General features: G+C 34.5%; 2 protein-coding genes across 2 annotated transcripts; one reads left to right on the top strand and one right to left on the bottom strand.

Moving 5' to 3' along the window:
• The first annotated feature begins 19736 nt into the window (after window positions 1-19736).
• LOC110667118 (uncharacterized) lies at window positions 19737-38757 on the top strand. Its single transcript, XM_058132014.1, has 16 exons — window positions 19737-20026; window positions 20136-20321; window positions 21390-21569; window positions 22620-23019; window positions 23522-23640; window positions 23713-23790; window positions 25188-25328; window positions 26300-26344; window positions 26494-26660; window positions 27910-27988; window positions 28067-28152; window positions 28670-28799; window positions 29498-29630; window positions 31481-31647; window positions 36320-36518; window positions 38140-38757. The coding sequence occupies exons 1-16, from the start codon at window positions 19907-19909 to the stop codon at window positions 38346-38348; spliced, it is 2439 nt and encodes an 812-aa protein (XP_057987997.1). The 5' UTR covers window positions 19737-19906; the 3' UTR covers window positions 38349-38757.
• A 944-nt stretch (window positions 38758-39701) lies between these two features.
• LOC131172141 (uncharacterized) lies at window positions 39702-40357 on the bottom strand. Its single transcript, XM_058133095.1, has 2 exons — window positions 40145-40357; window positions 39702-40097 (listed from the first exon to the last, which is right to left on the bottom strand). Exons 1-2 carry the CDS (start codon window positions 40355-40357, stop codon window positions 39702-39704), a joined length of 609 nt encoding a protein of 202 aa, XP_057989078.1.
• Window positions 40358-72089: the final 31732 nt, after the last annotated feature.

The following is a 72089-nucleotide window of genomic DNA, read 5'->3' as shown; positions in this document are numbered from 1 at the left end:
CATGCATTAGAATCTCTCTGTTATAAATCCCAATTCGAGCTGGAGTCATGGTTTATGTCAAACCCCATTTGCTATGAATATTATGTTCTCTTTTAATTCTAATTCTTAATTAAAAAGATTTTCTCATCAGAAACTCTTTTCTGATTAAATCTGTCTGTCCTGGCTAGGAACTTGAAACATCAAGAACAATTAAATGAACATAGGATTTTATCCCTATTTACTTAGGGTAACAGATTCCATCTTGATCAGCACCTACCTCTATATATAACTAGTAGGAACCAACACATGCCCATATACCCATACACAGTACAAGTATGAAAGCAGTATCAAACTCAAACCACCTATATACAAGATAACTGTGTTATCTCAGGTTTAAAGATTATATGCACTGATATGATTTATGACAATGCATTGATAAGAGTAAACTCCACGTGCTTGTCATAAGTGTCACTGGTTCGGCCTACTTATCATGTATAAGTGCCTATCATGTATAAGTGCCTATCATGTTTGTTATATGGCATGAGACTCACCATTCCATCTTATTTATATCTCATATAAATACCATGGGAACAAACATGAATACAATCTTTCCGATAAGTCATGTCCTGTGTGAAGTATCCTCGATTGTTAACCAATTTATGATACTTTGTGCTAGAAATACTGTCACTTATATTCTTAAAAACTTAAGAATAGAATTTCTAACAAAATATCAATGGACCTTTTCTATTACACATAAATATATTATGTAAATAGAAAAGTGAAATTGCCTTTTTATTAATAAAATATGTACAAGATACATGCTAAATAATATGCTCTAAGGCATACTACTAACAAGTACACCAAATCCTAGAATTTGCCTCAACTACTACCTGACCCCAGAATAGAATTTATATCATAACTTTCACTAAGAAATCCCAAATGGGATGAGCCAAACTTTTCTAGAAACCTAAGAGATAGGGCTTCAACTTTGATTTAGAAACTTTTTTCAAAATTTGAGTGTAAGAACCCTAAAATGAGAGTCAAAGCCACTGACCTGAATCTAGAATCCTGTTAACACAGGGCACCTGAGTCTAGGCCAGTTAATTTGCTATAATTAATTCTACAAGATCTAAAAAATTATAATTCAAAATTTTGAGTGATCATAAGACATAGGGTAACAACTATTATGAAGAACATTAGGCCTAAAAATGGCTGTAACATATCCAATTAATTAGACAAAAATGGACTCCAAAATCTGCCTGAATCTGGACCCAGAAAGAGACCATGAACTAGTTATGGTTATTTGACCATAACTTGAGTTCTAAAACTTCAAATGACATGAATCAAAAAGAAAAACAAAGACAAGATATAGAGGAACAACTTCCATGAAGGAAGTGTGGCCAAACAGTGGCCACACCTTGACCAATTTGTTAGGTGAACTTAAGACATCAAATCTGGACCTTGAGAAAGGTTCATAAAATGAGTTGTTATATGATATGAAGTTAATCAAAATGAATTGTTAAACATAAAGTGACATGAATATGCATGTGGGACTTATGTTTCCCATCATAAGTGACATGAGAATGTTATTAAATATAACTAGCACATAATATGAAACTATAAATACTTAATAATATTAATTTGCCTAAAGTATACCTAGTCTTATTTATATAGCATGGATTGATTAGTATACTAATTAGGGACTACAGATTGCAATACTGCCCACAGGAATAATTATTGATAGATAATATATGTTTGATATGATTGTTCTACAAGTTTTATGCCTACCGGTTGGTCATTGTGCCTAATTTTATTTCTGACTTTATGCACCAGTCTTGTTCAGACTTTCTAGCTTCCTGCCAGAGCTGTTAGGCTATTCTCTATGATTCTATTTTATCTCATATGTAGATTCTTGTTACTTTGATTCCTAATTTTATGAATCAGCGTACTGATCACAATTATAGTACATTTATTTTATTTATGGTATCATTAATTTTGATAGCTATTATATGAATGGTAAACCATGTGTTGGCCTTTTTTATTTATATTTGCTACAAGTGGCCCAAGAGCCAACCTTGATTACAAAGCCTATCTTATCTAATTACATTGAATGTCTAGCCATTATGTCAGCTTTAATTACATTGTTTATATAAGAATCTTATGCTAGCCGTGGGGTCCACTTTTAATGAGGTTGTCTAACCATTTTCTTCTGTTTTTTTGTTCTGAATTTCCCATATAATGATAAAATATTTCTTCAGGTACCTACCATTAATTAACTTATTATGTGGCTCTCCTGCAAGGCTTGCTAACCAATAAGCATTAACTCGAGTGCGATGCACTGAAAGGACCTTTTTAGTTTGGAGACTATTTACCAAACTATCTATCTTTTGCACTAACAAGTAAAACAGTCTTCCAAACTAGGTTTCCTTATTGAAAATTTTGCCTCTTTATCCTTTTATTGTAGATCCTTGACACTTTCTTCTTCTATGTAGCCATGTGATTGAATGCCTGCATCTGAACTTCATCTAAGTCTTCTAACTCCATAGCCATTGCCTGAGTGTATTCGTCGAGAGTAAGGCCATTTTGTAGAGAGACTCTGAAAGAAGGAACTACTACCTCCATTGGGAGTACTACATCATGTTTATAAGTCAAGGCAAAATGGCTTGTCTGTGTTATATCCCGTTTGGATGTCCTGTACGCCCATAAGGTCTCTGACAGGATTAGGTGCCACTATCTTGAGTTTTGATTGATCATTTTCTTTAGGATACCAATCAAGACCTTGTTAAATGCTTTTGCTTGCCCATTGGCTTGGGCATAGTATGGAGTTAAGATGAGCAGTTTTATGCCATAATACTCTATAAAGTTTTTCATATCTTAGCCAATGAACATTGTTCCTTGGTTAGTTGTGATGGCTTGAGGGATTCTGAATCTGTGGATGATGTGCTTTTTTATGAACTGAATCATGTCACTTTGTTCTACTTTCTTTGCAGGTACTGCTTCCACATATTTAGTGAAGTAGTTTGTGGCAATAATAATAAAAGTATGACCCATTGAAGATGGTGGATGAATTTTGTCTATGAGGTCAATAGCCCAACCTCTAAATGGCCATGGCTTTAGGATAAGGTACATCTCTTCAATTGGTCTGCTCTTCACTGCGCCAAATCTTAGAGATTGCTGGCAACCTTTTGCATATGTTATATAGTATTTGAAGATCTTCAGTCAGTAATAACCATGTCTCTTGATGAGCCATCTCATCTTGATACTTACCTAGTGTGCACCATAAATCCCTTCATGTACTTACTGCATCACCCTTATAGCCTCAAGGGAAGCAAGGCACATGAGCAATAAGCCATCAAAGTCCTTCTGAAAGAGTTTACCTTCAATTAACAAATAGTTCATAGCTGGGACTTTGATGCAGTGGGATACTTTAATTGATGGAGATTCTAGGTACTTGTTCAATAAAGATCTCCAGTCATCTGTAACATCCGAGTCAGTATTACATAAATCAATAGATATACCTCTTTCTTTTAAGGAATGATGTTTCCTCTTTCTTACTAAAATCATCCTGTGTGTCAACTCCTAGGACATTTTTAAGCTAGAAGCTAGCTAAGCTAACTCATTAGCTTCCCAGTTGGCTTCTCTTAGCATATGTGTGAAAGAAACTTCCTTGAAGTAGTCCAAAATTTGTATAATAACAATAAAATAAGGGGCGAGGGAGAAGCTAGCACACTTGTGTCCTCAAGTAAGCTGCTTGATGACTAGTTGTGAGTATCCCATAACTTTCTCTTTTCCCAATTCTTAAAGGATTTCAGATCAATGATTAATGCCTTGTACTCAGCTTGGTTATTGATACACTGAAATTCCAGACTAAAGGAAAGAGTTGTCCTGGTACCAGCAGGTGACATAATGATGATCTTTGCACCTGTTGAAGCCTATATACTAGAACCATCAAACCACAGGGACCATGGTACCTTTTCTGTGTTATAGACATTTAACCCTTCCTCTATTGAATGTGTTATCTCTAGAAATGGGTGGTCAACCAAAAGTCTGCTAGAACCTATCCCTTCACAAATTTCTTGGGGAAAAAAATAAAGGTAAATTCTAACAAAGCTAATAACCACTTCCCAATTCTTTCAGTAATTAATGGTTGAGACTGTTAGTAGTATGCCATAGAGCATATCATTTAGTATGTATCTTGTACATGTTTTATTAATAAAAGGCATTTTCACTTTTCCGTTTACATAATATATTTATGTGTAATAGAAAAGGTCCATTGATATTTTGTTAGAAATTCTATTCTTAAGTTGTTAAGAATATGAGTGATGATTTCTAGCACAAAGTATCATAAATAGGTTCACAATCAAGGATATTACACAATAAGGACATGACTTATCCAGAAAGATTGTAATCATGTTTATTCCCAAGTTATTTATATGAGATGTAAATAAGATGGAATGGTGAGTCTCATGCCATATAACAAACATGATAGGCACTTATACATGATAAGTAGGTCGAACCAGTGATATTTATGACAAGCACATGGAGTTTACTCTTGTCAATGCATTATCATAAATCATATCAGTGCATATAATCTTTAAACCTGAGATAGCACAGTTATCTTGTATATAGGTGGTTTGAGTTTGATACTGCTTTCATACTTATACTGTGTATGGGTATATGGGCATGTGTTGGCTCTTACTAGTTATATATGGAGGTAGGTGTTGATCAAGATGGAATCTATTACCCTACGTAAATAGGGATAAAATCCTATATTCATTTAATTATTCTTGATGTTTCAAGTTCCTGGCCAGGACAGATAGATTTAATCAGAAAAGAGTTTCTGATGAGAAAATCTTTTTAATCAAGAGCTGGAATTAAAAGAGAACATAATATTCATAGCAAATGGGGTTTGACATAAACCATGACTCTAGCTCGAATTGGGATTTTGTAACAGAGAGATTCTAGTACATGGTAACATATGATTATAGGTTCATTTAAGTTGAAAGAGTTCCAAACAGAGCACAACTGTAGATTCCACTACAGTGGCCGAGTATATTGCTACATCAGATGCTGCAAAAGAAGCTGTTTGGATATATGGAACCCCGGTCTCACCAGAAATCCAAACACATAGAAAGGCGCTACCACATTATCAGAGAAATAGTTGGGCAAGGCAATGTAGCCATGCAGAAAATAGCATCAGCTTAAAATCCAGCTGATCCATTCACTAAGCCTTTGTCACAAGCACAGTTAGACCGATATCTTGAGAATATGGGTCTAAGGTATTGTAATGAATGGCTCTAGTGCTAGTGGGAGATTGTTAGTAGTATGCCTTAGAGCATATTATTTAGTATGTATCTTGTACATGTTTTATTAATAAAAGGCATTTTCACTTTTCCGTTTACATAATATATTTATGTGTAATAGAAAAGGTCCATTGATATATTGTTAGAAATTCTATTCTTAAGTTGTTAAGAATATGAGTGACAGTATTTCTAGCACAAAGTATCATAAATAGGTTCACAATCGAGGATACTTCACAATAAGGACATGACTTATCTAGAAAGATTGTAATCATGTTTGTTCCTAAGTTATTTATATGAGATGTAAATAAGATGGAATGGTGAGTCTCATGCCATATAACAAACATGATAGGCACTTATACATGATAAGTAGGTCAACCAAGTGACATTTATGACAAGCACATGGAGTTTACTCTTATAACTGCATTGTCATATATCATATCAGTGCATATAATCTTTAGACCTGAGATAACATAGTTATCTTGTATATAGGTGGTTTGAGTTTGATACTGCTTTCATACTCATACTGTGTATGGGTATATGGGCACCTGTTGGCTCCTACTAGTTATATATAGAGGTAGGTGTTGATCAAGATGGAATCTGTTACCCTAAGTAAATAGGGATAAAATCCTATGTTCATTTAATTGTTCTTGATGTTTTAAGTTCCTAGCCAGGACAGATAGATTTAATAAGAAAAGAGTTTTTGATGAGAAAATCTTTTTAATCAAGAACTGGAATTAAAAGAGAACATAATATTCATAGCAAATGGGGTTTGACATAAATCATGACTCAGATTTATTTGGTTTTTTTTAACAGTGATATTCTAGTGCATGGTAACATATGATTATAGGTTCATTTAAGGTAAACCTTATTACTAATTGGGTGGCCATGGCATGCTATGCTAGGTGTTAACCATGGTCTATGAGGTGCATAAAATGATTTAGAGAAATCATTTACGGTAAGAAAGAGTTCTGATGATATTAAGAGTTGATATCATATCTCATTGCCAATTAGTGATGAGCCTAGTAAGTCACACACATACACAAGTAATCATCAAATTAAATATGATTTAATTAATTAATTAAAGAGTTTAATTGATTAATTAAATAGGTTTGGCTTGCAATTAGATTGCAAAGTCTCTAGCATGGCTTGAAACCAAATCTAGGTTATTGGATGTATAGTATAAGTTAAATTTATATTTAAAGTGTTTAAATATGAATTTAATTAATGAAAAATTAATTAATAGAGATTAATTAATTAATTTATATTTGATATAAATTGATTAGAAGAAGAGAAATAATTATTTTGGGTTGAGAACTCAAAATTAAGACACATGAGTATTTTGGTCATTTCATAGAGTGACATGTGGCACCATAAGATGGTGACACATGGCACTACACATAAGTTTGCCATATGTCTTTTAATCATGTAAGATGATGAAAGTCAAGATTAAATATAGGTTTGACACTTGGCACAATGTGATTAGGTCAATTAAACCTAAAGCCAATCAGAAGGTGACATGTGGCAAGGGTTTTAAGTGGTGACCTAGCTATATAAGTGTAAGGATGAAAGAACAAAAATATAAGCTACTGTATTCTCTTTGGTGCCACCACCTTGGAGTGTTCTTCTTCTCATATTCTTCATCTCTCATCAATTCAAAGCGATTTGCTAACAATCTCTTGAATTAAAAATACTAGAAATCGTTTCTAGTGTTCTGTTTACATCTGTAATCTCTCAAAAGGCAAAACCTAATTTTCTAATTGATTGGAAAGGCTTTAGAAGCTGTTCAAGGGGCTGCCATTAGTAATCTTGGTGTGGACAAGCTAAAGGGACAACATCTGGTGTCCTAGGCGCATCCCAAAGGTGCCAAACATACTGTAGTGCATCAAAAGGTTAATGCACTTGTTCTTGATCTAATCTAGGATTCTAATAAATTAATCTGTTAATTCTAAAATTTTAAATGGTAAATGTAGATCCAAAAACATATCAAAAGAGTTTTAATATATTGTTTATCATTGAAATCAAATAGATAAAAATAAATCTTGCATGATACATCTGACCCTAGATGAAAAATTTTTGAATTCAATGATCTAAACTTATGTTTTTCATACTTCCGGTCCTTCAGAGACAACATGTATTTCATTAAATTTATTTGTGAAACTACATATACCCTGGAACTTGTTAAATAATGTCTTAATTTTGTATAAGAAAAAAATAAGGCCAAGCAAAGCTTCTCAATTAGAGAATACCTAGTCTCTGTATTTTTGAAGTTTAGACTTAAGTAGTACACTACCTGCTCATGTCCCATTTAGCTATCTTGTGCCAGTAGACACCCAACAAAATCAAAAGTGGCAAATAGATAAAGTTTCAATGGATCACCATACCTTGGAAGAACAAGTACCGACAGCTTGGTGAGATACTCCTTGATTTTGTCAAAGGCCTACTAGTGCTTATCTTCCTGTCTGAATTCACTCTCCTGTTCAAGCCTTAATAGGCCAGAGAATTTTTTTCGCTTTACCTATAAGATTAGATATGAATATTTTTAAGTAATTTACCTGCCTCAGGAATCTCTGTAACTGTTTCTTAGTCTAGGGTAGTTTTGTTTCCGTAATGGCTTTGGTTTTGTTATGATATACTTTTATTCCCCTTTGATGTACTAGGAAACCTAAGAAGTTTTCAACTTTGACACCAAAGGAGCACTTGAGGGGATTTATCTTCAGTTGGTGCTGCTGAAGGAGTGGAAGCGTGATTATTAGGCATTAGAACCTTGAATTTCAAAAATTATTTGTAAGGTTGCATGCACCATACAAAGTGTCTTATGAACCTAATCAATTTCCAATGCCCAATTGCATACCAAAATATATTGTAGCATGCATTAAAATTTCATTTGCCATTAAAGATTATGAATTAATATTTAATTCAATCAAACCCTAACTAGAAGAGGGATTTTTAGGTACTAACCTCTTGATACACAATTGATGCAATCTTAGGATATTCTTAGGACCCTAAATGTTGTCTCTCTAGCTTGTCCACCACAAGCACACCAAGAAGCAACTATGGCAGCTCCAAATTTTGCCTCTCAAGCTTTGCCAACCACTTAAAGATGGGGTTTAGTGCTTTAGTGAAGGTTAATGGGTATTTAGGACGCTAGAAAGAAACCTTTTCTAGCAATTTTAATTCAAAGAAAATAAGAGATTTTTCTTTGAATCAAGTGAGAAAAGAAGAGAAGAGATGGACTCACTAAGGTGCCGTCCACTTTGAAGAGAGGAAGAAGAATTGATTTTGTTTCTTCTTTCTTTTCCTTTTATACTTAGGTTAAAATCTCATTAACTCTCTTGCCACATGTCACTACTGGATTTAATCTTACTTTTATTGACTTAATCTCATCAAGCCAAGTGTCAAAGGTAGATTGAATCTTGACTTTTATCATCTTGCATGATTGGAAGACAAATGGCAAGCTTATTTGGTGCCATGTGTCACCATCTCATGGTGCCACATGTCACCATGTGAAATGACCAATTTGCCCTTACTCTTTAATTTGAGTTCTCAACCCAAAATTATAATTTTTCCTCTATAAATCAATTTATATCAAATATAAATTAATTAATTAATTAATCTCCATTAATTAATTTCTCATAATTAAATTCATATTTAATCAAATTAAATATAAATTTAATTTATACTATACATCTAATAACCTATATTTGGTTTCAAGTAATGCTAGGACTTTACAATCTTATTGCAAACTAAACCTCTTTAATTAATTAATTAAACTCTTTAATTAATCAATTAAATTACATTTTAAATAATGATTAGCTTATGTAGATGTGTGACTTACTAGGCTCATTACTTATTGGCAATGAGAAATGATATTAACTCTTAATATCATTAGAACTCTTTCTTACAATAAATGATTTCTATAAATCATTTCAGGCATCTCATAGACCATGGTTGACACCTAGCATAGTATGCCATTGCCACCCAATTAGTAATAAGAAATACCTTAAATGAACCTTTAATCATATGTTACCATGCACTAGAATCTTTTCGTTACAAAATCCCAATTCGTGTTGGAGTCATGGTTAATGTCAAACCCCATTTGCTATGAACATTATGTTCTCTTTAATTCCAGCTTGATTAATTAGATTTTCTTATCATAAACTCTTTTCGACTAAATCTGCTTGTCCTAGTCAGAACTTGAAATATTAAGAACAATTAAATGAATATAGGATTTTATCCCTATTTGCTTAGGGTAACTGATTCCATCATGATCAACACCTATCTCCATATATAACTAGTAGGAGCCAACACATGCCCATACCCATACACAGACAAGTATGAAAGCAAGATCAAACTCAAACCACCTATATACAAGATAACTGTATTATCTCGTGTCTAAAGATTATATGCATCGATATGATATATGACAATGCATTAATAAGAGTAAACTCCATGTGCTTGTCATATGCGCCATCGTATAGCCTACTTATCATGTATAAGTGCCTATCATATTTGTTATGTGGCATGAGACTCACCACTCCATCTTATTTATATCTCATATAAATACCTTGGGAATAAACATGATTGTAATCTTTCTGGATAAGTAATATCCTTTGTGAAACATCCTCGATTGTGAATCAATTTATGATACTTTACGCTAGAAATACTGTCACTTATATTCTTAACAACTTAAGAATAGAATTTCTAACAAAATATCAATGAACTTTTTCTATTACACATAAATATATTATGTAAATGAAAAAGCGTAATTACCTTTTATTAATAAGATACATACAAAATGATATGCTCTAGGGCATACTACTAACAGCTGCCTCATTCTCTATAAGTTTTTTCTCAAATGCTTTATGTGTGCATCAAACCTCTTGGACTTTACCACTATGTCATCAATATAGACTTCCATGAAATGCCCTAGCATGTTATATAATATTGCATTCATGGCCCTCTAGTATGTTGCACATGTGTTCTTCAAGTCAAAAGGCATGACAAGCCATTCAATGTCCCAATAGAACTTAGACAGGCGGCCTTTAACACATCTTTTGGAGCAATGAAGGTTTGATTATAACCTGAGAAGCCATCAAGAAAGGACAATAGTTCATTCTTGGCTGCAACATCAATGAGCATATCTACAATCGGCACCACATACTTGTCCTTTAGAATTGTAACATTCAAGTTCTTGAAATCAATATAAACTTGTAATTTTCCATTCTTTTTAACTACAGGTACAATGTTAGATAACCATTGGCCGTACCTGGTTGGTCTGATGAATCCTATTTTTAAGAGTTTTTCTATCTCTTCTTTTACCTTTAGGATTACCTCCCTTCACATTCTTCTAGGTGCTTGACGGTGAGGTCTATAGTCAAGCTTAATTGGTAGCATATGTTTCGCTAAGCTTCTTTGGAGACATGGCATCTCATGGTAATCCTAAGCAAAGCAGTCTTTGTATTCATGAAGTAATGAAATTATTTTTTATTTTAAGTCTTTCCTTAATAAGGAGCTTATATAAGTTACTCATAGTTCTTTAGGTGAGTCGAGATTTACCTTCTTTAAAGGATCTTGTACACCAGTCAATATGTTATCCAATTCTGCAGGTGCTGGATTGAGGTCCTAAAGTTATAGTTCTCTAAGTTCATCCTCCTCTGGTTTTTCTTCATAAATGACCTTAGCTCTTTCAACTTCCAAGATCTCTTCCATCCATTCTGTCAAGGAGCTGTTGTATTTGAACTCTAGAAATGGCAGCTGTAGCTACTGCCAACTCCTCCTACGTGTGTTTGCTACTCATCTTGAAGCTCTTTAATTAAGGGATTCTTCATCAGCCAATAGTAAGGCATGATTGCAAGTGTTTTTCCATCTTTGTCTATTAACTCCTCTGATTACTCCTCCTGCTTCTCTTTACAGTGAGGAGGCTATCGTAGTCTTAGCATACGCTTATATGACGTTCTCCAGGGGCATTATGAGTTGATGCCCCCCGAGCTTTCTTCTTAAGGAACTGAATGGGATTGATATCTTCATTATAATATTGGGCCTCAATTGCTTTTGAGTTAGCCATAAAAGGCTTAGTATCTGCCCATACCACCTCTACAACATTCCCTTTCCAAAATAGTAAAAACTAGTAAAGGGATGAAGGAATGCAATAGTTTGCATGTATCCAATCCCTCCCTAACAGAGCTTGAAAAGTTGCAATAGAATGAACAATAAAAAATGCAGTATTAGAAGACTTACTCTCCATAGTTACCTCTACTAGCAAGACATTGAGAGTCTTAGATACAACTTCAGTGAAAGTTGATACCGATACATTAGTTGTGATCAAGTCCTCTTCTATTTTTCCCTAGGTTAACAACATTCTGAGTGGCATAATGTTAATCACGACCTATTATTAATCAACCTCTTGGAAGTCGATCAGCTGAGATGAGTTGTTATGTACAAAGGACGCAGGTGCCTAGTCATCCTTTCAAATAGTTTGTCAATTAATATTTTCTTTGGTTCCCTTGAGTTTGTGCATTATATGATAACTCCACTACACACTTCAGCTTCTAAGGGATTTACTGGTTTCTCAGGAACCTCCTCAAGTTCTTCCACCATCACTTTCTAGAAAGCAATGAGTAACAGCAAGCAAGTAATATCACAATCAACAAGTAGTTTCTTACCTTCCTTTCCTTGGTGTGCTACCTCTTTTGAACTTCCCACTAACTCTGAATCCTTTATCGCCTTTTTGTTGAATTTGCTTTTTGGCAAAAGGTTTTCTTTCTCAACTTTTATTCATCTTCTTTCTACTGCTCTCTACCTCTGAAGCCTTTTCTTTTATGTTCATCTCAGTGGCTGTGGGAATAAGGATGGTGTACCACCCTTTAATTTTTGCTACTAGGGGTAGTGCCAGGAACCTAGGTTGGTTCTTCTAGAATTTAACTGTGGGTATAGTAGGTATGGCAGGTGCGGGATTTTTGAACTTCTGAGGAAAGCAATTTAGCTTATAACTAGTTGTCCTATTAACTCCCCTGGTATCTTGATATTCGCTGGAACTCTGATACCTGTCACCCCGGTACCTGTCATTTAGGTACCTATTACCTGGCCACTTTTTTATGGTGATTCAAATTAGAGGTGGCTCTTGACTAGGCCCTTAGCAACCCTTGGGAGAGTGCTATAAGCTGAATACCTATGAAAGGAACCTCTAGATTTCTGGATTACCTCAGTTTAAACCTGCAGTCTTTTTAGTTCATTGATGATGCCCCTTAAATCCACAGTGGCTGTGTTAATAAGAGCCATAGGAGGAAATGGGTCTTCATCAATGAGCATTACTTTTGTTTTCTCAGGGAACTTCAAGACACCCTTGTTGATGCTGTCTTGGATCACTCCACTGAGAGCCCAATAACTATTAGTGTTGTGATTCCAGGAGTCATGGTACTTACAGTAATCTCTCCCCTCCATCTTTTCTCTGGTTGGTAGCTTGTAGTTAGGGGGAAGATTAATAAACTTCTCCTTCAATAAGAAATGAAATACCCTCCTTCATTTTGTTGGTATTGAAGGCATACTGAAGGGTATATTTGAAGCAGACTGTGTCTTCCTCTGTGAAGTTAGGTTGTTCAGGACACTTAAAGCAGGACACACATAAGTACCAGTAGTCACCAAGTCAGCTACAGTTATTTACCTCCTAGTAGTAGGTTCTCGTAAATGTCTTCTTTTAGCATGATTTCCATCAGTAATCCTCATACTCAACTACTTTAGCAGTAAGTTCATAGAAGTCCTTGAACTCCATCCCTTAGAACTTCTTTCTCAACTTGATATCCAGTCCCCGTTAGGGCATCTTTACATACTTGGTCTCTGGTAAGAACACCTTGCACCTGTTCCTCATCTTCTTAAATTAAGCAATGAAAGCATTAATTGATTCTCTACTTCTCTGTGTCATCCTTGACACTTCAGCAACACATACTTTTAGCTCAGCTTTGAAGAACTAAGTATGAAACAACCTCTCCATTTCTTGCCAAAAAAACGCAGAGTTTCTAGGAAGAGTAGAGTACTAAGTAAAAGCAGTACTAGTAAGAGAGTTTGAAAATAGTCTCAGCTTATAACTAGCAAAATTCTTATAATTCGCTAGTTCACCACATTAAATGTGAACCTTGCTATGTTTTCCAGAGTGGACTATTTGTCTTCTCCTGAAAAGACACTAAAGTTCGAGATACGGTACTTTCTTGGATACCTATTTTCCCTATCAACAAAGTCTCAATCTGGCTTATGGAACTTTGGTCAACTAATTCATCTAAGGCTAGAACCATACAGCTCCTCACAGCATCTCTAATAGCATCTATTGTCACTTGAGGTGCAGTAAGAATGGCAGGTACCTAGACTGTAGGAGCTAGTACTTGAGGCAGAGGTGTTGGTACTAGTTGAGGTATCTGCGCAACAGACATTATATGTAACACCCCTCAACCGACTACAGTGTAATCGAGCAAAGTGAACATTCGGTGCCAGAATACCATATCTTATCTTACTTTATTATTTTAGTAATTTTGAATTCTTTTAATTTAATATTAATTATTTTTCTATGAAGAAACCAGCGGAGTTTCCCCTATTTTATTTCTATTTGGCGCATTTCATTATTTACCTGTTTGAAAATTCAACAATATTTTTCACAATAAAATTTTATTCATACTTATCATAATTATCTCATCAATTCGAATATCCTCTATATAGTTCAATTTCATATTCATTTCTATTCATTCTCAACTCATATATGATAATTTTCAATCATCATTAATTTACATAATATACAATTTAATTACATATGAAATAATCAATTTATAAATTTACATCACATTAATATTACTTAAAAATTCTTAATTTACATTACAACATATGAATTACAACATACAAAATACATAAAGTGATATACATGAGACCTAGTTATATGCATTGCTGAGGAGGTGACAACCTTTGACACTCTGCAGATCTGGACTCCCAAAATTCCTAGTTAAACGTCCATTGGGTTCTAGCTTCAGTACCTACGCGAAGGAAACAATTCCATCGCGCTAAGCATTGCTGCTTAGTGGTGCAATAATATAACAAGAAAATAATATACAAATAAAGATAGAAATAAAACATAATTCAAATAATTAAGATTTATTTATACTTCATATGCTGTTTCTAAAATTTAATATGTTTTATCCTAATTTAGTCTTCTTTGGAAGTGTTTATTTCACCAATGTACAGTAATAATGTACATAGAAAAATGATATAAAAATAATAAATTTATGCTTATATTATTATGTAAGTCACATTTGTAATATTTATGTATGCTATAATTTTCTTTGCTAATCTTTTAGCATTTTCTCAATACTTTCTAGGTTGTCTCAGTTTATTTCATAATAAATAAATTTTAATATCGGTCCAGTTCATTTCGATTCTTTCTAATAAATAACTATTCTAACTTATTTTAGGTCATCCTACTCATTTATTTTATTTAATTTATAATATTTTTAATTGCTAATATTCTTAACTTATTTCAATAAATTTCACTGCCTAAGTAACCTATGACAGGCTGACTAAACTGGATAACGGGTCGTTGGCACTGGACACCGCGGTGCCTCGGGCCGTCATACCATGGGACGCAGAACGTCAACCACGTATGCAGTCAGTATGGCTAAAAAGCCATAATAACACAGAATCGGGCATAAAAGCCATGAGTGTTGGCATAATGCCATGAATGCGGGCATAAAGCCATGAATACGGGCACAAAGCCATAAATACAGGCATAAAGCCTTTCGCAGTACTGCTAAAACAATACCCTATTGGCATGCCAAACTATCCAATCTGACACACATGTCTAGGCAATACAAGGGCACATAATATCATTAAATATTAATATATTCTGTTTTATATCTTTATTATTTCATGATAAATTCCATAATTTATACATTCATCATACTATTCATATATTCCTTACATCATTCATATTGATCACAATTCACAACAATGGTGTTCATGTACCATTGTACTCAAAACATTCTTCCTTTCTCTTATAAAGAAAACTAATGTTCAATTCATATTTTCATGTGATTCATTTATTCATTACAATATTTATATGAATTTATAACTCATACAAGGTGTTATTATCTTATTTGTAATGGAAACATAAATCCTAATATGAACCTTATCCCATTTATACTCAACAATCCATCTAGGTTAATGTCATTTCATATTCAAGTGGTATTACTTATGTTTTATTAGACCTACTAGTAATGGGAATAAATCTTAACTATATACTCACATAACTTAAATGTTCATTAAGTTATTTAGGTGAATTACTATTTCTATTCCAAGTAATCCATGAATGTTTCATAGATTCCAAATTTCATATCTTAATTTCCTCTACCAATTTAGTTATCATACTTTGTGTCTTTGTATTACTATTCACATTACTATTCACTCAATTTGTTGACTTTTTAATACATAATAAATTTATTGAACCTAAGTTCTCAAAGATACCACATTTTGCATTCAAAATTTATTGGTATTGGTTGCCAATACCATTTCCAAGCTTAATGTTAATTGGGCAGAATTTTCAGTTTTCATACCTTGTGTTTACTGTTCCATTGGTCAATTTTGCAGTGGGAATTTGACAAAAATGATCAATATGAAAGTTGTTCCTTATTTTATCTAGTTGAATTTCTTTTTTTGAATCACTCCATTTGGAGTTTTGTAGCTCAAGTTATGGTCATTTTACCATAATCGGCCGAGTGACTGCACTGCATTTTACGGGCAATTTGGTTCTGCCAGATTTGGTGACCTAAGTTTGGTTGGCAATTTGACTAGGTTATGGTCAGAATTTGGATTTGTGTTCTTCATGAAAGTTGTTGGTCTATATCTCAGCTTGTTTTTGGTAAAATTTCAGGTCAATTGGACCTCTCTACACTGAGTTATGGCCAAATGACCAAACACTGTTTATTTGGTCATTTTGCTCAGGCAGACTGCAGGTCACCCGGATTAAGGCAAACTTTTGGTCCACTTGATTTGGTTTTCTGGGCATGGTTTCTTCACCAAAGTTGTGCCATTATGTGTCTAGTTTCATGTCCAATTGGCCTTGCACCAATTGAACCTCTACAATTCAAGTTATTGCTGCCTAAACCTGCTGGACTCATGCCTAGTCCTGCAGGTCACCAAGGGCGGCCACACCACACTCAAATCCCACTACACAATTCACTTCATTTTTGATTTAAACAGAAGCAAATGGTCACTAATTGACCATTAAAACTTACTTTCACCATTGCATGATCAAAGTCTCAATTTCATGCTCAAACCCTAACTCCAATTTCCAATTCATGGCATACACACACCAAACTTATACCAAATCACTTTATCCATCATCTATACTCATCAATAACATAATTAAGCCACTTAATTTCATCAAAAACCAACAATCCTTAAACTTTCTCATGGCTGCCAAATTTAGAGATTTCATTTACTCAAGTTTTTCTTTTAATTTCACACAATTTCTACTTGATTTAGCATGCTTACAAGATTAAAGAAAGAAAAGAAATTGTTTAGTGCACTAACCCTTTTTGAGCAGAATTTTCCCAAGCAATTCCTTCACTTTCTTGGCTTTTCTTGGCTGCCAAACACTCCTACAAGGTGTGGGGATAATTTTTATTGAAGGGATCTAGGGTTTTTGGTGCAAGATAAGCAAGGTTTCCAAGCTTGGAAGCTTGAACTATGGTGGAAACCCTCTCCTCTCTCTCTCTACGTTTTGGCTGCCCAAAGGATGAAGATGGGAGTGCAGATTGGTCTTTCATTTTGTCTCTTTTTAATTAGTTTTTATCCCTTTTAATTTGTTTGTCAAGTTGTGATTGGGTGGGGGCATGTTAATGACATCACGTGATGTCATAATTCCCAATTTCTTTCATTTTTTCTTTTCTTTTCTTTTCTACTCATTTTCAATTCAATTTTTAACAATATTTATTCACATTTTAGATCATAATAATTATTTACTTAACTGGACAAGTCGGTCAAAAATCGTATCTGAAGGCGAAATGACCAAAATGCCCTCCGTTTGGCTTAACGGGCCAAAATTGTCTGTACCGATTGAAAAATTTTTCTAAGCCTTTTTCTTGGCATTCTAATGCCATAGAAACCTCAATGACTCTTCTCTGAAGTCCCAAAAATTATTTTATGAATTTTCTCCCGAGTCTAGGGCTCCTAGTTGCGAGAACCGCAACTTCCCGCTGGGTTACCCATCGCTAGGGCACTAGCTCATTTAACTTGATTGTATTTTATTTCTAAAATTTTTCCTAAATTTTTCTTATTAATATTTGAGTTATTTATGACTCCTCACTCTAGTCTAATTATTTTTCCAGACATTCTAGCTGTCCGAACCGACACCGGTCACCGGAACAGTAGAATGTACGGAATTGCTACAGTGAGGGTGTTACATTATAGTTCCTCTAAAGTTGTTGCCCTCCTAGCTAAAAGAGCTAAAAGTCACGTGGGCCATCTACACTTACTGCTGCTAGAGAGTTAGTGCCACTTGAGGACCTGCAACTGCTTCTATATCATAAACACTAGGGTGAGTAACTAGGTTAGTGTTCTTATTTGGCCGTTGGGGTAATTGATTTGAACTGGCGTTCTTATTTGGCCAGTCACCTGTTCTTATCTCTTGTGGAGTGGCTAGTATATTTCCTCGTTGTTGGCATGGCTTCCCTCAGCATTGCCCTGTGGAGTTTGAGACTGGATTTGCCTCCTGGGCTCCCTAGCACCTTTGGGTACTGTGTCAGATTGTTCTGGCCTAGAGACTTAACCATCAAAAGGTAACAAAATAGGCAAATTAAACTTTTTAGCCAATGAATAAATTAGCAAAATAATCTTCTCCGTATTTGCATTAATTTTATCGAGAGTTATATTCATCTGCCTTCCTATGCCTTTTTCTAGGACATTAGTGATGGTTCCTGCGAGGTTTCTTTCATTAATAACAAAAACTAAATCACCTTGCTCCTGGTTTGCAGCGTTGGTCAATGTATGTATAGTTTCTAACACATATAGATTCTGCACTTCTTCTCTATGAGTAGTTGGTCATTTCTCAAATTGTTCCACCATAAGAGGAACTTAAAGATTTGGGCCAATTGCTATATGACTCCCCTTTGTGTCTTGAGACCCGGTGGTTTTTTTGCCTAGAGCACTTTTAGTTTTTAGAGGCATGGTGTTGTCTGCAAAAATAAAAACAGTATTGTTTGTTGTTTTGAAAAATGTGTGGAACTGAGATCTGTCCCATTGGGCATGCCAAAAATTGTTGTCTCACAGCTTACGGTTGCGCGGACGTGCCAGATATTGAGTATATCACCTGAGATTGCGCTCTGACTTCTCGAATCAAATGATTGTGGGAACTAACTCTACTATACACAGCTTTGTCAATTTCACGGATGACAAGTAATTGAAGGCAAGTGAACTGGAATTGATGCTTTGATTGTTTAAAAGGAAAGTATGATGCTTGAAATTAAATGTAAGAGCTTTGAAAAACAAACGACTGATAAAATAAAGATAAAAGATTGTTTGAATCTGGTTGAGTTGTTGTTGTTTGATGTTATTGGGGGTTTTTCACGTTGCAGCGTATTTGACTTTTATAGTTCTACCTATAGGTATTTAGAATATTCTGGAACACACTTTGTCACGTTTTGTAGTTATTTGTAATCACCTGTCCACTGCTTAAAACTGCTGTCAACTACCTTTTTTTTGGATAGTTATCCAATAACTATTATTAATTTAATTATTAATTATCTAAGGCCACAGATTAATTAAATTAATAAAATAAAATTAATTTTATAAAAAATTATTTTAATTAATTCTTAGGCTTAAAAATAATTAATAAATAATTATTTTTTAGTGTAAACACACTCTTTTTATTTTTTTTTTAAATCTTGACTACACAAAAAGGTTTTTTATATGTCAACTCTAAAACATTTTTTGGCTATTTTTTTAATGATAGATGCAGTTTTTTTTTAAATGAGAAGTCAATTGATGCACTTTTTATATTAAAAAAAAAATTTACCACAAAAATTTTTTCTATGGTGATCTAGAATTTTTTTTTTTTTTAAGATTTGCCATTGACTTTAGCTCTAATTTTTATGTTAACACTCTAAATCTTATTAATTTTATAATAATAATTCTCAATATATAAAAACTCTCAATAATTCTTTAAAAATTTTAAAAAAGAAAAATATTCCTACATATGTAAATGAAAAACAGATTTCATAAATAAATTATCTACACGAAGGTATATGAATTCTGGTTATTAATTAATTTTTATAATTTTTTTTCTTCCTTGTTTTTATGCTTTGAATTATTATTATTTTCACATAATATTCTATTAATGATTGAAAATTGCTTAAAAGCCTGTAACGTATGACCTAGATTAAATAATAGATTTATATAAAAATATAAATCTTAACCAAGTGCGTTGGAGGAAAAAAAAAAACCAAGTACGTTGAAGCAAGGACGAGAAAGGCAGGGTTTAAACGTTTAGGGTTTTGTCTATCCAGCAAGAATAAACAGCCGACCAGAAAACCACACTACTCTGATAACATTTCATCCATCACGTCTTTCAATTCCAGCTCTCTCTCTTTCTCAACATGATAAGGGGCGGTAAAAACTACGTTTCTTCGCCACCAGCCTTCTCCAACGACACCAAACGACTCCTCGTTTGCTCTGGCAACGCCGTCTCCATCTTCAGCACCGCTACCGGCTTACTGGTTTTTTTTTTTCCCCCTCTTTATTGTAATTATAATTATAATTACTGTTGTAGGCCTCATAATTTTTTTTTCAGTTATTTATTTATTTATTTATTTTTTCTCGTTGTAGATAACATCTCTGGAAGGTCACACGGCGCTTGTGACGGCGGTGGTTGTGGCTCCGGCGACGATTTCGGCGAGTAAGATATTGTGCTATTGTTGGACGGCGTCTCTTGATGGGACTATTCGATATTGGGATTTTTCGGTGCCTGAGTTGATCAAGACAATAGATATTAAGTTCCCCATTTACTCCATGGTAATTATGAGCAAAATCTATTTGAAGCTGAATTTTTTCTTTGTTTTGTTACTATATTTTTAGATGATCTTGATGATCAATGAAGTTAAATATAAGGCGGAAATTTGGGTGCATTGACTGTCTTTGACATTTTCATTTTTTATGTTACCACTGCTAGGTCCGGCAATGAATTGAACCTAGTCAAGTGATTCTGCAATTTCAGTTTATATGAATTGAACTGTAAATTAGGTCACTTTTAACGAATTTAGATTGGATTGGGCCCAGTTTGGCCTATCTGCTGATACTAGCAATGCTAGAGTAGTGATCAAAAGTTTGATTGCAGCATTGGTCCAAGCTTGTATGAACTCACTGGGATTGAGGTTGAGAATTTTATGGCGATGGGGAGGGTTATCCCCCTTGTGTAGCTCACAAAAGGACTAAAAGGGGAAAAATTGCTTATAAATTTGTAGAATTCAAAGGACAAACTTACCAAATTCTTATGTTTTTTATGGTATTTATTATCATCTGGAATTCAATAAATTTAAATGAATGCATTTCAAACCTATTGAATTGAATTTTAAGTTGTAAAAAAAAGTTCTACATGTATTAGTTAAAGGAAAGCATGAATTAAGGGAGACTGTGTGTGTGTGTGTGTGTGTGTGTGTGTGTGTGTGTGTGTGAGAGAGAGAGAGAGAGAGAGAGATTTGGTAAGGTATTTATCACAATCTGGAATTCAATGAATTTAAATGAATGCATTTCAAACATATTCAATTGAATTTTAAAGTGTGAATTAAGGGAGAGAGATTGGTTTGTAACTTAATGAAACAATGGAGGACATTGAACTCTAATTAATTATGTAGTTTAATTGGTATAAATCTTTGAGGATATTGAATTCTATGGAGCTGAAACTACAGATATTCAAATGCATTCTTTTGGATTTCCAAATGTGACAAGGATGGAATTGTAAATGAATACCGTGATGGAATTCCTTTGTCTCAAACAGGGAATTATCATATCATAATTGCTTTTCATCTCTTCATTTTGCATATGAAGGTAAATGGTGATATCATTTTTTAATCTTATTGTCAGGTGATTCCATCTATATTAAGCCAACCAGCTGAGAACAATGAAAAACCAGCAAAAATTTTTGCCTATTTGTCTGTTGAAGGTACTAAAGAACCAGAAAAGCAGTCAAAAGCTTTATGTGGGCAAATTAGGAAATGTAACTTGACGGACTCACGTCTGGTTGGTGGAGTAACTTTGGCAGAGGTGGAATTTCATATCATTGAATTCTTACATACTCTTTGCTACATCTTTATGTATTATGTTTTTTCCATTATAAAATGATTTGGAATTTGAAAGTAAGAGAAGGTAATTTGAAGTTATGAAGTTGATTTGAAGGTGAAAGTCAATGTAATGATCACATTAATACACACTGGTTTATGATGTACTTATTTCTTTTGGATGTTGACAACTCAGTAAAGACATTATAAAAAACATATGTACTAACAAGTATACTCTGATTGATATGCTAAGATACTCAATATTGATTGCATATGGTGCTCAGGAAAAATAGTTCAATTGGTTTTAGAAAATTTCAGAAATTCTTACTACTTGAATTGAGGTGTTGGCTGAGACCTGCTGATCTTTTGTTGTTAAAAGAAACTGATTTTTTTTTTTTTAATCCAAAATACTCTTTTGGCTAACTGCCTTGATTTGTTAGAAGTTTGAATTTGTATTCTTATTGAAAAATGTATTTTTGGTCATTTATCTAAACATATTTCTCTAAGCAAAGCAGTTGTGTCTCAGAGAATGTTGGTTAGCTTTTTTTTCTTTTTTTCTTTTCTTTTTTTTTTTTGGCTCATTCCAGAAAGAGATTATGGAAGTGTTTCTTAATTTCGCTTTTGTACAAATATCAATTAAACTGTTTGTCACCACACCAACTAGTTATCAGAAGTCCAAAACTCGATGTGATATGTTCTAGAATTGCATAAATTATAGGTATTATCCTCCTTAAAAAGACGCCTGTGAAATGAAATCACAACTTTAAAATTGAGTTACCTGTAAAATTATGGGCCAACTACCTGTCAAAGATTGTACGGGTAAACTATACGCAAAACCTCTCAAGTTTTTGAAATTAAAGAAGTAGTATGAAATACCCACAAAATCCTCAACCATGACTGCATTAAATATGTTCATGTTATTGTTAAGCTTCTTAGGAATATGTTGTTTCATCCAAGCAGTTGATTTTATTTTATTTTCTTAACGTTTTGCATGTGTGGTTCAAAGTTTTTGATATTGTCTTCGTTACCTTGACAGACAAAGCAACCAGAATTGATAACTATTAGCTCCTGTGGAAAATATATTGGCATCCGGATCAAGCGCAAGCTTCATATATGGAAAGTCCCCAGTGCAGATTCCGATCGTACAATGGCTAAGAAGATCACACTGCGTCATACAAAAAATATGACAGTTACTGCATTCCACCCAACTCAGAGAATTCTTGCTGCAGGAGATGTGACTGGGAGAATTTTAATTTGGAGGGGTTATGGAAATAGAACATTTGCCAGAGGTGATGGAGGAAGATCAGTGAATAATGAGGAAGAAAGACCCGGAGTGAGGGGTAATGATGATGCTGATTGCTGCACGACATGGCATTGGCACGCTGCTGAAGTAAATACCCTCTTTTTCTCTTCTGATGGAGCCTATTTGTATTCAGGTAATGAAACCATAATACACATGTTTAAGCTGGCAGGGCCTTCTTTTCATCCTGCCATGCTAGTAGCCTAACCATATACAGGTTTGATTACGAAAATGGATGGGCCATTTATGAAATGTTCTTGGAGTTGACAAGTGTGATGGTTGGATTAGTATATCTTATGTGATAAATGAACTGCATATGTCATAGCTATTTGTGGATGTTGAATATGCAGTTTCTTCAATTCTCACATTTAACAAACTTTGCTTCCGGTAGATATTTTCTGATACAAACTTTATTAGTTGAGATGTGCTCCCTTTTGGCTTTAGTTCAAAAGTTTCTCAATGTTGCAATTAGAAATGGTAGAAGATGCGTAATTACCATAAAAGCATTGATAATGTCAGACATAATTGGCATGGTATACCTTATTGGATTTGGATATTCTTTTTAATAGCTTGCTACTCTGGGTAGCTTGCTACTCTGGGTTGTTTCTTTATTCATTTGCAATGTTATTGGTGTTTAGGTGGAAAGGAAGGAGTTCTTGTGGTTTGGCAACTAGACACAGGGAAGAAGAAATTTTTACCACGAATTGGATCTCCACTCCTATACTTCACAGATTCTCCAGATCCTTCTCTTTCCTCTGTAAGTGGAATTCATTTGCAGGGAAATAGAATTTCTAAATCTAGTTTGTTTTACTAAAACTATGTTCCTTAGATATCTTGTGCAGATAATCAAATACATTTATTGAAAATGCCTTCTATGGAAATTTTGAAGTCCATTTCAGGGATCAAGGTTAGTTTTTATATATTTGCAAACCTTACTAGCTTGTTTATAACTTTGTATATGATTGGCTGTTTATTTGTGGATGACTACTGCATATTTTATTGATTGAAATGAGAAATATGAGTTAACTTTTTTTTTCCAAGGAGCAGGATAAGAGTATTAGGTGAAGTAATGAAAAACAAAGAATAAACAAAAATGAGGAAGAAGAAAGAGGATATGGAGAGAAAGGCATGGGTTCCGAGAGATATCATGGCGTCATTTAGTTCTCCATGATCTACTTCTCAAGGAGTTTTCCTTCTCCTGGGATTTAAGATTCTTGCAATTTATTTCCTAGGAAGTAGGACTTGGATATGTTTGGTTCACATGCTAACTAGGACCTTTTATTTTTATTCTTTTACTCATATGCATTTTTCCTGGTATGTTATGCCACAAAGAGAATGATTTATGCATCATTAAATTAAGATATAACACATGGGATGAGCTGATTTTCAATCATAACCAACAAGATTTGAGAGTTATGTGATGACTAATGGTGAAAACAAAAAGAACTTCTAAATTAATCTAGGGTTTCAAAAATGGGTGAGATAAATGGGGTAATTTAGAAAAAGAAAATAGCTAAAGCTGCACAAGGTATGTATTTTTTATTTGTATGTCAGGGGTCTAATCCTTTTATACAGTGGAGACCTGTGAATTGGCATCAAGAAACCTAATATCTAGAGCAAACTATCCGAGATTGACTTTATCCGTTTGATAAGAAGTAAGATTCCATCTTTTTTTTAAGAAAATGAGAGAATCCAGCAAGTATGAAGACAGCTCCAAATCAGAAAGTATGAAGACAGCTCCAAATCAGCTTCTTTGATTCTTTCATCAATGAGAGTGTTTGACTTGTGAGGGGTATCTGAAATGAATCCCTGTTTAACATGTTAATTAAGCCTTAAAAAATTCAGAATTGCCTTGATTAGCTGTAAGTTTTAAAAAAGAGTGTGCGTCTCAGGTATCCATCTCATGTCCAAGAATGTAAAGATTTAGTAGCAGAATTCTGTTGCATGACTTGGTATGCAAACCTACTTGTGTGGAAGTCCCTATGTTATTTTTGCTTGCTTGACATCCATCTGGATTGCATTGACTCAAAGCTTAAGCAGTGCCACAAAAATCTGCCTTTAATTTAGGGTGCTGTGGATAGTTATGTTGTTTGTCTTATATCTATGCCCCATTTTTATGAGAATTGATCCTGCGCCACAAAATCCTTCTGCACCTAGCTGGTTCAATATTTTATATTTTTATTCCTTGTATTTTCAATTTAATTCTGTTTATTTGGAAATATTAATCTGTTGAGAAATTTTTGCGCTTTATATTGTTCAGCCAAATAATAATCCATTGAGAAGTTCTTGTGCTTTATTTTTCAGCTTCCTTGTTCATTTCCTGAGACATACAAAGGCTTATGTAGTGGGGTTGCCTTTGATCACAATGCTGGCTTAATTGCCTTGCGTACAGAGAACTATTCTATTCAGCTATATAGTCTATTTGATGACCGTGGAATTTCTGAGGTGAAGATGTTTAATATCACCATTCCATTTAGTTTTTATTGATTTTCATTTAATGAGCTTGTTGTAGTTTTTCTTTTGATCCTATTTTCTGATATAAGCAGTTTCTAATTCTGGTGCTTGCAGCATCTTTGTCTATGAAGCAAATAAGATACCTTTGCTTTTTTAGGAAATTGTTTTCACCTTTTCTTCATTCTCTCAGTGGACAACTGGACATGCAACAATGTAATGCAGAAAGGGAAGATGAAAATCCTACTACAATTTAGGAATATTATTCCATTTAAAATTAGAAAATTAGTGTTTCATTTGTTTAGGAAATCTATTGCTATTGTTATGTTTAAGAATTATTTTATTTTGATAATTTAATTAGTTTAATATTCCTAATTAGATATGAATTAGGGTTTCCTAATCCAATTTGATTAGGGTTGTAAGCTCTATAAATAGAGCTAATTTTCTATTATTCAGTATTTTTTTGACTATGATTATTATTGAGATAAATAAAATTATTAAGAATTAGTTCTCTTTCTCCTAAGGATTTGTTCCTTATTGTTCTTTGTTCGACATCACAATGTTTATGACATTCTCTATTATATTATAGTGTATTTTTTCTTCCCCCTTTTTTCCTTCTTTTTCTGGGTGAATGTGGTGAGAATGGTGTCTAAAGATCAAGTTCTATGCTTCCATTGTTCAGTGCTGGACCTTGTAGTAATAGGTTCTCGGTCAAGAAAAGGAAACCAATCTATTCACAGTTTCACTCTCATGTAGGTTGATCCATTTTGTTTCGTTTCTTGTCTTGTGCAACTTTTTGTCTTTAATTATTATTTGTGTGGGAAATGGCATGCGGCTATGCACCTCAATTCTTTCAATGTGCATTCTATATGCTAATTAGTTGCGGAGTAAATATTTGCTTATATTCTTCTTGACTGTCAATCAATTGAGTTGGAAGTTGAACTTTTTAAATTTGCCTTCTCCAGGTCCAAGTTTGTGAGAGAAACCATCATCCTGGTGATGACGTCACGGTAATAAAGTTGCTCATTTCTGATTTCTTTTTCATGAGATGCCTTTATGGTCACACTTTTTTCTGTATTAGTTTTCATATCATTTAATTTGAATTTATTGCAATATTATGACGATCACAATGGATAATTTTTAATATTGTTTGTTATAGGTAGTAGTGACTTTGGTTACTCTATCATTGGATGGCTCAATGATGATTACTACAGAAGTGAAACTTGCCGAGGAGGGCTTAGGTGGACTTGTTTGTCTTAAGTTTTGGGCTTTGGGCTCAGATAACAGAAAATTCAGTTTGTCCACTGTAGTTTATGAACCGCACAGGTTTGACCCTGGCCTACTTGTTTAGGAAATTGAATGGGATATATATGGAGAAGTCCTATAGGATGCATGTTAATAAGCCCATGTAGCAGCATCTTTTTTATGCCAATGAAAAGAAAGTAATAAATGTTACCTGCAACTGTTGAGTTGCTCTAGGTTCAAGGATTTTATTTTCAGTATTGGTTATATCTTGATCAATCTATATTAATATTTACACGAGATATTTTTTGCATCAACTGTTGATACTGGCAAGGTTTTTTGACCATTTGGTTTTGAAGACTAACATTTCAGGTTTCATTTTCCAACTTTCACATACCACTAACTTTTATTCTTTTCCATTTTCCAGTCCAGAGAGTCCTATCTCCTCACCTTCACTCATTTATTTTTCTCCCCTCTCTCTTGCTCATTTCTGTCCTTCAACCTTCAACAACCAATTGCTTTTATTCCAGATTCTGAAACTCATCTGTCCCTCTAACTCACAGCATCTCTTTTTCCTGTTTCTTTTTCCCACTCCATCTTTTCTGTTGCCCACAACCTTGTGGCTTTCAGTTGATTTCACATGTGGTAGCACAGGTCTGACAATTTTCATAATCTAGGCTTATTTGTATTTATTTGATCTCTATGGTTACATTTTTTAAGATGTGGTGGGTTTGTCTTTATTTTGCCCAATCGGCTTTGTGATTATTTCTGTCTGGGACTCTAGATTCATATTGTGAGATGTCACAAAAAATTTTATGCTGGCTGTCACCTACTGTAACCTCCTCTATCCATGTTTGTGATAGTTTAATAAATGGCATTATAATATCCCGGTTGAATTCAGTTGACTTGAGGCTTTCTGATTTGGTAATTAGGGAATTTAAAGGTGTGTCATCATTGTGGATGGTATGGATTGTGGTTTTCCGTTGTGGAAAATGCATTGTGGTTTTGGATGGCTGAAGAGTAAACCAAGAAACTGATTAATCAAATCAATAGAATCACTTACTGGTTTTACTGATTCTCTTTCAATTTAGTGAATTCTGAATCTGTCACTTTGATTCAGTATAAAATATTTGCTCACAATATGGACAAGCAAACAGTGAAAACACCCTTCATTAAAGTTATTTAAATATTGGAAGTAAAGCTCATTCCTCTTGGTGAAAGTATCTTCAGGGTTCAATATCTGTTTTTCTCAAATGGCATACGTTGATGAGTGTATTGTCTGCAAATTTGTTGGACAGAAGTGATGAACATCATGTTAGTTGTTATTGTATAGGGATGCTGGCATTTCTTCAATTGCTTTCCATCCTACCCGTTGTATGGCTGTCAGCTCATCTTATGGTGGGGACTTTAAGGTAAAATTGTAACAGTAGTATTTTGGTTTTGTGTACTACATTTCTTACAGTATATATATTTCCTTTTCAATCTTGCAGACTTGGGTTTGCAACAATGGGATTCAACGGAGAGATCAAGTGCTTACAAGTTCTAGATGGACTTGCCATGCTGTTGCCTCATATAAGTATGATCTTGGTTTTCTGAGGAGCTCAATGTTCCTTTTAAGATTTAAAACATTAATGTGCAGCCCATTCCAGAAAAGTTTGAAATTACTAAAAATACCTCCCAATCCTTAGTGGTAGAACTCCATGAGCAGCAACTGAATTACTTGACTGAATTTACTCAATAATGTCCCATAAAGCCCTGAATGAAATCTAGATGATAATTGTGATGAAACAAGTTTTCATCATGCTCCGTGATTTCTTACTTAATTACCTTAGAAAATATTATATTCTTCAATATGGTAAAGAAGTTATATGATGAACTTGAAATCATTTCATTTCAGCAGAATTCTCCACAATTAGCTATTGACTTGCTCCTTGGTTTCACTTTTCTCTGTTTTCCTTTTTTTCCTATGCTTCATTATATATTTTCTTCATGCTCTCTTTTTGTATTATAATCATGAAATCATGTGCTCGACAATACAGCCTCATGATCCTAACTGTTGACTTCATATTTTTTTATTATTGTTCTCCTTGCAGAAAAAAGCCAATGACAGCTGCTACATTTTCTTATGATGGTTCTGTTCTTGCTGTTGCTGCTGAAACTGTTATTACATTATGGGACCCTGACAAAAATGTTCTTGTGGCTGTAATTGGGGAGACTCTCACGGTGATTCTTAAGATCCTAATGGATGACATTTATCCTGTCTGACATGCACTGTGCATCATACAAGCACACACACGCTCAGGCACACATGCACATGATAGACACTTGCATTGATGCATGAGAACAGATACTATGGTCATTCATTGAATTCCTTGGCATCTCCCTGTGGCTCCTAATTGTTTGTAAAATGTAATGGTTCTTCACTATTAGAAAGGAATAATGTGTGGAGTTGGTTACAACTGGGTCCTTGTTTAGGTTTCAGTTTTAACTTCCTCGTGTGTTTAGGTTTCAGTTTTCACTTATGATGACTTGGATTGAGTTATGGCAAGTAACAGATAACAGTCCCATTTTGATGGCCTGTTCAATATTGTTCCATTGAGTAGTTTGGTGCATAATTTTTCCTTTTTTAAGTTTCTAATTGGGAGCATGAAAAGTTTGGTTTTATCCCACTGCCAAGCTAGAAAACTTTACCATCCAAAGAAATAATAACAAAGAAATATCTAGAGAAAATAAATAAAGGTATAACATATGTATAAAAGGTACGAAAATGACTTGCCTTCTGCATGCCAAATGCCTTGGTCAAGCCATCTTTAGATGGCATGCAATGTCTGTGTACTGCTCTATTGCATTTATGAATGAATCTGTCTCTCTTTTTTTATAGAGTTGCTCTTCTTAATTGTGTTTTATGGAACTTCTTGCAGCCAATTGTCAGTCTCTCATTTGTGGGGAAGTCAGAATACCTTGTTTCTGCATCTTGGGGTTCAAAACCACAACTATCTGTTTGGAGTTTGTCAAAGCTCTCTATATCTTGGTCATACAGGCTTCATGTAGAAGGTAAAAATCCCTTGTCGAAAGGATGAAAAATATTTGGGGCATTTTTTATGTTGTGATTTTTTTCCATTTTTAAAATGTTACTAATCTTGTGAATACTGCTTAATTTTTCTGTTATTTTTTACTATTGAAATGTTCATATTTTCTCATGATGTGAAAAGTTGTACGATGTTTGTCTTAAAGCATGAGAGATGCTATTAGTTATCAAAATGTAATGACTAATACTGAGGAGGGTCAATAAGAAACAAGCCATGTCCTCATATGAAATGGAAATTTTGTGAATCTCATGAATTGGTTGCAATAATTCATGGATATGACCAATTAGGTTATGCATTTGAGTAGTCTAACTGTGAATAATGTGGTTATGCATTTGAGTAGTCTAACTGTGAGTAATGTTGCAATCCTTTCAACTTTAGTTGGTTAGTCTTGAGCTCTTGGTAACACAATATAAACTAGAAGTGGTGTGGCTTATTTGTAGCTTGTAACACTAACCTCCTAAATGTCCCTATAATTTTTAAGGAAGCCTTTTCTAGATTGTAAGACACCATATGAAGCTCCCTTATTTTACTTCTCCATTAGCCCCATATGAGAGGGATTGCCTTAATAATTCATAGTTGATCTTCTTGGTGTAAAATCAAATGGGCTGTTATTATATGTTGTTGTGTCACATCTTAGCATGCACTTGATTAACTCTTCCAGGAGTGTCATAGTTTGCCTAATGAATATGATACCTTTATAATTTGTGCAACTTTGGCTGTTTCAGTTATTCTTAAAAATAGACACAAGGATGCTTTTCCTCCGGTCACGAGGCTGTTGTTTTTGTATTACCAACTTTTTCTAATATTAGTATATTGTTATCAAATACTCCCTCTCTCCCCCTCTTTTTTTTTTTTTTTTTTTTTGCCTAATGAAAATGATTCACTCTCATCTCTCAAGGAACTTCAGAAACTCGGGGGAAAATATCCATAAGGATTACATGCTTTTTCCGTTTTAATAGTTTCCATAATCTTTAATACTTCAATCTTCTGAATATAAATAACTTTTCTTTCTTACATTGGAATATTATAATATTTGAGATTTTCTGCATGATTACATCCAAGGAGCTTATGAATGTATTTCTTCCCATTAACATTTTTTCTATACTAATTATTTTATATAACTCATTGAATTTAGATCCTAATGTAATGATCTTTTTAGCCTTATTTTAGTTTCTTATAGTGTTTCTATTCTAGCATTTAGAATATTAGATTCTTTTGATATTCCCATTTGGCCTTGATTGCACTTTAGATGTCATCATTCTACTACTGAGCTTTACTAATGGTGGTTCATCACCTTCTGATGTGACCATGACTCCCGCTATCACCTTTTTAATCTTTCTAGCAATTTTTGTCCTCATGGTATTTGCATAATGTCATGGTTTCATAGCACATCTTTTAAAATGAGCTACTTGAGAGCCATGTATGTCTTCTTTTATGTTCCATCACCCTCTGTGTGCTTAAGTTTTTAGTCTTTCTTTTAATGTGCCTGTGTCATGTCTAGAACCATCAGTCTATGTTTGGCAGTGAATGCCTTTTGTGGTAAAACATTCATAGAATCTCTAAATCCATGCCTTGCTTGATTTATGAGAAGGATTGTTAATCGATGAATTGTACCTGCATGACATGCCAATTATGTCATCACACTGCACATAGCATGCTATGAGGTCTTATAGGTTTTGTTGTATATTTTATGCTATTTTTTATTAGTAATGAATGCAAAATGAGTTACTTTCTGTCCGTAATTATAGAACTATGCTAACATTCAGCCTTCTGTTTTTTATGTGTTTTACTTAATGTTATGTATGTATCATGCAGCTATAGCCAGTGCGGCCGACTTATCTTTGTTTGCTGCTCTTGTTTTCCTTCCCAAATCATCTAAAAGCAGTGAATCCAATGAGACAATTTTTAGAGGAAGAGATGGAGTAATTTTAATTTTTAATGCAGCAGATCCTGTTCCTAGTGCCACTTGGTTGGTGAATAAGGTAAAATTAGTCTCAGTCCTAGCCATGTGCGTTACTGAATCTAATTGATCTGGTGCCTCCAACGGGCTTAGTTGCTTTAAGTCATGTAAAACTCAATGGTGAATTAACATAATGATTTTAGTTTTTTGCACATTATTCTGTTATGTTAGACCCAAGGCTCAAGTGAGCTGGATTTTGATGATGATTAAACTCAAGGAAGCACAAACACAAATATTATATGTTTGTATATTCTTAAGCTCAAAATAAAAACTCAAATAAAGTGTTGGAGAACTCATTAAAGTTCTCCCTCAATAAGTACAATCTATAAACACTAATAAACAGGATATTCACAAAAAGAACATGGGATGTTCACAAAAAGAACATGGGATGTTCACAAAAAGAAACATGGGATATTCACAAAAACAACACTTTAAACATACCACATCTTACAATAACAATAACAACACTTCTTCTCTTCCTACTTTTCACTAACAAAAAGAGGCAATACAAACCACAACAAACTGATTTAAAGACCACAAATATTGTCAAGTTGTCAAACAAGTTTAAACACAATCACAAATCAACAAATAAATAACGAACAATAGCATGAAAAGTTTAAAACACAAGGAGCTTAGAGACATATAGGTGCTACTTGGTCAAGGCTTAGGAGTTTTTGCTTGCAGCCATGTTCTCCAGGCTTGGGATAGGTCTTGAATCTGATACCTCCACTTTTGGTATGAGGCCTTTGCCTGTGAAGTGAAGCGTACTTTGGTCTTGTAGCTTTTGACTTAATCCTTCTTGCTGTTGACTTCCTCTGTGCTGAGGCTTTTCTTGGTTTTTGGGGCTGCTCCTTTGCCTTGTCTTTCTTTGCCTTCCTCAGCTTCTTCGTCAGATTCAGTGTCCTCAGATTATTCTTGAACTGTTGCCTTTCGTTTATCCTTTACTTCGGGATTTTCTTCAACCTTGTCTTTGCTTTTCATTTGCTAAAATTATGTTTCTTTGTTCCTTCAGTCCATACCATTCTTCTTCTGAATTAATTTTCAAGTTCTCAAACAAAACGGTCAAATGCATTGTATATGGGAACCCTTTATTCTTAGTCTGCCTTGTCAGAATAGGAATGTAAATATTGTGATTGTAATTAGGAGATTAAATCCCTAAAATCCAGGGATTCTTTGATTAGGGTAATTGTATAGTTTCCTATTCAGATTTGTTGAAGCTGTATGTATAACCCACAGGCTTGAGGGAATAATTAAGCTATTTTCTCCCCCCAAATTCTCTCTTCTAGTTTTACATGCCTCATAGTATTAAGCATCAAGAATGACGAATTAAAAGGAATTTTCTTAATCAAATGCCGTATCAAACACAAGTCTAAATTGTTCACAATTCACACTCCTTGTCTGTCCTAGGGTTTATTTATGACGCGTGTGATAAAATGGTGAATGATTCTTAGTTCTGATCCAAGGGATGTTGTACACATCCTTCTCTTTTCTTCCTTCGGTTCATTCTTACAAACTTCCTTCTCAAATTTCACCTCTTCATTCCTTTCTACATGACCAACTTCCTTAAAGTGGCTGACTTGAGTACTATCAATAGGAATCCCATACATAGCTGCTAGCCTATCAATTGAAATATATGGGTTCTCTTTTAATTTCACAGAGAATGAAAATGATCCATAATTTCAAGATACCTACAAGATTCCTGCACCAAATTATTGCGGACTGGATAGTTTGCATGCATAAATTTCTCCTAGTTTTGAAATTTAATCCACTCTTCAAAGTGATAATCCTCTGCTCCATACGCTAACCAGTTAATAATTTTGGGATGAATAAATTTCGGCACACATGCTGTTCTTTTCTTCTATCTTAGCCGTCTTCTCTTTCTTTGGCTCCTTAGACTCCTCGTTTTTCCTTTTCCTCTTCCTAATCGCCTCCTTCATGGAATTTCAGCTGCTATCTAAATCATTCCCCTTTTTCAAAGCACACTTTTTTTTTTCTTTGGAATTTCCTTTTTCTTGGATGCAACTACTTTCTTGTTGATTTGTGATTGTGTTTAAACTAGTTTGACAGCTTGACAATATCTGTGCTCTTTGAACTAGTTTGTTGTGGTTTGCTTTGCCCTCATTTTGTTGATGACAAAAAAAGAGGGAAAAAGTGTTATTTTTATTGTTATTATGAGGTGTGGTATGATTAAACTGTTGTTTTTGTGAAATCTGTGAATATACTGTTATAATGTTTATAGATTGCACATATTGAGGGGAAGCTTTAATAAGCTCTCCAACCCTATATTTGAGTTTTTATTTTGCTTACTTAAGGATATACAAATATGTATATATTTATTTTTGTGCTTATTGAGATTCCTTGAATTTTGTCATCATAAAAAAATGAGAAAATGTTAGCTGCAAGGCTTGGGTTTGATTGTGATGATAATAGAACTTAATAGAATTAATCTAACAAGTTTGCAAGATAAGTTTTAACTTTTTAAGGCTAACTTTTATGTGCAAAGAAAGGGAAAAAGTGTCATTTAAAAATTATTTTTCAAATTGAATCTGTTTAAAATGTTTGTAATTGTTTTGGGGTTAATTTTGATGATTTAAATTGTTAAAACAAAATTTGAGCAGTATTTCAAACATTGAATATTTGGAGATAATAGCTAAAAGGAGCCTGTTACTTTCAAAAAGCGGTCAACTACATTTTGTTTGTCCTTGGCTACTTTTTGGCTAAGTGGACAAAAGTCAAAAGTAGTCTGACTAATTTAAAAAAAAAGTATTTTCTTTTGTGCAGGTTAGTAGCAAAAATAGCAGAATAATTTTGGGAAGTAGCATAATTTGTCATTTTTTCAGAGTTCCACAAAAAGCCAAGAATAACAACCAGTTTTTCCAAATATGGGTGTCAACCTGATCCCACTCTTTAAAGGTCATATTTGAAAAATTTCAATTATAAATGGTTATTTTACCAATTTTAAGGTTATGAAAGCTAAGAATTTCAAAGATAATTTCTGCATAAATTTAAAGAGCCTTCATCCTTGAGTAAAACCCTAGAATTGGCTTTTGTTGGCAAATCTTCTTTAATATAGGTTCCAGATTGTATTTATGAGCTGGGAGACACACAAAAGAAAAAGGAATATACATATATATATATATATATATATATATATATATATATATATATATATATATATATATGTTGTAATGGTTGACAAGCACCAATATTGAAGCTTGTGGGCAAGAGTTAGGGAAAACTCTTGTATTTGGTTTTCGAGCACCAAGAGAAACTTGTGTGAAGCTTAGGAGTGTACATGACTTGGCTCTTGCCTGTGAAAAGAGTACCTTAGTGGGGAGAATCTCTCAAAATGGAGCTTTGAGGAGTATATGAGTATATGTAGGCCTTGTATGTTGAACCACAATAAGTTCATGTTTTTTATCTCTTCCCTAAACTTTTAATTTCCATCACTTTTAAAGTGAAATTTATCATTGAATAAGTTTGTTTAATTAGCCTTTGAATTGTGATAATCCTTTTGCTGTTCTACCATGTTTTAAATCACCAAAACATAGCATGTTTCAAATCACCAAAACATAGCATGTTTCTGGCTTTTGATACTATAATTGATTGAGTTGGCTGTTGTGTTTGATTGCTGCACGTTATCACTGCACAAACACACATGAAAGGAGTACTTAAATGAATTTTTTCAAAAAGATACAAGCAAGAGCCAAAAAATAAAAAAATTGTGCAATTCACTGCCCTTCTTGGACACCTAAATTGGCACATTTTTTTGCTTATTTTGGTAATTGTTTTTTTAAATTTGGTTGGAACAAAATAATTTATTCATTGGACCTAAATTGACTTGGAGGAGAGTAGTACAACATGACCTAGAAGCATTACACATTTTTTAGGATTTAATCTAAAATCGTTTAGAGCGGAGAAAACGAATCCATATAGCCGACCTCAAATTTTTGAGATAAAGGCTTAGTTGAGTTGAGTTGAGTTGAGTATGAATTGATACAACAGTAGATGGCTTCTTTTATTATTATTATTATTATTATTATTATTATTATTATTATTATTACAATAAATTCTTGTAATCTGTCATCCAAAAGCCCAGAGAAAAAAAAAAAAAATACTACCCAAGGAATATGTAAGGTTACCATAATTCAAGAGAAAAGAATGTGTACTATTCTTTAAATGGAAGGTTGTATCAATATGCGAATTATCCGCAATGGTTGAGTAACAAATTTTGCATTTTCTAAGTGGCAATGTTGGTGATTAAATTTATTGGCCACAGTGTATCTAGTAATTTTTGTTTTTATCATCTTACCTTTGTTTTTCTTTTAAATATTTATAACCAAAAGAAAATAAAAATTACACGAGTTTCTAACAAGAACTGGGAAAGAAATAATTATTGTGGTTTAATAACATGCAATATAAAAGTATTACATTGCACGAATAGTTTTAAATTTGTCTCACGTATTTGGGATTAGTGAATGAAAAAAGAAAGTGTGCAGAATCTCCTCCCTGCTTCCTTTTCTCATCCACACCTCCTTCGGTTTAGTTTTCAGTACTATGAAATAGTGGCTTACCTAACTCAAGATGCACTGTGTTGGTTTCATCATGGGTTTATTTACTTCTGTTGCACTTGGACTGAACAGTGCATTAGAGCAGAATGACTTGGTATTCTGATAAACAATGCTTTTTTGCAGGCTAAGGGAGGAGCCCTTGCTTTTCTTCAAGTAAATCAATCTTCTGTGGAAGAAAACATGTTTGATGGGAAGCCACTTGGATCATTGCTTGCATACATAAATGGGGATCATGAGTATATCCTATTTGAACCACATGGAAAAGAAGCTAATGAACTAGGGACAATTAAGCAGGAAGCTGTTCCTGACCTTGAAGAAGCAGGTGAGGCTTTCTGTAATTTTCTGGTCCTTTGTTTATGTTAATCATCTGACAGTGTGCTTATGGGAAACTTTGGCACTAAATACTTGAGTTGAGAACAGCTTGTTAGTTGGCTATATATTAAAATTCTGGCCTAATTACAAGAAAACCTTATTTAACTTTTTGTGTGGTTTCATACAAATCCTGTAATATAAATTATGTCAAATGAAATACTGAAGTTAATACAAAATTTCAATGGAAAGCTGGTGTCAATCCATTACTATAACTGGAAGCACTTGTAAACTGCATGTTTGTCTTTTGTATAGCATAATGATTGCTGGACACAAATATTGAACAGTTATAGTTGGTGTATAAATTAAGAATAAATGCTTAAATTTATGGTTATTTATCCTCATTTACAATCAATTTCACTGTTTTTCTGTGTTAAATATATGAATTGTTTCAATTAATTCATTTTGTCATTGAGTGTGCCTCTGATTACAATTAAAAGTAGTTAACAGAATGTTTTGATCCAAACTTTTTATGGTCTGAATTAATCGATTTAAACTTCACCTAAATTGAAATTACCCCTATTATTATTTTTTTTTTGGTACTTAAGTCTAAGATTTAGGTGCTATCCTGTTTGTTATTGTTATTATTGTTGTTATTATTCTTCTTCTTCTTCTTCTTATTATTATTATTATGTAGTTTTTCTACAGTAAAAGAAGAGTAATGAAAAATGTGTTTGTTTTAGTTCGATGTTTTAATTATAAAATCACTTGCCAAAATAAAGAAAACCAAGAAAACCCAAAAAAGCTGTTTATTCATGTTAATTGAACATGATTTTTGTAAAGGCTTTTCTCACTTCCTGAGTTCAAGTAACAAGATTCAAAGAATGGACGCAATACTGTGCATATCTAATCTTTTTGATGTTGTGATTGATCACAGAGTAGCAGTGTATGAATAGTACTACAAATTATATATGGGGAATTGTACACGAGGATACCCGAGTAGGACTTTTTTTTTAATATTTAAGACATTTATTTTAATTATATTATATATTTGTAGTTATATGAATCAATTGCATAATAAAAAATATTTTTTCATATATGATAAATTTTCAATTAATTTATTTTATTATGCAATTGATTCGTATGGTCATTAGTTTATAATTTTTTTAATAGAACAAATCATTCCTATTTGAAATAAAAGCAAAATAAAAAAGCCCTTTTTTTTATTTTATTATCAGGAATGCAACCAAACATGAACTTGATTTTCTGTTTCCCATTGTTAATTTTTTTTTTTTCTGTTTTTAATTTTGAATTTTGTAATTTTGGACGATGATGCCAAATAGCCCCTTAGTTGCTTTCTACAGGTCATAATTTGATGGAAGTAGAAAGAGTAATTGATCATTAAGTGTAATTTTCTTTCTTTTTTTTTCACCATTTTTTTTTATAATTGTCAAGTGAGCATTTTATCTTTTAAACTTGTGTTTTTAGTTGATACTGCGTGAAAACAATTTATATTGGGTTTATTTGAGAAATGAAATTAGCAAATGATTATTAGAATTATTTATGCATTTAATAACCTGGCCAATGTTTTCTTTGCTTTGTTTTTCATTTTCCTGTCCCCTTGTTTATGTCAGGGAAATTTGGGTATGCATCTATCTATGGTGAGCTCCCAGAGTCTAACCTGAAAAGAACCCAGACTTCAGCAGTAGTTCCATTTGTACCATCCGAGAAGCTGTTGGAAACCATGTTTAGTGGGTCATCACATAATCTTCCACCCCTCACCAAACTATGTTCAGCATTTTTGGAATCATTGTTGGAAAAGAGGATTACTGTCTCGGATTGATGCCTGGGGATGTTAGATACAAGCTTGCCAATGCAAATTAGACACGCCCCTCGGAAATGTCGGTATTCTTGCACGTGTGATGATACAGAAAATGCAGTTCACACTTGACATTATGCCATGAATATCATTGGTTAAAATGGCAGCGTATGTCGTACCGGATTTCAGCAGTTCAGAGAAGAAATTTTGTATGTCAAATAGAAAGCTTAGTATAGGCTTCAGAAATTTTGGTATGTATAATGTTCTCTGGGATACTTCTACTTGCTTAGAGTAGCTAAATTATGATTATGCTGGGGAGACGGAGCAGGGCTTTGAAATTGTTGTGACATTTATTTGGTAGAGAAGTATTGAGTCCTGTCAGAATCTTGAACATCAAATATTAAAATGTAGTGGAAAATTACATTATTTTTTTTTTCTTGATCTTGGTGGAATGATTCGAGGCTGAACAAAAGGATTGATAGTGCAATGATGCAGGCATTAATTTAATGCTCTTGTTGCTGTTATTTTCTCCAGGTGAAATTGCAGTATGCGGTCCAAGAATTGCCATGTCTTAACATCCTCTTACGAGCAACATCTCTTATTTGATGAATATATAAATCTTGTTTCATATAAGGAGGAAAGAATTGTGCTTAGAAAGGGGAAAAAAAAAAAAAAAAGAATTGTGCTTTTTTCCATAAAATAAACTTTAAGCATGATAGAAACTATAATGTAATATTATAATACGATGAAATGAATGTGGTAGTGTAATATAATTATATTTTTATGTTTGTAAAATAAAAATGTAGCTAATGTAATGTAATGAAAGTTTTTATTTTTCATATTTAATTTATTTATGATGATAATAATAAATGATAATGATTATGGTAATTATTGTAGGGTGGTGGTATTTATGACGTTAACAGAGTAATTTTTTAGTAAAAAAAAGTTATTAAATTATTATATTTTCAAAAAATTAAGTTGAATTTATGAATTTCTCTTAATTTCAAAAAACCCTTTATAAAAAAAAAAAAAAAAAAATCCAGGGCAGAGGGAGTCAAACTCAAAATCAGCATTAAGCAGAGATTTAGGAAGTCTTGGAATGGAAGGGAAAAAAAAATGCCATACTTCAATTAATTATGAAAAATATCAAAATATAATTAATCCTTTTATATAAAAAAGTATATTAAAGATATTAAAAACTTATATTTTAGGTATTGTGAACAAATTTTAATTTTTTTAATGATCATAAATTTAATCTAGAAAATAAGTTTGTCTTTTAATTTAGCTAGATTTTCAATTTATCATAATTATTAGAAAGTTAAAGGTTTTTTTTTTTAACAGTAATGGACAACTTTTATTCATGAAAAAGCTGAAAACCTATCTTGTAAAATCTCCCATTCTAGCATTTTTGGCAACCCAGTCAGCACATTTGTTTGCTGCTCTAGGAATATATCTAATTACACTGGAAGGATAGATTGACAAGAAACTCTTAATGTCATGAATGAAAGGCTTAACATCCCAAGGCCAAATTGAAGCTTGAGAAGAGAGTAACAGAACCAGTTGCTGAGAATCAGTTTCAACAGAGACTGGAGAAAAACCTCTATTAGCAATAAAAAGACATGCTGCTCTAAGAGCATAAGCCTTAGCTGCAAGGGGAGAATGACTGATATACTTTGCAACACAACCATCAATCAACATGCCATCTGCATTCCTCACAGTCACTCCATACATAGCATAAAAGGATTCTCCATCAAAAGACGCATCAACATTGACCTTCACGTTACAACAGAAGGAGTCCAATGGTGGCTTTGAGAGACTACCTGTCTACCAGGACGATTCTCAGAATGCCGTTGTGGAATAGCTAGATTGAGCAGTTCATCAAGAGCATTCTGAGCTTTTCTTATAGTATCACTAGGATCAAGGCGTGAAGAATTGAGCACAACATTGTTACGGGACTTCCATATATGCCAGCACAGAAGACTTGCCAGCTTTAATTCTTTTTTATCAGTTGACTTTGAAATATTGAGCATCATTTTCCACTAATCAGTAAAAGAACCAAACCCATTAACTGCAGGAATATAACCCAAAATTGAACCAAACCATGTTACATGGGCAGGAGGGCCGAAAAACAGCATGTGCTCAACTGTTTCAGGCTGGAGATGACATACAGGGCATATGGGGGATTCAGAGGACTTTCTTTTGTACAAATTGTTTCTGGTTGCTATAGTGTTGGAACTCACTCTCCAGAGTGGCTTTGGAGATTGTTTGGCTCGTCTTACTCATTACTTCCATTGGAATTGACACAGCTATAAATTCTACCAACTGAGATTTGGAATATAATGTAATAAAATATGATTGAACTGGCTTTTCATAAATTTATCTCGGTTTATTCCTAGTGAGGTTTTTTTTTTTTATTTTTTTTATTCTTATTTAAAAAAAAATTTAGGTATGAGTTTTTTTTTTTTTTTTTTTAAAAAAAAAAACCTAAACTCTTGAGATGGAGTGATTATTGGTAAATGCATAAGAATGAGTATAAATGGGTGATGACTAAAAGCAATTTTCAACTTTTGTGGTGGTCAAGTAGGGTTTTTCTCTTTTGTCGATTTGTTGAAGAAAAATAAAAAAAGATACAATAGATGTGGCAATATTTGTCGTGTTTAAATAGGTTGTGTCTTATTTTAACACGACACTATAATGCTCAACCTGAATATGATATGATTATTAATCATGTCATAAACTTTAAATTCAAATACGACTTATTTATTAAATAGATCATACGATATGATAATCCATTCAATAGATAGGTTAGCTAAATAGATCACATGACATGACCCATATAACTCATTTAATGATCTATTTATTAAACAAGTAAATTAAACAGGTCACACAATATGATTCATATAATCTGATTAATGATATATGACCTATTTATTTAAAAAAAAATTGGAGAAGGTTGCAAGGGGGGGAGGATAAGACTTGAACCTGGGTAAAATTAAATTATAATTATATTAAAATAATTGAAAAATTAATGATGTCAATAATTTATTTTATTAAATAGATCATACGATATGATAATCCATTCAATAGATAGGTTAGCTAAATAGATCACATGACATGACCCATATAACTCATTTAATGATCTATTTATTAAACAAGTAAATTAAGCAGGTCACACAATATGATTCATATAATCGATTAATGATATATGACCTATTTATTTAAAAAAATTGGAGAAGGTTGCAAGGGGAGGATAAGACTTGAACTCAGGTAAAATTAAATTATAATTATATTAAAATAATTGAAAAATTAATGATGTCAATAATTTATTTTATTAAATAGATCATACGATATGATAATCCATTCAATAGATAGGTTAGCTAAATAGATCACATGACATGACCCATATAACTCATTTAATGATCTATTTATTAAACAAGTAAATTAAACAGGTCACACAATATGATTCATATAATCTGATTAATGATATATGACCTATTTATTTAAAAAAAAATTGGAGAAGGTTGAAGGGGGGGAGGATAAGACTTGAACCTGGGTAAAATTAAATTATAATTATATTAAAATAATTGAAAAATTAATGATGTCAATAATTTATTTTATTAGTATATTTGTAGGAATTATTTTTTAATCAATACTAAATTTTTATTAAATTTATTCCCTAAATTTTATTCTTAAAGATAAATAAAATTTTGTTTTCAAATATTGACAATATTCAAAAAAAAAGAAAAATTACTATTAACCTCATATAATTTATTCATATATAAATTGAGTAGTTAAAATGAAATCAATTATAATGTTAGAATTTTTTTTTTAGTTTATTATGTAATTTGTTTAATATATATTTGAAGTAACATAATTACTTTAAAAATAATTATGATATTAATCAAGAATTTATATTTTCTTTTAATGGCAAGTATTCCATAAAAAGAAAAATATAAATTATAAGATATCGAGAGTAAATGTGACACCCCTTACCCGTTTATAGTGTAGCCGAGTAAGATATGCCACACAGTGTATGGAATACCATATTTTATCTCAATTATTTTTATCATTCCTTAATTTATTTCTTTATGGTTATGAAGTGCAATTTATGAAATTTGACTCATTTAAGTCATTTATTGAAATTATAAATTTATTTGAGGTTCCGAAAATTTTATAGAAAATTCGGCAGAATGCCTGCTAAAAATGGATAAAACAATTCTTCGGAACCTGTGAAAAAAACACTTTCAATACATCTCAATTATTCTCAAACTCCATTATATCAATATAATCTTAATATTCCTCAACCATTTCTAAAAATTTCTTCTATTTATCATTCATTCATTTCACAAGATAATCATGTACAAATCATAAATAAATACTCAATTTTCATTTATAAACACAAATTACAAATATTTGCATTAATACCAAAATATATTACATGAGTTTCAACTATATATGAGAAAATAAAAGTTTAATTACAAAATACAAACAGTACAAAATACCAAAATGGGACCTAGTGTCCTACCAATGCACTGAAATCTGTGAGGTGATACGGATACTATGCAGAACTGTGAACGGCCTCACCCTGTCTGTGGTCTACTGGGCTCTCTGTCAGTCTCTCCAGAACCTGCGTGTGGCAAAAAGCAACGCGCTAAGCAATAATGCTTAGTGGTGCCAATAATAAAATAAAAAGAACTAAAAATAAATGAACATGCAGTCTATATATTAATGTCTCATGCAGACAAATTTTTGGTAATTACTTGTAGTCTATTTATTTGGTACTTGTTATATCAATTATTTCATTAAGTTTATCAACTTCCATTTTTGGTTGTCCAAGTAACCTATATTGGATGACTGGATTGGATAAACAGGTAAACTGGCACTGGGTACCAAGTACCTCGGGCCGTTACATCATTGGTCACAATGTGTCTCTCGATGTACAACAGAACAGCTAATAAGTTGTAATAAACATTGGGCACAAGGCAAAGTATCACACTGATACTAGAATGGCTAAAAACTATAGAATCACAGAATGGCATAATGCCATATGCAGTATTGCTAACTAAACCCTATTGGTATGCCAACCTATCCAAACCAATCTTACTAGGTGTACTAGGGCACATTACAAAGTTATTAATTGAATTTTCATGTTTTACATGTAATGTTACTATTCATTTTACTATTTAGGTCAAATTATTGACTTTCCAATGCATAATAGTTACATGAGTCCTAATCACATAAATTTACCACATTTTGGTTCCCAAAAGTGTTGGCATTAGTTGCCAATCCATACTTCTAACCAATGGAGAATAAATCAAAATTTCAGTTTTTGGGTGCTAGAGTTCACTGTTCCATTAGGCCATTCTACAGTGAGAATTTGGCCAAGTGTTCTCAATCAAAGTTGTTCTTTATTGTGTCTAGTTACATTTCACTTTTTGATCACCCCATTTAAAGTTTTCTAGCTCAAGTTATGGCTATTGCACCATAACTGGTCGGATTGCCTTTACCCAGAATTTCTAGGCAATTTTTGGTTCTGCCAGATTTGATAGTCCAACTTTGGCTAGCAATTTCATTTAGTTAAGTCCAGAATTTGAGTTTGTGTTCTACATGAAAGTTGTTCTAAATTGCCTCAGCTTTCCATTGATATAAATTTCAGGTCAATTGGACCTTTCTACACTGAGTTATGATCAAATGAATGAACACTGTTCATTTGGTCATTTTGCCCAGGCAGAACTGGTGTACCCGGATTTGGTCAATTTTTAGGGTATCCTAAGTTTAGTTTCTGGACAAGGTTCCTTCATCAAAGTTGTGCCATTATGTGTCCAATTGGCCTTGCACTAATTGAACCTACACAACCCAAGTTATAGCTGCCCAAACATGTTGGACTCACATCCAGACCTGCAGGGCACTCAAGGCAGCACACCCAACCTCAAATCCAAAGCTACCATTCACTTCAATTCCTCATCATACACAGCCAAATGGTCACTAATTGACCATTACAACATTAAATTAAGTTCAGTTACATCAACCTCCAAAATTGAGTTTCAAAACCCTAACCCTAATTGACCAAGCATTCAATTCATGCATCTTACTCTTAATTACTATACTAATCATATAATTTATACTAGGGACAGCTAATATGTCACTTTAAATCAAAGAATTCTCCTAACCCTAACTTATGTCAAGGCTGCTGAAATTTAGAGGAGAGCATGCAAGAGGTTCTCATGCATTTCACTTACAATTTCTTACTTAAATTAAACACCTAAGCATAAATTAAGAGAGGGAATAGAAAATTAGTCACTAACCTTATTATAGCTCCCTCTTAACCTTGGTAAGCTTTAAGATTTGTCCCTCTAATGGCTGCCTAAAGGTGAATTAGGGTGTGAGGAGGAGTTTTAATGAAGAGAGGTTAGGGTTTTGTGGTGGGATGAAGTGGGAATCAAGCTTGCAATGTAAGCTTCAATGGAGGTTTTAGTGTGAGAGGGTTTCGACTGAAGAAGAAGAGAAGACAATCTGATTTTTATTTTTTTATTTTATCCCTTTTTAAGTGTTTTATGAATTCTTGGTAAGTGGTGATTGGCTAAAAGCATTTTAATGACATCATATTATGTTATAATGGAGTTTTTATTTCATTTTTTTGTTTTCTTTTCTTTTCTTCTTTAATTACTCATTTTTAATTAAATTTTTAGCAATATTTATTCATATTTTATGTCGTAATAATTATTTATTTAACTGGACAAGTTGGCCAAAAATCATCTCTGAAGACGAAATGACCAAAATGCCCTTCGTTTTGCTTAACAGACTAAAATTGTCTGTACCGATCTAAAAATTTTTCTGAGCATTTTCTTGGCATTCTAATGCCATCAAAACCTCAATGACTCTTCTTTGGAGTCCCAAAAATTATTTCATGAATTTTCTCCTGGGTTTAGGGCTTCTAGCTGCGAAGACCGCAACTTCCCACTAGGTTACCCATTGCTAGGGCACTGGCTCATTTAACTTGGTTGTATTTTATTTCTAAAATTTTTTCTACATTTTTCTTGTTAATATTTGAGTTAATTATGGCTCCTCACTTTAGTCTAAATATTTTTCTAGACGTTCTAGCTATCCGAACCAGCACCGGTCATCTAAACAGTAAAATGTACGGAATTGCTATAGTGAGAGTGTTACAGTAAAGTAATATTTTTAATTATAAATGAAAAGGATCACAATAGGTTCAAATGGATTAAAATAAAATAGGTTAATCTGATAACTCGATTAAATAAATGGGTAGTTGCACTTCTTCTTGGGTTAAAAGGATCAACCCAATTAAACCCTTATTTTTAGCATGTCACCCATTTATGACCTGAACCTGTTTATGCTGAATCCAAAGCCATATGTGTCGAATTTTGTAGTGTAAAAAATTGCAAGCTTTAGTAGCAGCCACGACAAAAGATGCATGAAGAGGCATTTTTTTTTTAATTTTTAATATATGCCCATATAAGCTTCCTAATGCAAACCAATGCAAACCAAATGAGAAAGTGAACTAGAAAGGGAAGAAACATAGAAGAACATAAAAATTTAAGGAAGCAATGGATGAACAGAGAGAAAAATCAAGACTTCATTCATATTATCCACTATTGTGCAAAATCTCGCAAGTGCATGAATCGTCAACAAGTAATAAAGTGATGAATGAGTATCGTTCCTATAAGGAACTGAGTGACTACTAAACTAAACAACAATTTTAACTATTTAGACTATCGAATATGAGGATAAGAAATTTTAAAATTAAAATAACTGAAACCAATAAAGTAAAGGTAAGCAAAGTAGATTTGACTAAAGAAAGCAAATCCAGAATTAGGGGTTCACACCTCAACCTATTACAGATCTAATTTCATTCATTCAATAAATTGGAAGGTTGTTACTTTGAACGAAATTAATCCTAAACTATCTTAAGTCCTCTCTCAAGACACTCAAGTTGTATTTCAATTAACCTAAACACTACTTTCATGGCAATCAATCTTAATTAAGATCCTTTAAGCTCTTTGATTAATTGTGCACTCCACATAAAATTTCAGTCTATCTCTAGATCAAAAACCCTAAGTTCAATATCTTGATTTTCTAATTTAATATTTACCTTTCAGTCCTTCAATTAATATCTAGAATCATAACTAAGTGGAGATCTACACATAGCATGCATTAAGATCACAAGAAATTGAATCAAAGAACAAGATTCCAAATTTATTAAATAAAATCAATATAAATCCATAGTAGAATAGAAAGTGTTATATTCATAAAATAAAATAACAATGATAAAATATCTGAAGAAATAAAGCAAAGAAACCCCATGTAGAAGACTTTGTAGCTTTGAACTTTTGGTACTTAGGGTGTAAATCTCTCTTTAGAATCTTGTGTAAATGTTTCCAAATTATTGAAAACCTAGGTTAAAATGTACAGAATGTGATCCTTGGCTTGTTCCTGACTTCCTATATTTATATATGGTATAAAAACCTTCAATTCAGAGTCCTAGAGGCTTTAGAAGTCTATCCGAGTCGAGCAAAATAGAGTTGGAGTCGATTTGGGGTTTGAGCTTAGGCAATTTACACAGCCCATGTATCATTACACGGGGTAAGCCGTGTAACTCTTTGGAGCTTTGGAGGTCTTCATCAATTGGGGTGGCAGAAGATTACATAGGCTAAGGACCATTACACAGGTCCCTTTACACGGCCCGTGTAAATGCTCTCTCTTGGCAAACTTCAGGCAGCTTGTTACATAGGGCAGGTGTCCCAGTGCACGGCCTGTGCTTTTCTCCGCAGTGCATGGCTTGTCCTTTTTGACTTCCTAACTTGTCCAATTGTCTTCTAGGCCTTGGGATTGTATGAAATCACCTGATAAAATACACAAATCAAGAAATTAAGCTAGAGTAACTCAAAATCGTAAAATGCAATGAAACTAACTAAAAATTATGCAATTAACTAACAAAATGCCAATGAAATGTAATAAAAAGTACCTTCAAATTCCTATATAATATAACTGTATCAAATACCCCTAAACTCAAACATTTGCTTATTGAAGTTTAAGAAAAACACATTAGGTTTCTTTGCTTTCCTAGAATTACAACAAAAAACTCAACTTGCATACAATTGGACTCTTAATAACCACATTCCAATTCCCTATCTTCAAGGTATAAAAGAATCAATGATTGCTTGTTGAAAATCCATCTTCCTTATAAAGTGTCAACTAATCATTCCAATTACAAGACTATTAATAAGTCATAAAGAAATTATCTCACTAAGATAGATTCAAAAAACAATCACTAATTTAAAATGCCTCCATCATGAATGATTGTATATAAGATGAAGGAGTATATCCCCAACCCTATAGGTATATCTCAATTTTCTTTCTCTACTAATATAGTATACACTTTTTAAAAGACCAAAAGGTCTTTTATAAGGTTATAATGGGGCTAGAGGGTGATAAATGTTGCTACCAATGAAAAAGGATTAAGGAATGCAAAATATGAGAAGAAACATCTTGTAAAAGATCAATGCATACTAAATTTTGACTTTCCTATTTGCACATGGAGAAGAGGAGCCTTTTAAGAACTTTGAATCTTAATGTCATGATGCTTCCTTTTGGTGTTTTAATAGGGACTTTTGCATTTGAATTGACTTTTGTTTATGGCTTTTATCCCATTCTAGTGCCTACCCCCAATTCATTCTTTTTACTAGTTTAGAAGTGCACTCCCGCCCCACCCCCGGGCCCCCCCCCCCCTTCCTTTTTTTTTTTTTTATAGCATACTTATGTCAAGCCTACATTTACTCCTTTCCTCTTCTTTATATGTACCTAATGTGCTTTTCACCTTGCATTTTGACTTTTCTCATAAGGTTAGGATACGTGTTTAGGTTAAGGGCCACGTAAATATTGAGGTTTAGCAAAGAACATATAAAAGTAAAATGTAGGCTCAAATTGGCTATAAGGGATAATTTAGATTAAGGGTGGCTAAGGTTTTAATGAGGTTAATAACCAGGAATGCCTAAATCATCTTTTTCTTAAGTGCATACTAGGATTTTGCCTCGATAGATTAAAGAAATTTATTCTAGGGTTGTTGAGGCATACCTAAGCTTGTTCACATTCTAAGAATTTTCTCCTAACTTTGCAAATTGAATGTGACAAACTAATACTTATGAATTAGTTTACTTAGTCTTGCTCCACTTAGAAGATAAATTTTTCACAAAAAAATTTAGCCTATTAACACATTAGAGAATAATTATTTGCTAATTGAAGTTTTAGTCATGTTTCTAAGAAAAGTTTGAAAAATTTTAAAGGATTTTGAAATTTTGATACACGAGTATAATAGAGGCATGAAAAGGTAATGCATATGAAAATGCAAAAGTTAACTAAAATGCATATGAAAATGCAAAAGTTAACTAAAATGCACTGAAAATGCAAGAAATTGCACATAGCCTAAAACTCACACTTTACATTATCTTTAATGGCAATATAATATAACATGTAAGCTATATAAAATTGATAAGGCGTAATAGATACAATCAGCAAAGCAAATATATATATATATATATATATATATACGAGGAAATATACTAATGTCTAACAAAATTGACTAGTGCTAGGCGTATGGCTGTACATAATCCAAAAGGTATCATAATCTAGTCATCCAAGTATAGAATGTCTCCGAAGGTGAGGAGGGTCCACTCTTTTCTTGTCTCTCTAAGAGCATATCAACCTTGTTGTGTGTTTCTTAGAGGCTATCCTCTAAGTCTCAGAATCGTTGGGTGAAGGTATGTTCCATCCTCTATAAGAATGCAAGGACAGGATCAGTGGGAGGTGGTGTGAAGGGTGGGACTCAAGCTAGTGAGGCTTTGAGTACTGGGTCGGGACCCTCATATTGCTACTACACCATAAGTTGCTCTTCTTCTGGCTATTGCTGTGCTCCTAATGACTCGCACGCTCCTATGGCTTTAGGTACTACATTCCCATGTTCATCTATAAGGAGGAATGTGTCTTCGACCCTCCTGTAGATTCCCATGGAGATGTAAATGGTTGCATCTATCCTAGTCATCCTTGTGATAGGATGCAATCGTACATGAGAGAAAATAAAGCCGCAGTGCATTACTATGGTGATGATGAAGCCACCATTCACTATGTGTCTGGTGGCTTGGTAAGAGATCCTCTTGAAGTGCTGGCATAAAAAATATCCAATGCTATATCTCTGGCTGTGAACCATGAACCAAAGAAAGAATAACTCATTGGTGTTCACCATGCCTAAGTTGTCTCCTTGCCCCATAATGGTATGAGCGGCTAGGCGGTGAAGATATCGCAGTGCTGGGTTTGTGAGCCCTAAAGATTTAGAGCGGCTTGGATGGTCCTCCGATGCATCTGGTGCAATAGTCCTCTAGAAGGTGATTTTTTTTTTTTATAGACTACTCTATTTAGTGAGATTTCTTGGAGGCCGGTGCTATCAAACCTAAATATGGCATTGAACTCATTTATGTTCAATACCCGGTCCACTCTTAGAACTCAAAACTAGATTTGTCCTCTATTTCACTCTATCCATAAGCACAAGTTGGCTTGGAAGCTTCCTAATAATTCCAATGTGAGGTCACAATGGTGGGGAATTACAATGTGACAAAGCGTTCCCATCCTATGTTACGCAAAAAGGTATCTACCCGCACCCTTATCCCCATTTCTCCAAGATACCGTTGTCAAGATATTTGGTGGGGGTTATCTTGTGCTCCAAAAGGTGAAGGGCAAGAGCTTTGTGGTGTGCATCTTTGAATGGCCATGCCAATTCACAGTCTTGATGTGGTGGTGCCTTTGGTGGTACTTATGGGTGTTTTTGTTGGGGTTGGGGTTGTGGTTAAGGTTGGGGTTGTTCCTCCTTCCTTCTTGTTTGCCTTATTCTTTAGCGTGATGGAGGGGAGGGTGAATTGTTTATTACGTGTAAGGAAGAGGGATGGTGAGCCACTCTTTTTGCTAGAGCCATAGAGAAGGTATGTGATTCTTTAATCGAGGTTTGGAAGAGGGTTTTGTGAGGGAAAGGGATTTGAGAGAATTTAGAGAGGTAGAAGAGTGTAGCTGTAATGGTTTGGAAGGGTTTTGGGTATTAAATAAGGGTTTAGGGTCAGTTGGGGATTGGGACATAACTTTTTGCACGAAACGATATAAATTTAAAAAAAAGGGCTGTAACATTTTACACTGGCCCATGTAGCGTTACACGGGTCACCTCGTACAACTTTCTATCCACTTTTATGTATTTTTTTAAAAAATTTTTGCTCAACTAATTACACGGCCTAAGTAAGGTTACACAGGTCACCCCGTGTAACTTTTTGGGCTTCAATTTTAAATTTGCTTTTCGACCCTTTGGTTACACGAAGCATGCATGAATGCACAGGGTATGTGACACCCCTTACCCGTCTATAGTGTAGCCGAGCAAAGTATGTCACACTTGGTGCCGGAGCGCCTTGACTTATCTTATTACTTCCTAATTATCACATTTTATTTTATTAAATTTAAATCTAATTATTTTGTAGGAGAAACTGATAGAGTTTCCCCTAATTTATTAGTAATTTTGATGATTTCCCACTTGTTAAAATTATCAATAATATATGTATTCAGTAATATAAATTCTTTCTCATATTCTATTCCAATGTGTCATTTCAACATTGCCATTCATAATTTCAAACATTCTATACATAAATAAATTTATCATCACATTCATAAAAGAAATACTCAATCTTCATTAATCTGCATAATTTATAATAATTATAAAGATTCATAATTTACAATACAAAATGAATACATACTACAAAATACAAAACTTCTAACAAGCCTAATGGGTCCTACCCAAAATGTACTGTAGTGGAGGTGACACCGTACACAATGTAGATCTGACTCTCACCCAGTCTGAGGTCTGCTGGGTTCTCGCTTTGTGTCTCCAGTGCCTATGCGTGGCAAAAGCAATGGGCTAAGCAATACAGCTTAGTGGTGCTAACATAAAATAAAAATAAATTAAAATAATTAAATATGCAAAAATTATTATATTATTTTATGCAGACTGAATTTTTGATAATTATTCGTAATATTATTCATTTAGTACTTTTTATGTTCATTATTTAGTTATAAATTATTAAGACTTATTTTGGTTGCCCAAGTAACCTATACCAGTGACTGGACTGGATAAACGGGTAAACTGGCACTGGGTACCAAGTACTACTAGGTGTGCAATAGAATGGCTAATAAGCCATAATAACTATCAGGTACAAGACCAAGTATATCAAGTGTATCAAAATGGCTAAAAGCCATAATATCACAAAATTGCACTATATGTCATAAATCACGAAATGGCTTGAAGCCATATGCAGTACTGCTATCAGAACCCTATTGGCATGCCAACCTATCCAAACCAATCATACTAGGCATATTAGGGCATATTACAAAGTTAATTGTTTAATTCTTTGCATTTGAGGTTTGGTGGTTACTATTTACCTTATTATTCATGCAAAAAATTTGAATTTTTCATAATTAATAGGTAGGCAAGTTCAAATTACACTAAAATACCACATTTTGGGTTTTACATATGTTGGCATTGGTTGCCAATTTTGATTCAAAGCTCACTGGAAGTTATTTCAAATTTTTAGATTTGGTTACTTAAGTTTACTATTCCATTGGACCAGTCTACATTGAGAATTTAGCTAAACCTTCATCATCAAAGTTTTTCATTAATGTGTCTATTTTAATTCCCTTTTTGAATCACTCCATTTGGAGTTTTGTAGCTCAAGTTATGGCATTTTTACCATAACTGGCTGGATTGGTACATTCCCAGATTTTCTGGGCAAAATAGGTTCTGACAGTTTTAGTGTCCTAAATTTGGCTAGCAATTTGATTTGGTTATGGTCAGAATTTGGGTTTTTATTCTCCATGAAAGTTGTTCTAAATTGTCTAAGCTTTCCATAGGTTTAAGAATCAGGTCATTTAGACTTCTCTACACAAAGTTGTGGCCAATTGAACAAACACTGTTCATTTGGTCATTTTCCAGGTTCAGAATTTTGGTTACCTGGATTTAGGCAAATTTTAGGTTACCTTAAGTTGGTTTTCTGAGCAGAGTCTCTTCATAAAAAATGTAGCATTATGTCCCTAGTTTCACTTCCAATTAGCCTTGTACCAATTGAAGCTACACAAATCATGTTAGGGCTGCCCAAACCCACTGGACTCCAGTCTAGAATTCCTAGCACATAGGGCAGCCTATCCCTTTCACCATTCAATGCCACAATTCATTCCAAATTAAGGTCAATTCACCTCAAATGGTCACTAATTGACCATTAAAACATCAATTCATCATCAATTGCATAATTCCCCAATTTTTGGGTTCAAAACCCTAATCACAATTCCCCAATTTCTCATAACATAAGCAATTCACCTTATACTTCATATATATGCTCATAACCAAACTAGAATTCAAGTTTTAAATTGAATTACACACCCAAATTCTTCTCCCTACTCTGGCTGCTAAAAATTTAAGGTGATTTTAACATGCATAATTTGTTTTAATTTGTACCATTTCCCACTTAATTCATGCTCCTAACATAAAATATAAAGAGAAAGAGAAAGGAATTGGCACTAACCTTGCTAGTCAATTTCAAAGCTTGTTAAACCTCTTTCTTTCCTCTTCTTTTTACTGTCTCAAGCTTGCTCAAAGTGCAAGGATTAATTTTAGTGAAGACAAGAAGGAGTTTTATGGTGAATTCAAGTGGGAGATGAAGCTTTGTTGAAAGAAAAATAGTGGAGATTCTAGAGTGAGGTTCGGCCAGCTTGGTGAAGGGAGGAAGACAACTGAATTTTTGTTTTATTTTATCTCTTTTTAATGGTTTTATGAGTGCTTGTCTAAATGTGATTGGTGGGAGATTTTAAATGACATCTTTATTATGTCATAATTAAGTTTTTATTTTCTTTTGATTTGTATTTTCTTTTCTTCATTCTTTTATCATTTTTAATTAAATTTTTAGTAATATTTATTTATATTTTAGGACATTAACCTCACTCACTTAAATGGACAAGTTGGTAAAAAATTATCTCTGGAGATGAAATGACCAAAATGTCATTCGTTTTGCTTATCGAGTTGAATTTATCTCTATCGATTTAGAAAATTTTCTTGGCATTCTTTTATCATCTAAGGTTCAATAACTCTTCACTGGAGTCCCAAAAATTATTTTACAGGGTTTCCCGATGGGTCTAGGGTTGGCAACTGTCTTTACAGCTGCTTTCCGTTAGGGTTACCCATCGCCGGAGCTATGACTCATTTAACCTTAGTGCTTTTCATTGCTTAAAATTTTCCTTAATTTTTATTATCATTATTTAGTTTATTTATGACTCCTCACTCTAGTTTAAATATAGTTCCAAATATTCTAGCTATTCAAATAGACATTAGTCATCAGAACAGTAGAATGTATAGACTATCTAAAGTGAGGGTGTTAGAGCTCTTCCCCTCTAATAAAAATTTCGTCCTCGAAATTTATCTGATGCAAATAGTTGAGGGAACTGTTGCATCATCGTCTCTTCACTTTCCCAAGTTGCCTCCTCGGTGTTGTGGTGCCTCCAAAGCACTTTCACCAGTGGAATCTGCTTGTTTCGCAGTTTTTTTACTTCCCGAGCCAGGATCCTTATGGGTTCCTCTTCATATGTCAAATCTAGTTGGATTTCTATTTCTTCCATGGAGATGACATATGACGGGTCTGATCTGTACCTTCTCAGCATGGATACATGAAACATATTATGGATCTTGTCCAGCTCTGTTGGTAAAGCTAGCCTGCAGACTATTAGACCCACACGTTCAATAACTTCATATGGGCCAATGAACCTAGGCCTTAACTTACCCTTTCTCCCAAACCTCAATACCTTTTTCCATGGTGAGACTTTAAGAAACACCTTATTGCCAACTTCATATTCTATATCTTTTCTTTTCAAGTCAGCATAAAACTTCTGTCTGTCTAAGGCAACCTTCAAATTAGCTTTGATTAACTTCACTTTCTCCTCAGTCTGTTTCACCAAGTCTGGCCCACAAGCTTATCTTCAACCAGTTCAATCCAGCACAATGGTGTTCTGCACTTCCTCCCATACGATGCCTCATATGGAGCCATCTGAATGCTACTCTAGTAGCTATTGTTGTAAGCAAATTCTCCCAATGGGAGGTATTTATCCTAACTTCCCTCAAACTCAATAACACAACTCCTTAGCATATCCTCAAGCACCTACCACATATTTCATGTTATTACTATCATTTCAATTTAATATTTATACTAATTCAATGAGTTTTAAGTTTTACCTGAACCACTTGTTCCGACTATCCATCCGTTTGAGGATGAAAAGCCGTGCTAAAATGGAGTTGTGTGCCCAAGGCTTCTTGCAACTTCTTCCAAAATCTTGATGTGAACCTTGGGCCTCTATCAAATATAATGGAGAGTAGGATTCCATGCAGTCTAACAATCTCGCTGATATATAACTCTGCTAGCTTCTCAAGTGAGTAGTCAATTCTAACTGGCAGAAAATGTGCTGATTTCGTCAATCTATCTACTATCACCCATACTGCATCATGCTTCTTCTGGGTGAGTGGTAGACCACTAACGAAATCCATGGTGACCTGATCCCATTTCCATTCAGGTATGCTTATGGGTTGTAACAAACCTGATGGAACTTGGTGTTTTGCCTTGACTTATTGACAGGTCAAGCATCTAGTTACATAGTCAGCTATGTCCTTCTTCATACCCGGCCACTAATAATGAGGCTTCAGATCATGGTACATTTTTGTGCTTTCTGGGTGCATAGCATAAACACTGTGATGTGCTTCTTTCAGAATACTGGTCTTCAATTTCCCATTATCTGGTATACATATTCTTCCTTTATAGTACCCACACCTATCTTTTTTTAACTCAAATTCAGTCTCCTTCCCTTCTGTAATTGCCCATAATAGCTATTAACTTCTTATCTACCTTCTGCCCATCTTGTATCTGCTGTAGCAGGTTTGGCTTCACTTGCAACTCAGCCAAAATAGCTCCATCATGAGCTAAGGATAAACGGGCATGCAATGATCTCAATGCTGCAATGGACTTTCTGCTTACGGCATCAACAACTACATTTGCCTTCCTAGGGTGGGTAGTCTATCACACAATTATAGTCCTTCAGGAACTCAATCCATCGCCTCTGTCTAAGGTTAAACTCCTTCTGGGTTGGCAAGTATTTCAAACTTTTATGGTCTGTGTGTATGTAGCACTGTTCACCATATAATTAGTGCCTCCATATCTTTAGTGCAAATATGATCACTGCTAATTCAAGATCATGGGTGGGGTAGTTCTTTTCATGTGGCCTTAATTGCCTGGAAGCATAGGCGACCACTTTCCCTTCTTGTATCAAAACACACCCTAGCCCATTATGTGAGGCATCACTGTAGACCACAAAGTCTTTTCCCATCACTGGCTGTGTTAACACTGGTGCCTCTAATTACATAGCCTTTAACCTCTTAAAACTGGCTTGACACTTGTCATTCCAGTCAAATTTGACATTTTTATGTAGCAACTTGGTCAATGGAGCAGCTATTAGAGAAAACCCCTTTATAAACCTTCTGTAGTAACCAGCTAGCCCCAAGAAGCTTCTGACCTCAGTTGCATTTCTAGGAGGCTTCCATTCCATTACTGCTTCAATTTTCTTGGGATCCACTCAAATCCCATCAGTTGATACTATGTGTCCAAGAAAGGAGATCTCATTCAACCAGAAGTCACACTTGAACAACTTGGCATACAGCTTCTTCTTTCTCAGAGTTTGCAGAAAAATCCTTAAATGTTCATCATGTTCTTCTCTGTTCTTAGAATACACCAGTATATCATCAATGAAGACCACTACAAACCGATCTAAGTATGGATGGAAGATACGGTTCATAAGGTTCATAAAAGCTGCTGGTGCATTGGTCAACCCAAAAAGCATCACCAGAAATTTACAATGCCTATACCAGATCCTGAATGCAGTCTTAGGAACATTTGCATCCTTCACCCTCAGCTGATGATACCCTGATCTGAGATCAATCTTGAAAAATATGCCTGCTCCCTTCAATTGATCAAACAGATCATCAATTCTGGGTAATGGGTACTTGTTCTTCACAGTCACTTTGTTTAACTACCGGTAATCAATGCATAGCCTTAGTGTCCCATCCTTCATCTTCACAAACAGCATCGGAGCTTTCCACGGTGACACACTAGGGCGTATGAACCCCTTATCCAGTAACTCCTGCAACTGGATTTTCAACTCCTTCAATTCAGTGGGTGCCATCCTATAAGGAGAAATTGAGATCGACGCTGTACCCGGCATTATCTCAATAGCAAATTTTACTTCCCTTTTGTAACACCCTCGTTTGCATAGCCTGGTAGATTTCACTGTTCCGGTGACCGGTGTCGGTCCGGACAATTAAGGAGATTAGAACCACACTTAAGACAACTAGAGAAGCTATAAACACAAATAATTAGTAATGTCCAATTAGTTAAGCATAAATAAGAAAAACAAAACAGAACAAGTTAAACTAGCTGAGAGTCACAGCAATGGGTGACCTTCTCGGGAATGACTGCGAAGTCATTTTAAACTCAAATTTCGAACCGTAAAATGTGACGCTACGGTCCTTAGGACCCTTATGAACACAGTGGAAAAGAGAAAATCACAAAAAAGAACTGTTAAGCTAGTCAAATAATTAGGTCAGGGAGCCGGAAGAAATATGGAATTATTTGCAAACCGGGATGAACCGACGAGGGGCAATTTGGTCAATTGACCTGGAGAGCTGACTCCTGACCTAACTGTAAAAAAAAATCGGAGAAAAGAAAATTTCAGAATTGAAAATTAAATTAAAGAACTAATAGAAAAATATAAAAAAAAAGAGAGGAAAATCAAAAAGTAAAAAGGTGATGACATCATGCATGACCTCATGCATGATGCCATAACTAAATTAATTAATTTAGATTTTGTGGTCTTCCTTAACTAAAATAAATAAAGAAAAGAAAAGAAAAAAAAACAAAACAAAAAAATCTCTTCTTCTTCTCCATTCTTGCTGCCTCCCATTTCCCTCTCCCTCACCATAGTTAAATCCTCCATTAAAGCTTGTGTGTAAGCTTTTAAAAACCCAAATTTTCCCACAAACTCCTCAAAAATTTTGCATTACACCTTGTTCTTGCAACTTGGAAAGGAGAACTAAGGAAAGAAAAGTGAAGAAAGTGAAAGATTTGAAGATTGAAAATTCAAGGAAAGGTTAGTAAGCTAAACTTGAAATTTCTAGTTGAATTAATTGTGTTTATAGTTCAATTAATTAGAATTATGCTTAAAATGAAAAGAAATTAATTGTTGGAGGATTAAAGAAAAACTCATCTAGCTAGGGTTTTGATGTGTGTGCATGAATTTGATGGACTTAAAGGTGTATATGAGCTTGATAGAGTTAAAGAAGCATGTATATAGGCATTGAATTGGTTAAATGAAACAACTTAGTGAGTTAGGGTTTTGGGACTTAGGGTTTGTGAACCAAAAATATAAGAAATGAGTAAATGGTGTCTTGGACCTATTGTGAAGTGAAAAATGGTCAATAATGACCAAAAGAGATGTGTGGGAATTGTTAGAATGGAAGTCAAATTCGTAGGGTAAATGGTCATGCTGCTGGCAGCATGACCAAGCCAACTTTGAATGACCAAAACGGAAATTTTACAAGTCCAATTGATATTCCACCAATTGGGGATGAAAATAGACATAAAATGACACAATTTTTATTAAGGAACCATGCCCAAAAACTGACCAAAACCTAATGAACCAATTGACCAAAGTTGGTTAAGAGCAGTCTGCCACTGCACAAACTGACCAAATGAACAGTATTTGTTCATTTGGTCATAACTCGAGCTAGGAAGGTCAAAATGACCTGAAATGTTACCAGTAATTAGATAAGATATAGATATAAAACTTTCATGAAGAACACCAACCCAAATTATGCCATTAACCTAATCAAATTATTGAGCAAAGTTGAGTTACTGAACCTGCAAAACTGCAGATTTCCATTTGAACAGTAAAGTTCCAATGGCTATAACTCTCTCTAGAAAACTCCGATTTAGGCGATTCTTGAACCGATGGAAACCTAAGACATAGTAGAACATTTCATATGAAGAAAGTTAGACCAAATTATGAACTTAACTTGATCAAATTAATGACCAAATTTGGATCAAAATCTGCCAGAACCCAAAATCTCAGCATGAACAGTGCAAGTGAACAGTATTTTTATTTTGGCCATAACTTGAGCTACAAAACTTCGATTGAGGTGATCCAAAAATGATAATACACTTAAGACAATAAGGAACATTTTCTATGAAGGAAGTTTTGTCAAATTCTAACAGTAGATCGACCAATGGAACAGTGCAACTTCGAAGCACCAAAACCGAAAATTAGCAATTTTGCCAAAATGACCTAAGCTTTGAGAAAATGACCAAAACCAACAAGTTTAATGACCAAAATGTGGTATGTGGGTGAAGTTGGAGTTCCCATACCTATTAAGCCTTAGAAAGTCAATAATTTGACTTGAATAGTGCAGTGAATAGTAACCCGAAACACAAAATTTCAAGAACGTCGAATTTAACACGTTAGAACTAGGTAAATGTGAAGTTAAATTTATTTTGGATTTATGTTAAGTTCTAGTACTGAAACATTATAAAATTGTGTATTTCAGTTGAAAAGAATACCGGGAAGGAACCCGAGGAATCGAGTCGAGGCTAAGGGGCGACTTGTTTGAGGTTTGTGCACAACGTATACTTTTTAATAATCATCTTTTGCATACTATTTTGAATAATGTGAAATATTGGATTATGGCATTCTTATGATGTTTGATTTAAATTGTTGAAATTTATTATGTATATTTGAAATGACAATGTTTAGCAAATTGTTAAGATAAGTTTTGAAACCACAGTATCATGACCACATATTTGAACACCTCACTAGCACGACTAGTGGGGGTAATTAGTTTCGAATTTTGATTCCTTCTCTGGAGAAGTGTTGAGGTGTGCCAGTAGAAGAGGATGTGAATGGATATCCATATATTTGAGCTAGCTAGCCTTGTGATGTGATTTCTCTTTAGCCTCTGGCTATTGAGATTCTATTTGTTTCGAATGGCGTGATCTAACTATGGGTTTTATGAAATGTGTTTTGATACTTCGAAATGAACCTGGTTTGCATTAAAACCTCATAATTCATGTTTTGTGTTTAATGCTCATGTTTAGTGTCACACCTTACCCCTCCGTAAGGCATAACATGATCCCGTAGAATACTTAATGAACTACCGAACTTCACCTACCGATAACTCATTAAGTACCCTACAAGGGATTTTAAAACAATTTTCTTACATTTTGGAAGTGGTGAGCATTTTGGTAGGAATTAAAAACCATTTATTCAAAGCTTAAGGACTAGTAAAAATTTTTGTGCATTTAAATTTTGCATAAATTTTATAAAAATTTTGACAGAGTTCCCTCTGTATTTTGAGAAACCAGTTCTTCAAATACCTGTAAAAAGCACTTCCAAACATATTTCACAACTCCCAACCACCAATAATTCTCAAATCAACTCAATCAAGGCACTTCAAATAATTTCACAATACAAATCAAGATTTCTCATCTCAAAGTATTTAATATCTTCATTTACAAAACATAAAGTAGAAAATTCATGTTTACAAATATTAAATTTACAGAAACAAACCCAAAATAATATTATTACAATTTATTTACAACTGCTCAATTTACATTGATACTTATGACATTACTGATTTACATCAAAATAACCATAAGGGTATAAAACAATACCGTACAAAAGCTTGATGTGATCTTCAACTCGATGTGACTCACTCTGCTGCTTTTTCCTTGCTCTTATCTGCGACAGTAAATTAAACTATCGCTGAGTATAAACATACTCAGTGGTGCACAATAAAACTTTAAAATGCGATACATAAATCATTTATTGATGAAACATAATTTGAATACTTCACAATCACATTTCACAAATATCAAAGCTCATAACAACTCATTTTGTCAAATAATATATTAAACAACAGTTTAGTCAAACAATTGCGTAAACACAGTGTTGCCAAAGTCGTACATAACTTAAGCCATGACACAAAATTTTCGATCAATGCGTGTTGTACACCACGACAAAGCAATCTCAACCCCATTAATTGAAACCAATGAGGGAGGTGGCTAGCTAGCTAATGAGTACTCATCCGATCTACAACCTCAACTGGCAAGCCAGAAAGGGAGGAAAATAAGCGATCTCAACCCCATAAATGGAGGAGGAAATGTGATACTGTCATGCTAAGTGTGAACATAAAATCCATTTCAAACATTTCATTCAAATATTGCATACAAAAATCAAATCAATTTCCAAAGTTATAATTTGATCACAAGGTGGCAACACAAAAGTTCATATGTTCATAATGCATGCTAAATCAATTTTTCAAGAGTAAAATGCTTAAATAGGGTTTATTGTGCACAAACCTCAAGCGAGTCGTCCCTTAGCCTCGACTCGTTTCCTCGGGTTCCTTCCCGATATTCTTTTCAACTGAAACACAAAATTTTACAATGTTTCAGTACTAGAACTTAACATAAATCCCAAAATAAATTTTAACTTCGCATTTACTTAGCTCTAACGTGTTAAATTCGACGTTCTCGAAATTTTGTGTTTCGGGTTACTATTCACTGCACTATTCAAGTCAAATAGTTGACTTTCTAAGGATTAATAGGTATGGGAACTTCAACTTCACCCACATACCACATTTTGTTCATTAAACTTGTTGGTTTTGGTCACTTTTTCAAAGCATAGGTCATTTTGGCAAAATTGCCGATTTTCGGTTTTGTGCTCCGAAGTTGCACTATTCCATTGGTCGATCTACTATTGGAATTTGACAAAACTTCCTTCATAGAAAATGTTCCTTATTGTCTAAAGTGTATTCTCATTTTTGGATCACCTCAATCGGAGTTTTGTAGCTCAAGTTATGGCCAAAATAAGTTTACTGTTCAAGTGCACTGTTCATACTGCAATTTAGGTGCTGGCAGATTTTTGGTCCAACTTTGGTCAGTAATTTGATCAAGTTAAGTTCATAATTTGGTCTAACTTTCTTCAGATGAAATGTTCTACTATGTCTTAGGTTTCCATCGATTCAAGAATCGCCTAAATCCGAGTTTTCTAGAGAGAGTTATAGCCATCCAAACATTGCTGCTCCACTGAAAATTCTGCAGAGTTTCAGTACAGTAATTTTAACTTTGCTCAATGATTTGAATGAGTTAATGGCCTAATTTGGGTTGGTGTTCTTCATGAAAGTTTTAGGTCTATATCATATCTAATTGCTGGTAAACTTTCAGGTCAATTTGACCTACCTAGCTCGAGTTATGACCAAATGAACAGTTACTATTCATTTGGTCAATTTGGTGCAGGGCAGCCTGCTATCAACTCACTTTGGTCAATTGTTTCACCAAGTTTTAGTCAGTTTTTGGTCATGGTTCCTTAATGAAAGTTGTGCTCTTTTATGTCTATTTTCATCTCCAATTGGTGGCATATCCATTAGGCTTGTAAAATTTGAGTTTTGGTCCTTCAAAGTGGGTTTGGTCATGCTGCCAGCAGCATGACCATTGACCTAAGAATTTAACTAAATTTTCCACCATTCCCATACAATTTATTTGGTCCTAATTGATCATTATTTCATTTCACAATAGGTCAAATATGCCATTTATGCATTTCTCCAATTTTTGATTCATAAACCCTTGCATTGAAACCCTAAACTCACTAACTCTTGCATTTAACCATAACTAGTGCACTTAACCTTAACCATTCAACTAATCAAAGCTTTTAAACTCATTCTAATGCATCAATTTCATGTAAATCATACTCCTATCAAGCTGCCCAAATTTCAGTTTGGTCCCTCTCCCATATTTGTTTCATTTAAATCAAGTTCTAAGCTAACTTAATTACCTAAACATGCATTTAAATGGAAAAATAAAGGGTTTGATATGCTAACCTCACTTAAAACTTCAAAACCCTAACCTTTGCTCTTCTTTCTTCTTGAAATCTCCTTCTTAAGTAGTAATAACAAGCTTTAAAGAAGTCCTTATGAGAGTTATTATGGTTGGTAAATAAAATTTCTAGGTTGGGATTTAGAGAATTTATGGAAATGAACCAAGAATTCCAAGCTTTTCTTGCTTAAAAATGGTGGAACAACATAAGAAGAGAGGGAGAGGAGAGAGCTATGGGAAAAGCAAAAGAAGAAGCAAAAAAAAATGTTTTTGAATTTTTATTTTTATCCATTTTTGAAGACCAAAATTCCCAAATTAATAAAATAACTTAATTAATCTTTTATGACATCATCTTTGACTTTTCTAACTTCTTTCTTTTCTTTTTCTTTTTTTTTCTATTTATTTTTTTCTATTAGTTCTTTAATTTAATTCTCGATTCCGAAATTTTCTTTTCTCCGATTTTATTTGTGATTAGGTCGAGTCGACTCTCGGGGTCAATTGACCAAATCGCCCCTCGGGTTCATCCGGTGTGCAAATAATTCCATATTTCTTTGGCTCCACGACCTAATTATTTGGTAGCTTAACGGTTCTTTTTCATGATGTTTTCTTTTCCATTGTGTTCATAAGGGTCCTAAGGACGCAGCGTCACTTTTTACCGTTCGAAATTTGAGTTTAAAAGCGACTTGCGATGCGTTCAGGAGGTCACTCATCATTTGTGACTCTCGGTACGTTTAACCTCTTATGTTCTGTTTTTCTTATTTATAGTTAACTAATTAAACATTACTAATTATTTGTGTTTATGGCTTCTCAAATTGTCTTAAGTGTGGCCCTAATCCCATTAATTGTCCGGACCGACACCGGTCACCGGAACAGTGAAATCTACTAGGCTAAGCAACGGGGTGTTACAATTCTCCTACCCTTAAATAAAGTGCGTCTCGAAATTTTACCTGGTATCAATCTCTGAACAGCTGTGGGTGTTGTCTCCTCATGTCCTCCTCTCGTTCCCAAGTAGCTTCTTGGCCCGAATGATGGTTCCACATCACTTTTACCAACGGTATCTGCTTATTCCGTAGCTGCTTCACCTCATAAGCCAGAATCTTTATGGGTTCGTCTTCATATGTGAGGTCTGGATTCACTTCTATTTCTTCTACTGGTAGTACATTAGATGGGTCGATCGATATCTCCTCAACATGGACACATGGAAGACATTATGTATCTTCTCCAACTCGAGGTAGTGCCAACCGATATGCCAAAGGACCCACTCTTTCCGAACCTCATATGGCCCGATAAAGCGAGGACTTAGTTTTCCCTTCTGCGAATCTCATAATCCTCTTCCAAGGAGAAACCTTGAGGAAAACTTTCTCACCACTGCATACTCAATGTCCCTTCTTTTCAAATCAACATAGGACTTTTGTGATGCGATGCGACTTTAAGTCGATCTCTGATCACCACGATTTTCTCTTGATCTGTTGAACAATTTGGTCCGATCATCTTTCTTTCACCCACATCATCCCAACACAACGGGTTCTACATTTTACGCCATACAAAGCTTCATATGGAGGCATCCCAATGCTTGATTGGTAGCTGTTGTTGTAAGCAAACTCAATCAAAGGCAAGTGTGTATCCCAACTGCCCTCAAACTCAATCACGCAAGCCCGTAGCATATCCTCCAAGATCTGAATTACCCTCTCGGTGGCCATGCATGCGTGGATGGAATGCGATCAAGTTCAATCTAGTTCCTAGGGCTCTCTCAAGACTACCCGAATCTAGAAGTGAACCTAGGATCTGCATGCGATACGATGAATCTTGGCACTCCATGCAATCTCACAATCTCATCGATGTACAACTTTGCCAATCTGTCCAAAGCGTAGTCCATTGATTTGGCGAGAAAATGAGCGGAACTTGGTTAGTGCATCAACAATGACCCAAAGCGCATCATGACTCTTATGTGTCCTCGAAAGTCCCATCACAAAATCCATTGTTATTCTTTCCCATTTCCATTCCGGCACTGGTAGCGGATGTAACAACCCAGTGGGTACTTGATGCTCTGCCTTTACTTGCTGACAAGTTAGGCATTTGGACACCAACTCTGCCACATCTCTCTTCATACCCATCCACCAGTAATGCTCCTTTAGCCCTCTATACATTTTTGTACCACCAGGGTGCATGGCAAAAGGAGACTCATGTGCTTCCTTCAAAATGATCTGCCTCAAATCAACATCATTAGGAACACACATTCTGCCTTGGTGTAGCAGTAAACCATCATCTCTGATTGAGAACTCTGGTTTCTTGCCCTGCCGGACTTCTTCCAACAGCTTCTGATACCTTGCATCATTACGGCAGCTGTTACGATCGATCAATTAACACAGGCTGTACATGCCATGCAACTGCTGCCTGCCCATCATCATTAATCTCTAAAGCGGCATGTAATAACCTCAACTCATGTACCAAAGACAAAGGAGTAACGTAGACTTGCCATAGTCTTGTGACTTAGAGGCGTCGACCACAACATTAGCTTTCACGGTGATAGTCTATCGGACAATCATAGTCTTTATCAACTCTAACCATCTCCTCTGTCTCAAATTCAACTCTTTCTGGGTGCCCAAATACTTCAAACTCTTATGATCTGTGTAAATGTAACACTTCTCCCCATACAAATAATGTCTCCAGATCTTAAGAGCAAACACAATAGCTGCAAGCTCCAAGTCATGTGTTGGATAATTCCTCTCATGCGGTTTTAGCTGGCGTGATGCATAGGCAATAACATTTCGATCTTGGATCAAAACACTACCTAACCCATGGTGAGAAGCATCGCTATAAGCGTGTACTCTTTACGAAGTAGGTAAAGTCAGGACTGGAGCCTCTGTCAAACATCTCTTCAATTCATTAAAGCTTTGCTGGCATTTGTCCGTCCACTGAAATTTCACATCTTTTCTAAGCAGCTTGGTCAATGGAGATGCCAACATGGAAAATCCCTTCACAACTCGACGGTAGTATCCAGCTAACTTGAACTGCGAATCTACGTGACATTTCGGGTGGCTTCCAATTGGGACAGCTTCAATCTTCCTAGGATCTACCTTAATGCGCTCTTCTGACACTACATTGCCCAAAAAGGATATCTCCTTCAGCCAAAATTCTCACTTCGACAATTTGTCATATAGCTGTTTCTCCCTCAAAGTTAGCAGTACAATCCATGAGATGTCTATCATGCTCTTACGCATTCCTCGAATAGACTAATATATCATCGATAAATACCACCACAAATTGGTGAGGTATGGTCTGAAAATAGTGTTCATCGGATCCATAAAAGCGTAGGAGCATTGGTTAACCCGAATGGCATGACTAGGAATTCATAATGGCCATAGCGGGTTCTAAAGCGATTTAAATACTCTGCTCTTGTACTTTCGGTGATAATAACGATCTCGAGTCAATTTTGGAGAATACTGGTGCACCCTCAACCGATCAAATAAATCATCAATACGGGCAATGGATATACATTCTTTATTGTCACCTTATTCAAGCTGCCGATAGTCAATGCATAAGCAGGAGAGTGCCATCCTTCTTCTTTACAAATAATCTTGGCGCTCCCCAAGGTGACACACTAGAGGCGAATGAAGCCCTTATCAAGCAACTCTTGCAGCGCACTTTCAATTCTTTTAGTTCTGTGGTGCCATTACGTATGGCGTTATGGAGATTGGGTCCACACTAGGCATAACATCAATTTCAAGCGCACATCTCTTTCTCGGAGGTAATCCGGCAATTCTTCAGAAATACATCCAGGAAAGTCACATCTGATAGGAATGTCCTCCAATCTTTGGACTCCCCACTTGGGTGTCTATCACATGTGCCAAGTACGCCTCACACCATTTTTAATCATTTTTACGGCCGGTCTGGTGAAATGATATTTGAAGGCAATAATCGTCTCTCCCCATGTATTACTACATCACCATGCGAGAGACCAAAAGTGACTATCTTGATCTCTGATCAATCATGGCGTGATGCACGGCTAACCAATCCATGCCCAAAATAATGTCATAATCTCTGAAGGGCATTTCAATTAAATCAGACAAAAAGTGTGTCCTTGGATCACCAAAGGGCGATCTCTATACTGACCTATTTACCACGACCTCTGGCCTAATGGACTAGTTACTAACACATCATAGTCCATTGGTACACACGGAATAGTAGTAGAACACATCACACTAGCACTAACATACGAATGTGTGGAGCCAGGATCAAATAACACATGCACATCTTTGTCAAGGATGGAGAAATTACCAGCTACAACATCGATGTTTGACCTCTTCACTTTGACTCATGGTATATACTCTAAATTGTGCGCCACTGGATGATGGCTGGTTAATAGTGCTCTGACTTCCAGGTGTGTTAACAGGACCCATACCTCTGCCTCTGCCTCTAGCGGTGGCGTGACCCTCTGGGTGCAGAGACTTGAGCTGATCCTTCAGATGTAGTAAAAGATCCAGACCGGCGCGGACTAGTGCAATCCTTAGCGAAATGTCCGCTTCCTCCACAGTTAAAACATGCACCAGTAGCCTTGAAACAAACCCCACCATGTGTTCTACCACACGTTTCATCTTCTTAGGACCGATAGAGATCCTCGGGGTGCCTGCTGGGTCTGCTGACCAGACCGGGGTGGTCTTTGGCCAGAAAATCTGCCTCTGCCTCTACGGGAGCTAGATCCCCCAAACTGTTTCCTCTTCCCAGAACCACTTCCAGATGTTTGTTCAGTAATCTTTTCAGTTTTCTCTTTCTCTTGTGAACCCTTCTTCACTGCCCCTTCAGATTCTATCCTTTCTAATTCCAAGGCTTGTGAGATCAATTCAGCAAAATTCTGATGTCTGAAACCCACAACTTGCATTCTCAAATTCTGCCTTAGCCCGGACTCAAACCTCTTGCATCTGTCTCTGGGGGTGGAGACTAAGCTTCCAGCATAGTGGCTTAGTCTTGAAAAATCTCTCTCATATTCTGCTACAGTTCGGTTCCCTTGTTTCAAACTCAGAAATTCTTGCAACTTCATGTCCACATATGCATCGGGAACCCATTTCTGTCGGAACTCCCTCAAGAAGTCTGACCAGGTCAGCACAGGTGGCTCAACCAGGCTGTGGGGGATGGTCTTCCACCATTCAAACGCATCCCCTTGCAATAAGGAAACAGAATACTCAAACTTCAATTCCTCTGTACACTGTAGCTTCCTGAAAACTCGTTCCATTCTTTCCAACCAACATTACGCCTCCAGTGGATCCACAGTGCCTTTAAACTCAGTGGCCCCAAATTTCATCAATTTTTCATACTGCCGAGCTGAGGGCTGTGGTTGGGCTACAGGTATTGGCATCTGAGCTTGGGGCGGCACATTACCCGCCATTTGCTGAAAGAAGGCAGCCATCTGCTGCATAAATTGAGCAGGAAACTGCGGTCTTTGGAGCGAGGCCGGAGTGGTGACCCACTCACATGCAGGTCTTTGGGGCTTCCTTGAACCTCGGCCTCAGCAGTTGTTCTTGAATGATCTCCTCCTTCCATTCCGTTTTCACAATTTTCTACTTCACGAGATCAAACACAAGGAGGTTGACCTCCGTTAGTGCATATTTATGATGTAAATACGTCATATGTATCAATTAAAGACACTTGAGCAGTTGTACTTATCAGAGAAATATTCACATGTATAGTCAAAATTTATTGCAAAATCATGCTCTGATACCACTAAAACATGTCACACCTTACCCCTCCGTAAGGCATAACATGATCCCGTAGAATACTTAATGAACTACGAACTTCACCTACCGATAACTCATTAAGTACCCTACAAGGGATTTTAAAACAATTTTCTTACATTTTGGTAGTGGTGAGCATTTTGGTAGGAATTATAAACCATTTATTCAAAGATTAAGGACTAGTAAAAATTTTTGTGCATTTAAATTTTGCATAAATTTTATAAAAATTTTGTGAGTTCCCTCTGTATTTTGAGAAATCAGTTCTTCAAATACACTGTAAAAGCACTTCCAAACATATTTCACAACTCCCAACCACCAATAATTCTCAAATCAACTCAATCAAGGCACTTCAAATAATTTCACAATACAAATCAAGATTTCTCATCTCAAAGTATTTAATATCTTCATTTACAAAACATAAAGTAGAAAATTCATGTTTACAAATATTAAATTTCTGAAACAAACCAAAAATAATATTATTACAATTTATTTACAACTGCTCAATTTACATTGATACTTATGACATTACTGTATTTACATCAAAATAACCATAAGGGTATAAAACAATACCCGTACAAAAGCTTGATGTGATCTTCAACTCGATGTGACTCACTCTGTGCTTTTTCCTTGCTCTTATCTGCGACGATAAATTAAACTATCGAGTATAAACATACTCGATGGTGCACAAAAAAACTTTAAAATGCGATACATAAATCATTTGTTGATGAAACATAATTTGAATACTTCACAATCACATTTCACAAATATCAAAGCTCATAACAACTCATTTTGTCAAATAATATATTAAACAACAGTTTAGTCAAACAATTGCGTAAACACAGTGTTGCCAAAGTCGTACACAACTTAAGCCATGACACAAAATTTCCGATCAATGCGTGTTGTACACCACGACAAAGCAATCTCAACCCCATTAATCGAAACCAATGAGGAGGTGGCTAGCTAGCTAATGAGTACTCATCCGATCTACAACCTCAATCGGCAAGCCGGAGGGAGGAAAATAACGATCTCAACCCCATAAATGGAGGAGGAAATGTGATCTTTGTCATGCTAAGTGTGAACATAAAATCCATTTCAAACATTTCATTCAAATATTGCATACAAAAATCAAATCAATTTCCAAAGTTATAATTTGATCACAAGGTGGCAACACAAAAGTTCATATGTTCATAATGCATGCTAAATCAATTTTTCAAGAGTAAAATGCTTAAATAGGGTTTATTGTGCACAAACCTCAAACGAGTCGTCCCTTAGCCTCGACTCGTTTCCTCGGGTTCCTTTCCGATATTCTTTTCAACTGAAACACAAAATTTTACAATGTTTCAGTACTAGAACTTAACATAAATCCCAAAATAAATTTTAACTTCGCATTTACTTAGCTCTAACGTGTTAAATTCGACGTTCTCGAAATTTTGTGTTTTGGGTTACTATTCACTGCACTATTCAAGTCAAATAATTGACTTTCTAAGGATTAATAGGTATGGGAACTTCAACTTCACCCACATACCACATTTTGTTCATTAAACTTGTTGGTTTTGGTCACTTTTTCAAAGCATAGGTCATTTTGGCAAAATTGCCAATTTTCGGTTTGTGCTCAAGTTGCACTATTCCATTGGTCGATCTACTATTGGAATTTGACAAAACTTCCTTCATAGAAAATGTTCCTTATTGTCTAAAGTGTATTCTATTTTTGGATCACCTCAATCGGAGTTTTGTAGCTCAAGTTATGGCCAAAATAAGTTTACTGTTCACGTGCAATCGCTCATACTGCAATTTAGGTGCTGGCAGATTTTTGGTCCAACTTTGGTCAGTAATTTGATCAAGTTAAGTTCATAATTTGGTCTAACTTTCTTCAGATGAAATGTTCTACTATGTCTTAGGTTTCCATGGATTCAAGAATCGCCTAAATCCGAGTTTTCTAGAGAGAGTTATAGCCATCCAAACATTGCTGCTCCACTGAAAATTCTGCAGAGTTTCAGTACAGTAATTTTAACTTTGCTCAATGATTTGAATGAGTTAATGGCCTAATTTGGGTTGGTGTTCTTCATGAAAGTTTTAGGTCAATATCATATCTAATTACTGGTAAAATTTCAGGTCAATTTGACCTACCTAACTCGAGTTATGACCAAATGAACAGTTACTGTTCATTTGGTCAGTTTGGTGCAGGGCAGCCTGCTATCAACTCACTTTGGTCAATTGTTTCACCAAGTTTTAGTCAGTTTTTGGTCATGGTTCCTTAACGAAAGTTGTGCTCTTTTATGTCTATTTTCATCTCCAATTGGTGGCATATCCATTAGGCTTGTAAAATTTGAGTTTTGGTCCTTCAAAGTGGGTTTGGTCATGCTGCCAGCAGCATGACCATTGACCTAAGAATTTAACTAAATTTTCCACCATTCCCATACAATTTATTTGGTCCTAATTGATCATTATTTCATTTCACAATAGGTCAAATATGCCATTTATGCATTTCTCCAATTTTTGATTCATAAACCCTTGCATTGAAACCCTAAACTCACTAACTCTTGCATTTAACCATAACTAGTGCACTTAACCTTAACCATTCAACTAATCAAAGCTTTTAAACTCATTCTAATGCATCAATTTCATGTAAATCATACTCCTATCAAGCTGCCCAAATTTCAGTTTGGTCCCTCTCCCATATTTGTTTCATTTAAATCAAGTTCTAAGCTCACTTAATTACCTAAACATGCATTTAAATGGAAAAATAAAGGGTTTGATATGCTAACCTCACTTAAAACTTCAAAACCCTAACCTTTGCTCTTCTTTCTTCTTGAAATCTCCTTCTTAAGTAGTAATAACAAGCTTTAAAGAAGTCCTTATGAGAGTTATTATGGTTGGTAAATAAAATTTCTAGGTTGGGATTTAGAGAATTTATGGAAAGGAACCAAGAATTCCAAGCTTTTCTTGCTTAAAAATGGTGGAACAACATAAGAAGAGAGGGAGAGGAGAGAGCTACGGGAAAAGCAAAAGAAGAAGCAAAAAAAAAATGTTTTTGAATTTTTATTTTTATCCATTTTTGAAGACCAAAATTCCCAAATTAATAAAATAACTTAATTAATCTTTTATGACATCATCTTTGACTTTTCTAACTTCTTTCTTTTCTTTTTCTTTTTTTTTTTCTATTTATTTTTTTCTATTAGTTCTTTAATTTAATTCTCGATTCCGAAATTTTCTTTTCTCCGATTTTATTTGACAGTTAGGTCAGGAGTCAGCTCTCGGGGTCAATTGACCAAATCGCCCCTCGCCGGTTCATCCCGGTGTGCAAATAATTCCATATTTCTTTCGGCTCCCTGACCTAATTATTTGACTGGCTTAACAGTTCTTTTTCATGATGTTTTCTTTTCCACTGTGTTCATAAGGGTCCTAAGGACCGCAGCGTCACTTTTTACCGTTCGAAATTTGAGTTTAAAACGACTTCGCAGTCGTTCCCGAGGAGGTCACTCATCGCTGTGACTCTCGGTACGTTTAACCTCTTATGTTCTGTTTTTCTTATTTATAGTTAACTAATTAAACATTACTAATTATTTGTGTTTATGGCTTCTCAAATTGTCTTAAGTGTGGCCCTAATCCCATTAATTGTCCGGACCGACACCGGTCACCGGAACAGTGAAATCTACCAGGCTATGCAACGGTGGTGTTACAATTCTCCCCCCCTGTTATCTCATCATTCTCAAGAGTTTTCAATGTAATCCTCTTCAATCTACAATCAACAATTGCTTGATGATGTGATAACCAATCCATTCCAAGGATGACATTAAACTCGTGGAAGGGCAATTCAATTTGGTTTGCCGAGAACTCATATCCCTGAATCCTCAATAGGCAACCTTTACACACTCTATTTACCACCACACTGTGGCCTAGTGGTTTAGTGACTAAAATGTCTTGGTCACTTTCCTCTACTTGAATTCCCCTTTCCATGGGTAACTCAATACAAATGTATGAATGTG

This window comes from Hevea brasiliensis, chromosome 13 (genome assembly GCF_030052815.1).
Source record: "Hevea brasiliensis isolate MT/VB/25A 57/8 chromosome 13, ASM3005281v1, whole genome shotgun sequence".
NCBI lineage: Eukaryota > Viridiplantae > Streptophyta > Magnoliopsida > Malpighiales > Euphorbiaceae > Hevea > Hevea brasiliensis.
The sequence above is the reverse complement of the archived record's forward strand: the minus strand, read 5'-3'. Positions and strand labels throughout refer to the sequence as shown.

What these genes read in the sequence shown, in the direction of transcription:
- LOC110667118 (XM_058132014.1), top strand. Translation starts at nt 19,907, where the DNA reads ATGATAAGGGGCGGTAAAAACTACGTTTCTTCGCCACCAGCCTTCTCC. An exon ending in AGTCCATTTCAGGGATCAAG is followed by an intron (nt 23,791 to 25,187) that starts GTTAGTTTTTAT and finishes TTTATTTTTCAG; the next exon opens with CTTCCTTGTTCATTTCCTGA. An exon ending in ATGACCGTGGAATTTCTGAG is followed by an intron (nt 25,329 to 26,299) that starts GTGAAGATGTTT and finishes TGCCTTCTCCAG; the next exon opens with GTCCAAGTTTGTGAGAGAAA.
- LOC131172141 (XM_058133095.1), bottom strand. Translation starts at nt 40,357, where the DNA reads ATGATGCTCAATATTTCAAAGTCAACTGATAAAAAAGAATTAAAGCTG. An exon ending in AGAATCGTCCTGGTAGACAG is followed by an intron (nt 40,098 to 40,144) that starts GTAGTCTCTCAA and finishes TGTAACGTGAAG; the next exon opens with GTCAATGTTGATGCGTCTTT.